The 69,519-nt window shown below is 47.1% G+C and overlaps 3 protein-coding genes and 1 long non-coding RNA gene across 6 annotated transcripts; 3 read left to right on the top strand and 1 right to left on the bottom strand.

Moving 5' to 3' along the window:
- Window positions 1–2,822: 2,822 nt before the first annotated feature.
- CEBPB (CCAAT enhancer binding protein beta) lies at window positions 2,823–5,192 on the bottom strand. The gene has a single exon (XM_064167823.1). The coding sequence runs from the start codon at window positions 4,932–4,934 to the stop codon at window positions 3,945–3,947; it is 990 nt and encodes a 329-aa protein (XP_064023893.1). The 5' UTR covers window positions 4,935–5,192; the 3' UTR covers window positions 2,823–3,944.
- An 8,643-nt stretch (window positions 5,193–13,835) lies between these two features.
- On the top strand, window positions 13,836–34,980 carry PEDS1 (plasmanylethanolamine desaturase 1). 2 transcript variants are annotated; one of them, XM_064167838.1, is made up of 6 exons: window positions 13,836–14,125; window positions 17,319–17,438; window positions 28,202–28,293; window positions 30,187–30,331; window positions 30,959–31,171; window positions 33,816–34,980. In XM_064167838.1, the coding sequence occupies exons 1-6, from the start codon at window positions 13,861–13,863 to the stop codon at window positions 33,935–33,937; spliced, it is 957 nt and encodes a 318-aa protein (XP_064023908.1). In that variant the 5' UTR covers window positions 13,836–13,860; the 3' UTR covers window positions 33,938–34,980. The 2 variants fall into 2 exon arrangements, with proteins under 2 accessions (XP_064023908.1, XP_064023909.1); XM_064167839.1 differs by lacking the exon at window positions 17,319–17,438.
- Window positions 34,981–38,452: 3,472 nt separating this feature from the next.
- Window positions 38,453–54,313, top strand: UBE2V1 (ubiquitin conjugating enzyme E2 V1). 2 transcript variants are annotated; one of them, XM_064167840.1, is made up of 4 exons: window positions 38,453–38,558; window positions 48,599–48,747; window positions 51,905–52,030; window positions 52,419–54,313. In XM_064167840.1, the coding sequence occupies exons 1-4, from the start codon at window positions 38,537–38,539 to the stop codon at window positions 52,563–52,565; spliced, it is 444 nt and encodes a 147-aa protein (XP_064023910.1). In that variant the 5' UTR covers window positions 38,453–38,536; the 3' UTR covers window positions 52,566–54,313. The 2 variants fall into 2 exon arrangements, with proteins under 2 accessions (XP_064023910.1, XP_064023911.1); XM_064167841.1 differs by having other exon boundaries at window positions 38,462–38,552.
- A 2,547-nt stretch (window positions 54,314–56,860) lies between these two features.
- On the top strand, window positions 56,861–61,418 carry LOC135188429 (uncharacterized). The gene is made up of 2 exons (XR_010307691.1): window positions 56,861–59,971; window positions 60,011–61,418. It is a non-coding gene; the product is annotated as an uncharacterized LOC135188429 (long non-coding RNA).
- The last annotated feature ends 8,101 nt before the right edge of the window (window positions 61,419–69,519 follow it).

Here is a 69,519-nt window from a genome sequence, read left to right as displayed (position 1 = left end):
TGCAGAATTTCAAGGAGGAAAACCCCATACTGTTATCAAATGTGATTGAACCTCCTGCCCAGTTACCCTGTGGTGCCTGGGTGCAGTTTAGGGGATGTTATTTGATAGAGGAGAAAGAATTAGTATTGAATCAAACATAATTTTTCCTGCATCTTCCAAGAGTCACTCATGGAAAGCAGTGGGAAAAGGGTGAAAGCAACACCACAGTGTCAGAGCTGCACGTGGTTATACATGTGCTGAACAGATAAGCAAAGCAGTAATTCCCGTCAATAGACAGAAGAACTGATAATGAAATTACAGATGCATTTTTAAATAGTTTTAAAATGATACCCACAATTCCTTTTGCAAAACTAAGCAAAACTTATTTCAAGCACCTAGCAAATGGTAAAACAGTGCTAGAGGCTTTGAAAAGGAGTTGTCAGCCCTAGGGATTTATCTCACAGCCATAGTTCTACATAGGAAGACACTGTTATTTTAGGGATGAGGAGAAAGACTTGTATGACTAAGTCAATGCTATAAATGACTTTAAAAGTAAAAATAAAAGCCTCCTCAAAGTGCTGTTTACAAACTTCTGTAACATTCAAAACACTTCTGGAGTGCCTTAACTTCTCTGGTGGTTCCTCTGTGTACAGACTGCAGTGTCTCGCCACAAGCTACACTAAGTCAGGCAGTCAGGCTGGGTAAAGAAGCTCAAGAGACTCTGACAAGACAACCAAAGCGTACCAAGTAGTGCTTTTGGTCAACACAGTCTTACTTGTAATGGGAAACTATATCAATATTTGGAGCTGAGCCACTGTTTGGACAGGGATTTTCCAATTCCTCCCCCCCTGTGATTAGAAAAGGTGTTTAGAATCTTTTGTCTGTTTCAGTGCTTGGAGTTTCCTCAGATTCATTTCCAAACTATTTTTTTCTAGGAAATGTTTTACTTACAGGGGCTTTTCCATGTGATTTATAAAGCAGGGTATTTCAAGATCTCCATGCGCTTACTAGCACTACAAAGCTCCTAAAATATAAATTACTTGGGTAATACAAGCTTAGGAATGTAGGATTCAGGAATTCTCTTTCTGACTCTCTCACGAATCCCTTCTGAGACGAGTGTAAAATTGGTGCATTTATGTCCTCTTTTCTTGTCTGTAGCTGCGTATTTTGGAAAAAAAACCCACATAGCTGCACATGTTTCCTCATGAGAAGAAACCTGTAATCCTCATTAGGAGATACACTGAATACAGCAGTAATTTAAACACTCTTTAAATTGCAGCCACACTGCCCTGGTTCTCCCAAGCTGCAGCAGGCAAAGTTTAAGGACAGGGATTAGCTCACTCATGCCTGATAGAGCTCTATCTCCAAAACTGGACTATTATTTAAACAAATATAAATACCTTTAGTACTTCTTATCTTGCAATCTGCCCTGCCTTCTAGCCCCCACAAACAGAACTTTGTTGGTAGATTTGTAAGAAGAGAGAGAGAGAGAAAGAAAGAGAGAGAGAGAAAGAAAGAGAGAGAGAGAAAGAAAGAGAGAGAGAGAAAGAGAGAAAGAGAGAGAGAAAGAGAGAGAGAAAGAGAGAGAGAGAGAAAGAGAGAGAGAGAGAAAGAGAGAGAGAGAAAGAAAGAAAGAGAGAGAGAGAGAGAGAAAGGTAGAGAAAGGTAGAGAAAGGTAGAGAAATCTAAAGACATGTTCGGTCCTCCAGCAATTCCACACTTAGCAGCACTCAGTTCTGACTGGGAACACTGCTTCCAAGTTTGGGTAGCGTTACATGGCCTACAGCACAACAAGAAAATAGGATCTAACGATGTGGATAAGTTTCGTAACTAGAAGAATAGTAGAATAAACAGCCACAGGAGGCTGGAGTAATCATCATCACGAGGGACAGTCAAGACAAGATCTAACGTCTATCTTGCCTGCAAGAACTTGAGTCATGCTGGTGCAGGAAAATCTATTCTTAGGGTCTCGTAAAAACAGCTTAACTGCACCATACAAATCAAAAAGCAAACCTGCATCAAGACTAACACCTCACTGCTTACTACTGCACAGCTTTGAGCAGCAGCTATGGAGCACTCTGGAAGCAAGGAATGTGTAACACAGTTCAGGAAGAGCTCTGGGACACTTACCCGCAGGAGGCTGTGATCTTAAGTGTCAAAAAAAAAGAAAAAAGCACAACAGTTCTTTCAGGAGAAAACACACTTTGCTTAAGGAGACACTAGAAATAAGCATCCGACTGAAGATTTTCCCTTCTGCAACCTGTTTGTATTGGAATGTATAACACCAAATGCAAGTCCACTATATTTATACTGAAAATCCCTCTTCCTTCAGCTGTCAAACGGAGCTCAGATGACCAAGGAGTTTCTGAGAATCTGAATCTGAAAAAGTAATGCTTACATTTGGCCTAACAGGAAAATGGAAAATGCTGAGTAAGACCTGATCATTTGCCCAATGCTGTCCACGTAACCAGCTTGAGCCTATTTACTTCTTACAGACCTCAACCCAGCAGCGTACAGCTGGGGGAATAACGCAGCCTGGGAGCCGTGGCAAGGCTGGCACAGTCCATCAGCAGGCAGAGCCCTAGTCATCTGTGACATAAAGTTATGGCCTGACACAAATCTCCTCTCCTCCTCTGCCGAGCCCCTACTACTTCTCTGTTGCTTGCCCTCAGCAAACACACACACACACACAGAAACAACCATCTCTCATCAGAGAAACTACAGATTTTAGAATAACATCTCAAGAGAGAAGGGAAGGGACTTGTTTGTGTGCCTCTCACCTGGCCAGTTTCATGAGGGCTTCCTGAGCAATGACCGAAATTACCGACATCCAACAGAAATGCTACTTTCTCATGTTTATTCCTGTAAACTGCAAACATAAAAAACGCTGAATCATAACTTAGAGAATAGAAACTCTGTAAAGAAAACACAAACAAAAGCTCATTTCAAGTTTCCTCCCTTACTTTTCCTTCCTCCCTCCCACTTTAGACTTGGCATTAGTCTGCCAGAGATTGGTCATGGTTTGGACAGCACATCTCGCTCTACACGTTCAGAACAGCAAGAAGTGCAAAAAATAAACCCCAACACGAACATCTCCTCCCCAAACAACACCCAAGCAGCAGCTAAAGCAAGTGATTAGAGGAAATAAAATGAAGCAACAAGAGCTGGCTGAAGCTTCCAGCTCTGTTCTTTGCTGGGTTTCTCTTGGGGTTTTTGCTTATGTTTTTGTTTTTTCCTTTCTCTGAGACACAGAGCAAGCCAAAAGACTAACAAAAATCCTGATCCCTGGTCACAGCACTGAATGAGATTCAGCAAGAATTTCAACCTTGCATTTGATCTTTCAATGTGCCTTCAAAACAAAACAAGCTACTTTATTTTGTTTGTTTGTTTTTAACCTAGTCATAAAGTTTATTAAAATTGTTCATTAATGCTTCAAATGTAGCAAGAATGCATAGATCCCAAAATATACATATGTATTTTCTTATAGAAATAGATTATTCTTTATAATAAAAAAAACCTGTAGGAACATCTTTAACAGATTACTCAATTCATGACTGACAGTTACACGAGATTGCATCATGTACACAGCATTCCCAGCCATGCTTAAAAGATTGCATCACTTTGCCCTTGCTCTCCTCTCGCTCTTTTAAATAACCCCAGCGCCCAGCAGCCTGCAGAGCCCGCCCGTGACGGGGGCCGGGGCCGCTGGGCCCCCACCGACAGCCCCCGGTGCAGTCCCCACGCGGCAGCGGGACCCTCCGCCAACATGTAAATAAAGGGGGAAAAAAAACAACAAACAAACCAACAACAACAACAAAAAAAAAAACTAAACAAAAACCAACAACAAAAAATTAGAAGCAAACCAACCAACCCACCCGCCCTAGGGCTCCCCCTCGCCCCGGCCCGGGAGCGCTGAGCAGGGCAATGAGCCTGCGGCTCCGCTCGCCCCGCGGCCCGGCCAGGGGTCAGCAGCGAGGCGAGGAGGTGAGGAGGGGCTCGGGCAGCTGTTTGAACAAGTTCCTGAGGGTGCTGAGCTCCCGGGAGAGCTGCTCCACCTTCTTCTGCAGCCGCTCGTTCTCGGCCGTCAGTTCCAAGACTTTGTGCTGCGTCTCCAGGTTGCGCATTTTGGCTTTGTCGCGGCTCTTGCGCACCGCGATGTTGTTCCTCTCCCGGCGGAGCTTGTACTCGTCGCTGTGTTTGTCCACGCACTTCTTGGGCTTGTTCTTCCCCGCCGCGGGGGCGGAGTAGCCCCCGCCGCCGGCTGCTGACTTGGAGGACTCGGAGGGGTTGGGGGTGCCGGGGGGGCTGGAGGAAGACGAAGTGGACAGGTTCCCGCTGCTGCCGCTCGGCACCGACTGGTAACCCAGGTAGGAGCGCACGGTGCTGCCGTAGGGCGAGGACATGCCCCCCGGTCCCGGCCCGGCGCCTCCTTCTTCCTTACGGGGCCCTTTGCAAGAGTCCAGGGTCTCGAAGACCGGCTCCACTTTGGTTTCCACGATCTGGGGCGGGAAGCAGCCCGGCAGCCCCCCCGGCTTGTGGCTCTGGCTGGCGCAAGGGTGGCTGTGCCGGGCGAGGCTGATGTAGGTGTAGTCGGGCTTCTTGCTGCCGCCGCTGCCTTTATAGTCCTCGGCGAAGAGATCGGAAAGGAAATCTTGGCCGCCGCCGCTGCTGCAGGGAGGCTCAAAGTTGCCCCCTGCTGCTGCTGCCGGAGGAGGCGGCTGCGCCGGCGGCTGAGATGCTGCTAAGGGGTCCAGGTAGGGACTGAAGTCGATGGCTCGCTCGTGGTCCCCTACGGTGAGCTCGGTCATGGAGCGGCCCGCGGCCGCCCGCGGGTGCAGCTTGTTGAGAGCAGCCAGACAGTCCGCCTCGTAATAGAAATTAGCCACTTCCATGGATTTAAAGGCGGGCGGCTGGATGGGGAGGCATGCTGCGTCCCAGGCCACCAGGCGTTGCATGAAAGCAAAGGGGGATGCGGGGAGGAGAAAACGACGCAGGGGGGGCCCCCCCGGCAGAGGATCGAGCTGCCGCCGTCGGGTGTGTGTGTCGGGGGTTGTCCAGACCCTGCCTCAGTCTCTGGCGCTGGACACGGCCCCGGCTCCGCTGCCCAGCGGGGCTGGATCAGGTCCGGCGGCGCGGCGGGGCTTCACCGCTCCGGGTGCTGCGGCGGGGGCTGGCGCGTCTCCTCCGGACCATCTGGTTCTGGGTCCCGTGTCCTAAAGTCTCTGACTTAGGAAAGTTCCTTTCCTCAGTTATTTATAGGGGCGGTGAATCCCATAGCAACAGGCGCGTCACCGCCTGGCCGCCTGCCACGCCGCACGCTCGGTAAGCGCCGGCCCCGGCCCCTGAGGAGGCACCCGCGGCGGGTGTGCCGGTGCGGTGCCCCGCCGGGCCGCCCGCAATGAAAACGAGGCTCTGCTGGGGAGGCACGGGCGGAGGGAGAGGAGCGGGCTGCGGGACCCCGCCGGTGCGGGCAATACCGGGGTGGCCGTGGGCGGGGAGACGCCAGCGGGCACCGTTCGGCCCCGGAGCGCGGACACGCGTGTGTCGGGACAGCTGTGCTGTCTCCTCTCCGTCCTTTGCACCAGAGAGCGGAGCTCGGTGATGGGCTCCGGCAGTGCTCTGCAGAGGTGGGCGCAGGCCCTACCTGAGCCCCTTTTTACCCGGGGGGGAATTGGGGCAGGAAGGATTTTTCCAAGTGCTTTTGGCAAGGCAGTGGAAAGCTGCAAGCAGAAGGCAGATGCCGTTATTTCTCTGCCCCGTGCTCAAGTGAATCCCACCGACGGGGTGAACTGCCACCACGGACCTGCCCAGAGCCCACCAGAGGAGCCGGGCACAGCGTGCTCCAGGCTTCCTACCGGCGGTCGGAGTGGAGCAAACCCAGAGCTCCCCTCCTCACCTCTGCGTGCAGGGATGGTGGCCTTAGAGTTTGTCATGATGTATTGACTTTTCATGCTGTGGTGCAACTGTCAGGGTACACAGCGATAGGGAACCCGAGCTCTGGAAGCAGAATGAACAGTGCGTGACACAACTCAGAAGGAAAGTGAGAGATGTGGATAGAAACGTGGAATCAGAATGTTTTTAGAATTGCGGTGTAAGTTTGGGAAGGAAGACTGAATCCTGATGTCCGTTTTAATTAAAGACACCCACCTTGGGAATCAAACTTATATTTTCACTCTCTTACTCCCACATTTACCTGTCTACAAGCTGGTGAATCATCCCCAGAATAAAGGACATTAATTTAAAACAAAACATATAATTAAAGGAAGTAGGAGTGTCCTTCGCCTCAGTAAAGAAGACCTAGCACTGCAGGGAAAATGACACTGCCTCTTAGAATAATGTGAAGCAATCCTGCGGTGTGGGAAATATTGTAACGTTAAGCCAGAGGAACAGGTATTGCATTATACGATTCAAACAGTCAACTGTTCATCATGCTCAAACCTCAAAACTTTGAAAAGAGGAAGAATTTAAGAATTGGTCAGTGGATCACTGGACTTTTTCTTGATTTTATTTTTTAATTTGCTTTTTCTTTTTGCTCTTTAAAAGGACTTTTTTTTTTTTTTTTTTAAATTTCCATAACAAAAGTACCCTAACAGGTTTTCAGGCTGCAAATATTTCTAGTTCCATCTTTATCTACCAAGTTAATCTTTGGTGAATGCACCAGAGATTAAATTGGAGCTGGGCCTGGTCAGAGAGCTGGGGCTGAGGGTTGTAGTTGGAGCCCATACCTTCATAAATACAAACATCGGTATTGGGTGCAAATGCTGGCAAGTTGCAGTGAGCCAGGGCTTGTTCTTCTGGCTGTTTGCTCCCTCATGCTGTGTCTTTATCCTGCATTCTGATCTGGCAGTTACATCCAGTGGCTGCCCTAACTAGCCCTTGCAAACGAACTCTTAAAATCAATCTCATGTGCATCCTACCTCCAAACTGTCTCAGATACCTACAAGCAGAAGGTCTCCTGCCCTGGTGATTTGCTGAAAACCATGGTCAGTCTTTCTTGGCATTGCCCTGACAGGTCTCCAGCTTGCCACAGCTGTTGGCTAAAACTGAGGCTGAAGCCTCTTGGTAAATTTCCTAGGCAGTTTTTCAAGGTATTACTGAAGATCTACACTTGCCGCCTTCAAATTTCTGCCCTATTCTCCACTGCCATGCAGCAGAAAGCTGTGCTCCTGCCCAGTCTGATCTTCCTTAGCAAAATAAAACATCTTTGCAACTGTCATGTGAAACAGATTGTATCAGAGATGGTGTGGCCCACACCTCCTTTCCAGGTCAGTGCTGAGTAATCCTGTAGTCACTGAGATCACACGTCAGCCAGGGTGGTAATTGAGGTTGGATGCCCAACTTGTCCCCTCCTTCCCTTCTCCCCCCTCACCTCCCTGCTTTACCTGGATCTCTTTAAACTTCCTCCAGCTCACCTCAAACCCCAACATCCACTCTCACAGAGCCAACATCCGTTCTCAGCTTCTCATGGGAAACTTGTTGGCGGGACTAACCACTGATCCAAAACCCTAGCATTCAGCAAGCAGGTTTTGAGCTAACTCTGGTCTGTTTTAAATTGCTTCTGCACTTGTCATAACAAATGCATGGCCAGATTTACTTTTTTTTCTTTCCTGAAATGGGAACAGGTGCAGAGCGAGACTCGCACCACGGAGGGTTGGGTGGAGGTCTGGGCACATCAAGCTCTGTCCCTGTGAGTCTAATGACTTAGCCTGGCCAGATGTGCAGAGGCTGCTAGTAATCATCCTGGAACATGTCCTCAGAGAGATGTTTTAGACAGAAAAAGAGATGCAGACATTCCTGGTGCATGGATCCAGGCACTGGTCTCACTCAGTGAAAAACCTGAGGGCAGCAGCCCTTCTGCAGCATGTCTCCCAGAGAGCAATTTTCAGCAGAAAAGCAACACTTCTGTGTAAAGCATCTTCTTTCTAGTGATTTCATTGCCTTGTTTTGTTTTTTTTTAAAGAATTAGTCAGCTGAGGAAAGAGGCAGCATAACTCACAGATTACTTAGAAAGAACATCAACATTTCTGAGCAGAAAAAAAAATCTGATGCAATAGAATCCTGAGTTCTCTACATTCACGTGAGAAGCCATATAGATACTGGGAGGGTAATAGAAGGATACCAGAACAGTGAAAAGGTGGAAGAATCTCATCCTCACTGCTCATTTCTGTCAGGAATTAAATTCTGCTCTCTAGTTTCTCTTTTGTATTGCAGGAGCCACAAATTTCCAGCTCCAAGCTCAGACAATAAAGCATTGTAGAGGCATTTTCTTCCTGGAAATTGTCTTATTTTCCAGAATTTCTTGCAAGCTCTCCAGTTCATGTGCTCCAGGTCTACAGCAGCTGTCCCTGGAAGGACACCAGCTTTGGGAAAATGCTGTTAATTTAATGGTGATGGCTCCAACACTGAGGTGTTTATAACAAAGTCTGTGGACTGAGAGTCAGGCTCTAGAAAATGCTGTTCAGTAATTTCTGGTGCGTTTTGCTGCAGACTTGTCTTGTGTATTATTTCCCTTAGCTCTTAGCAGAGCAGTAAGGTCAGAGCTGCATCACACTTTACCCTGTGTGAACACAGCTGCTCACCCATAGACTTGCAGTCTAGAATGACATGGAAGGGCAGAAGGAAAGGAGGTTAATGCCAGAAGCTGACAACTGCATCAGTGAGAGAAATGCTGTAAGCGGTATACTGGAGGTGAGCTAAAGAGGGGAATATGAGGGGTGCCAGATTAGAGCAGTATCCATGCAAGCACACAGGCTGAGAGGGAGTACAGAGGTGGTGCAGGAAGTTCTCTGAGGAGTAGGAGGGGACCTTGCCTGCAAGACTGACTTAAGTGGAGCAGTGTTGCAATAAAGGCTGCGAAAGAGAGAAATAAAATTGGAATTTATTTCTGAGCATGCTGTATGCTGTTTTTTTCTTCTTCTTAGCCCCAGGTCCCTCTTTATACAGCTGCACACCTTATGCCAACAACTCCTAAGCTGCACCTGGCAAAGGCCAGAATTCAGTCTATTGCTTTCCATTTGCTGTTCTCTGCCATAAAGCACAGCACTTGTGAAATGTCAGACAGGGACAATGTCTCAACTCGGGGAGAAGTTGGCTCTCCTTCTGTCTCCCCCAGCTCTTAGACCAGGCTTGAGACTTTGCTTCATTTTAACATAAAAGATGATTGCCACATGCTTTCCTCTCTTCTGAACCCACAGCTTTTCTGGACCCACAGCTGCTATGCTCCGCCTTGCAGTCTCCAGCGGCAGGGAGCTCCCCAGACGGTGTCAGGCCATGTCTCCTGGCCTCCTTTGCTGCTTCTGTTACAGACCACAGTCCTCCTTCTCTCTAGTGCTCCCTCACCCCTTGTTCCCTTGTGACATGGTGATGCTTGGGTCTTTGTTGGTCTTCTGATGATTTTCCGATCACCTCTGACCTAGCATGCTTGGCCTTTGCAGTGCTGGGTTGCTCAATCCCCACTTTTATCTACACGTTGCTCTTTGCCCTACCAAGTGTTGCAGGGATGATACCTGGGGATTGGCAGCACTGCCTCCAGCCGGTGGGACAGCATGAGCTAAATACTTTCCCCTACCAGAATGAAAATTTTCCAGAGCACATGGGAGGTCAGAGCACCCACTCTGTGGCTCTGTGAAGGAATGAAAAGGAGGGGGAGTCAGAGTGCACACAGACATCTGCAGAAGGGAGCAGTGATGAAACAGAAGTTGCAGTCTTCAGTCTTGCATTGCAGAGAAACCCCATGTTGTAGCCATTTGGCTGTCAAGATGTGGGCTGTGTTTCTGTGCAGGGGCAGTAAGAAGTAATTTTTGAGTAGCTTATTTCCTTGTATTCAGACCAAAATGGCAGGGGAGCTGTTGTCCACTATATTTCCAGAAATTCTCCATAGTTGTCTGACATTTCCTATGTGATTGTAGCCTCCTACTTGGATGAATTGGTTACAGATCATGTATTAGTGATTTTTTTCTAACATATCCAAGTTTTTGAAAGATCTGACAAGGGAACAGGAATCCTATCCTCCCATGACACTCTGCCAAGTGTCAGAAGTTCCCAGTAACAGAACTTAGTAGTTCGTTTAGGAAATGGAGTAGCTGGAACTCCATGGTGTGCATTGCCAGGTGCAACATAAACCAAGGGCACTCTTGGAGTGACAGGAAAGTGGGCTTAAGTGAAAATTTTTCTTCATTAAAAGCATTAAAGGTCTGTGCCTAGACAATTACTTCCCCCCCTCCTCATTTTTCATCTGCTCTCATCTGATGTTGAGCTCCATGGGGAAAGTGGGGCTGCCAAGAGTAGCAGTTAGGACTTGTTGGGTTTGAGTACTGGCATCTCGGAACAGCCGCTGGGCTGGTCTGTGTCATGTGGCAGCTGGCCTTGGATGGACCAGGTACCGGGGGGGATAGCCACAGTGTTCTGTACTCCACATACCTCACGTCATGGTCCCTGTCATCTCTCTATCTTTGCATTTCTGGCTGTGGACGGGAGCTGTAGGAGTGGCTGTTCGAGCTCTCCCACCTACTGACGCTTTCCCATGCAAGAGAGAGTCCAGCGAGGGAGCCACAGCCAGTTTCTATTCCCTAAATGCCTTGTGGCTCAGGAAGAGCCTGAACTGCCCAAGCGAGGGGAGCAGGGGAGAGAGAGGAGCTTGAAGGCTGCTGTGTGCTAGGAGCCAGGCATGGTGGTGGGCAGCTCCGAGTGCAGGTGTAAGGGAGAAGGTGATCTGACTGGTGTGAGTTCTTATGGTGGAACAGTAGCCAGGGCTGTGCCGCCCTGAAATCATTGTCATCATTTAAGGTGTGGAAGGAGGCCCGGCTGAGGCTGCAGCCGCTGACAGCAGTGAAGGACCAGGTGCTGAGTTTTATGAGGAACTGTAAACCTCAGGCTGCTTCGGTGATGTCTCTAATAACTCACTGGCAAACGAGCTGCGCCGCTGGACCCGTGGAAAGTGTTTCCGTGAATGTTGCTGCTCCTGTCTCGTCCTCCAGGTGGCTCCGAGCGGGACTGACGAGGTGGGACAGGGCTTCACACGGGTCACGCTCCTCAGGATCTCGGACATCTCTGCAGTTTGGCCACGCCGCTCCGCTCGTCTCTGGGCACAGCCTCCGCGAGCCTAGCCCCGGGCACAACCCCGGGTACAGCCTCCCCTGGCACAGCGCCGCTGTTCGGGTCCGGGGAGCGCCGCCGTCGTCTGGCTTGGGGCGCCACCTAGCGGCCGTGGCGGGGCACGGGCGGGAGCGGCGCCTCCGGTCCGGTCCGATCCGCTCCATTCGAGCTTCTCGTTTCCTGGAGAAGCCGTGAGCCAGCCACGCGCCTCTGGGGCCATATCTGCACGGACTGCTCAGAGCGGGACGGAGCAGCCTGTCCGCTGCCCGGGACATACACCCGTCCTCTCAGTCTCTTAGTGCCAGGGTCGGGCAGCTGGCTCATGCCCAGGGTGCCTGAGGGCAACCGGGAACCTTTCACCGGCGATCAGGTGCCGAACGCAAACAGCACGGCAGGGGCTTGGCTGTCTGCTGCCAGGGAGTCAGCTCTTTAAAAGGCCTCCCTAGGGTGATGCGACCTGATATGATCCTGACGTGGTCCTTATCTTCTCCATACAGCATCAAGATTTCCTGCAGAACTGCTCTCTTAATACAGACCTCAGAATCTCAGCAGCCTTGTCCTAGCTGTGCTCATACCTGCATCAGCTTGCCAGTAGGTTGCTTGATACATCACTTTTGTGGTGGTGGTGTCTCTAAAAGGCATTGCCCTCAGACAGTGTAAATCCTTTGTGGCTCCTCTTTCTTGAAACATGGTGGCACTATGACTGTACCAGCTCCTGAAGTGTCACCAGAGTTGTTGAACTAACTCACTGATTCTTCCTTCCCCCCACCAGATAATGATAAACCCCAGAAAATTCATCATATGTGTCCTGAGCATTGGTTTGTCTCTAGGAAAGGACCAGTGCTCTCCTCAGTGGTCTTCTGCCTTGTCACATGAAAGTGAGATTAGAAAGGGCTTCAAAGCACCCATTCCCATTAGCAAGACCTGTCTTTGGGCAGCCACATGGACATTCTTATAGGAAGATGCAGCTTTGTTGCAGCCAACACCAAGCCAAAACTAGCAAGTGTTTTCCAAGATAATTTGATAACCCGTCCAAAGCCACATGTTGCCAGCAACGTGCTGCCTTGTCTTCATACAGTCCCTTTGCCGTGGCAAAACAAGATTAGGAACAAATGGAAACACTCCTAAGAACTGTACCTTAAAACTACTTATATCTTTCCTGTAATACACACACACAACTGAGATGTATAGTCACACATCATAAAACCTCTAAAGGTGCCATACCCCACTGAAGTAACATTAATTCACTCACATTTGCATCCCCTCTGTACTGACACTATTGATGTCACTGTGACCCTAAGAGAATCTTAGCAAAACCCTTAGTGTCAGAGCAGCCTAACCTCACAAAAGTGTGATTGAAATATTGACAGAACATTCCCATCCCTCAGCCTAAACAGAGCCCAGTCCAACAAACTGAGGCACCCCAAGCTAATGTCTTTTAATTGGCCTATTACCTAATTAATGAAAAACTGGAGGAAAAAAAAACCAACTCAGGGAAATACCTTCTTCTGTGTCAGCACCAAACCATCATTTCTAGCTTCCAGAACTGTCAATATATAGATGTATATATATACACAAACTCTTGAGGAGTCCAGAACTCGTGGAATTCCTAAGCCATTCTTTAAGAACTGCTAGTTTGAGCATGTGATTCCAGTTCCTTGTTAATTAACTTGTGATCCCCACGTAACAGGGCAGGTGGGCCCTGAGAGGCACCCAGCAGGGATTCAGCCAGCTTCAGCAGTGGGGCAATGTTATGAGCAGTCCTTGACTATCAGCATGGTGAAGTTTTGGGCGGTTCCCAGGTGATTTGATACAACAACAGTGTTTCTCTTCCAGCTCTGGAGGAGACCCAGCCGGAAACCCCTTTGCCTTACCCTGCAGGAACAGGGTCAGCACTGACCCGTTGATGAGGCGACGGGTTGGTTTGGAGCTCTTGGGTGCTGCTGTTGGGCTCAGTCGGCACTGGCCTGTGCTTTGCTGTTACTTTGCCCTGATTATTGTGGCAGAGAGAAACATTTTATTCATACCTACGGATTAGACGTCTGTGTTAGTGTCCACCCTATGCAAATTGATCACTTTTAATGTTTAAGTGAAATCTGTGGATTTTTTTCAAACATTTCTCATTTGAGTGCTATTGTATTTGCTATTCAAACGTCTCTGTTGCAGACACTGTGTTTTGTATAGCACGGTGCAGTACCTTCTGCTACTGGAGCTTTTCTCCGCGTGTATTTGGGAGCAGCGAGTGCATCGCTGCGGCACTGCGACCCCGCCGGTGGAGGAGCACGGGCCGGATCACTTAACAAGGGGACTGACAGCGCGTTTATTGACGCGATTACGTGCCGAGGCAAGTGCAGGTGCTTCCCGAAGGCTTATGAACGCTGCACGCCTGCCAGTAGCTCCGGCAGCGCCCGGTAACAGCCGGTGGCACTGTCTTCGGACAGCAGCGCCGCCAGGAGGCGCGCAAGGCACAGGCCGGAGAAGCAGCGCGGCGGGGCACTGCCGGGACCTGCCCAACCCGCGCTCGTTCCACCGGCCCGGCCTCGCCGCCGCCAGCGCCTCCGCCCGCTCCCGCTGCCAGCTGCGGCCCCCGAGGCGGGGCGCCTCCAGATGTGACCGCCGGCCCCGTCGCCACGCCATTGGCTCCTCCTTACCGGGCGGTGCTGCTCATTGGCCCGGCGGCAGCACGGCGGAGCCGGCGATAGGCGGGAGGCGGTGCTAGGGCGTGGCTAACCGCGCCCGCCGCCCCCTCCCCCCCACCGCAGCGCCGCGGCGCGGCCCCATTTCCCGATGCTGCCGCGGGCTGCAGCGCTGCCGCCGGGCGCCTCGGCGGGGCCTGAGTGCCGCTCGCCGCCGCCCGCCGGCTTGGAGGAGGAGGAGCCGTCGCGGCTCTGGGGCCGGGCCATGGCGAGCGGCGGCACCGCCGAGAGCGTCCCGCGCCGGGCGGAGGCGGTGGGGCCGCAGGCGGAGGCCGCGGAAGAGCCGGAGGGCAGCAGCCGACGGTGGGGCGCGCAGCACGCCGGGGCCCGCGAACTAGCCGAGCTCTACTCCCCAGGTGAGGGCAGCGGCGGCGGGCAGCGCCCCGTGGGGACGGCCGGGCGGGAGGACGAGTGGCTCCCCTTGGGCGCTGGGGGTCTGGCACATTGCGGGACGACTCCTCTCAGGCCCGGTTCCCCTCGGAAGGGTGCTCGGAGGCCAGGGTGCCCAGGAGGAGTGGGGCATGGGTACCTGGCTGGGCCCTGCCGGGTCGGGCCCTGCCCTGCTAGGGCCGGGCGAGGCGGTCAAGGGCTGTCGGCGGTGGGAAGCCGCATGCCGGCGGCCCTACGGCCGTCAGCTGCCCGCCCTCATCGCGGCCTGGGCTGAGCTGGTGAGTGCGGCTGCTTAAAGGGGTCTAAGAGACGTGCTACGCTACTGGAGTTGAGGTTTTCCGCCTGGAAATTGTCCACAATGAGTACTCTTCCCTTTAGAAATAAGCAAACAAGAAGTGAACCTTTCCATCCCAAAGCAGATGTACAAATATATGGTTGCTAAGCAAGGTGACAACAGAAGCTGTCACTTCAGAGTATTTATTCAGTGAACGACTCAAAGATGCTCAGTCCTGGCACCCCAGAAAAAGGTAGAGGTATGTTCGAGTTCTGGTTTTGGCCTTGTCATTCTGAAGCTTGCCGTTAGAGCAGTGAAGTGACAGCAGCTATGGAAATAACTACAAAGTGCTTATGACAAAGTGTGTCATTTGATGTCAGCTGACGGTGAGAGTAGTGCCAGGTGTTCTTGCCTTTCCCAGCGAATCCCTTTGCAGGTGAAGGATTGAGAAGGGGAAGACACGTTTTCAGTATGCTGCAGCTCCCAGCAGAACAGCTTGGCTTGCACATTCAGGGCAGTTACTGGCAAAGCAGGTGGTGTTAGTTGCACAGAACAAGTAGTGATAAGAAAGCAATGACATTCCTTAGTTTGTCAGTTTTATAGACTGTTCAGGGCACGTCTGTCCATTTCAGCTTGCACTGATCACCTCTACCCTGCCTTAAGAGTGGGTGATGTTTGACATCTTGTAACTGATCTAGGTAGACAGTTCTCACCCAGGTAATGACTGCTCACTGTGCTTTCAGGTGCCATAGGAAACCACTGACAGCAATCACTGGCTTTACTATTATGCTCTGCTCTTGCTGATAAGGAAAAGATTTTCCTCCCCAAACAAGTTGCTACCCTTATCTTTAGCTATAGACCAAAGTACCTGGGAAGTCTGTGACGTGGTACGTGTATAGTGATATTTACCAGGAATGAGCTGTGATAATATATTAGACTTGCATTTTTTTTCTGGCATTACATAACTTGTATAAGTGATGTCAGAGTATGTGTTACAGTGGAAGCACATGATATTGAATTACTGAATCCTTAATAATAAGGATTGCATATCCTATGCACAGTTAGCATGACTTTGGAGTGCTTCTGTGACTTCTTGAAGTGCATACTGTGTGGCTGTGTCACCTTATTCCTCCTTGCAGGACATACTCTTAAATTTGAGCGCTCTTTGAACACAAATTACTGGTGCTGACTCTGCTTCTTCAACTGCTCATCCTTTGCAGTCCATCCAGAGCTGGCACTGTGTTTCTGGGCTCAGATATCTCCAGTCATGTTGGTATCCTTGCAATCAGCGTATGGTGGTGTTTGCTTAGACTGAACTCATGAGACTTGATAGTAAGAAGCCTTGTGTTTCCTGAAGTCAGCTAATTGTTCCATGAGGATCTCCCCACTTAGCTCCTCTAATCAGGGCATGGTTTTTCTTTATGCAGGAAATGAGTATTAATTAACTCTTACTTTCATTACTCCAGGGATCTCTTTATAGAATCTCCCACACTGTGACCTGCTGATGTCTTGAGATAAATTAAGACACAAGAACAAATGTAATTTTATGGTTCTCTTCTCTGCTGCTGCATAGAATTCTATTGTATCGATATAGGGCCTTCTAGAACAAAACTCTAGAAGTCTTTCTTCATGCTTCTTTAAAATTGCAGGCACATGGGAGATAATACTGATCCTTCTTTGGTGTTCCTACTTTTGTTTTTGTTGCTTGGTACAGTTGAGAAGGCTGCCTTGATTTCGCATTTAGGAGAAGAAATTTGATCAGGTCAGCGTAGAGGAGTAGTAGGAAAGAAACTCTTGTCCTGAACACATGCCAGACATGTGAGTATGCCTCTACTCCTGAGAGAGGACGTGCAGCTTGCATGTAGCTCTTCGTGATTGTTTCACTTGCACTTTGCCTCGGATTCAAGCAGTGCAAAGTGGGGTTAGCTTCTCTGGGAAGCCCTGAGCCCCTGAAATAGGCAAAGACTGTCTGTTCTTGAGTGCATGAAGAGCTAACTACAGCCAAGGCCTTCTGGGTCAAGGTGGCAGATCAGATCTCCTTCCTGGATTTAGGCATTAAAGGTCTGTTCCTCATGCTTTAATCCATGCAAGTCTTGGGTTGAGCACTCCCTTGCTGTCAGCATCAGTGCCTTGTGAAGATCTAGCAGTGATTGGCAGAAGCTTTCTGCTCCCAGTTTGAATATTCGAAGTTTTCTATACTTCTGTGTGTCTGTTCCCTTTTTATAGGCAGTAAGTGAAGCTTCTGTAGATGTATGAGAGCATTTGTGTCAGTTCCTCCTCTTTCCTTATTCTGTCTCTTATATGTCAGAATGGTTGAGAGGTTGTAGCCCTCTGCCTGGAAGCAGGCAGGCAAAGACAAGACTGCAGGAGTTAAGTAAGCAAGCTGAAGAAGTGTACCTGCAATGTTAGGAAGGCAATTTTAGGGCCACTGAAATAGGGGATGTTGCTTTTTCTTGTTAGCACAAGAACCGATCAGAAGGTGATTTAAGCGCAGGACATCTGAGGCTAGAAACGTGTTCCTGGATCCAGCCACAGCAGCAGCACTGAATATTGAATGAAATGCAAATTTGCAAAAGATGTGATGCAGGGGAACATTACGCCAGCAACCACAGGGAACAGGAAACTAGGACAATGTGAGATGTCTGATTTGTCCCTGTTATTTGGGTAAGGGCTGAGGGAAGAGCTTAGTAGTGGCTCATGGACGAATAATGTCATTTAAGAAAATATGCACACCTCCTGTGGATAAATAAGTTTCTGTTTCAGTTCCACCTCAAACAGATGGAACAAGTTATCCAGGCAGTAGAATAGTCTGTATCATTATGGACTTCAAAATATCCTCTCAGATAAAAACAAACCACTTTTTTCCTTTTTTTTTTTCCCCATAGGAAAGAGACTACAGGAATGGATCTCTGTCATCTTATGCTTCTCTCTGATCTGTTTCAATTTTTACAATCTTCTCTTCTACCTGCGACTGGAACACACACCCTCTGTTATTGTGGGGATATGTAAGTAGGAGCTGCTCCTCTTGTAATGCTGCAGACATATGTGTGAGCTTTCAGGCTGGACTAGCTGTTAGAAATGTGTGTGTGCAATTGTACTGCCTCTGAAGCTGAGACCATCTGCAAAAAATAGTTCCTGCTTTGTGTCTTTCATTGGCTTCTCAGTATCTCAAAGGTGAAGTTTTTAATGTAGCTGTTTGAATTTGGTGTTCTTAACATGGTCATTGCAAGCGTAAGACCTGTTGGTAGGGAAAATAGCTGCTAGGCCTGTCAGAGCTGGATGTGAAGGACATAGATTAACAAAAATATTTGCAAGAACTTTTCAGAGAACGAAAGCCTAAGAGAGATCTTACTAAAGATGTTTCAGGCATCACACTGGCTTGGTTTCTGAGGACTGATAACTGAACTCAAGAATTTAGCTAGATTATGCTTTTTATGTTAGGATATGAAGTTTGGCTTTTATCTTAAATCTCTTTCCAGCAGTACAAGAAAAGTAGCTCTCTTGTGGTAACAGATGTGACTCCTGGTCTCATATTACTTGATTGGAAGCGTAGGCAAGCAAGCTCTGCCTCATATCTTTGGCTTGGGTGTGTAAGAGTGTTTAGGTGCCGGCTCTGGCAGTACAGAGCTAGCTGGCCTAGGTGCAACATGAGTTGGTCATTTTGCCTTCTCACAGAGAGGGGAAGAACTAGTAAAGGGTTCTAGTTTGATGCTGTACAGCTTTACTTATAGAATCAGGAACTGCATGGAATTATCTAAAGGAAAAACTTATCTTAGAACAAGCTGTGTGAAAAGAAACGCCCCAATGTTCATTGCACCATTGAAAGTCTAAACCTATTAACAACTTGAATGTTGCTTAATGCTTGGAGTGATGAGTATCCGTGTTGACACGAGCTTTGTGTTACCGGAGCAGTGTTGAAATGCTATTGTACAGAAACTGTATTTGAGGGCAGGCAGGAAAGAGGGAGGGTGGGTGATGGAGTAGGGGGGAGCTGAAGCAGTGGTTGGCTGTTGGCATTATCTGAGTGGCACAGGCGACTTGTAGCTGTATGGCCACATATGTAGGGGAAGAGACGTGGGGAAAGAGAACAGGATTACATTTAGAAACTGAAGTCAGCTCCTCAGTGCACACCTCTCCTAGCAAAAGCTTGTAAGCTTCTAGCATGGGATGAAGGAGGGGAGAGAACAGTAAGCACTTCACCAGTCTTCTGCTGTACTTGTGATGCATTCTGAATGTTCTCACGTTGGGTGTGTATAAATGTTTACATACTTTGATATCAATAGCCTCGTTACCTGAGGGGAGAACTAATGGTGCCATTCATTAGAACACCACAGAAGCTAGCTACAAGTGTAAAGCTTCTGTGGTTTACAGTAAAAGTAACTTCTCCATTAACTCTGAGGTCTTTTTTACAAGAGAATGGCACTTCTCCATAATCACTGTTACATATTGTTAATGATTTAAAAAAAAAGCAAACAAAAAATGCTACACCCCCCCAGTCAAACTGCTTTATGATTGATGCTACAAATGTTTGCTGAAGCTGAGAAGTGCTCATTCTGGGTGCCTGTTGTCACAGGTTGAGTTAAAGGTTATTGGCTTTGTGTTGGAGCTAAGAGGGAGTCAGTGTCCTCCCACTGAGTCCTACTCTTTCATTTGGCCCAATTTAGTCATGCCCACTCTCAGCTGATGAGGTGGAGGTGTTGGAAGGAATAGAGATGAATGTGGCATGAGAACTGCCCCATGATGATTGTGGCAGATGTAGAGAAGAGAATGAGTAACAATAGTTAACCTGTGGTGCATTCTGTTTGCAGCTGGCATTCATCTTGGAGATAATATTGATAAAAACTTGAGTTCTCTGATATCCTGGTTACCAGTTTAACTGATAAAGCAGCTAATTCAGCGATAGTATTATTTAAGTAGTAGTGAATGATTACACTAGCAGAATCTGGATTCTGTGTAAATAAAGTAGTGTGGAAATAATATAGTGTGTACAAAAATGCATGCAATAAAATAAGTGCTGCATACTGTCTCACTTCAATACATTTTTTCTCCAGGCAAAATCTGAAAGATGTTTATAACTCACAATGATGATTACATTTTATTAAGTTTGTGAAGCTCATCTCCACATATGTCCTGATTGCTGAGTGCCACGTGCAATACAGTGGGTAAGATAGGGAATATTGAGTCACAGGCATCATCCGATGTATTCCCACTGAGACCTTTCCTGAAGTTTAGATTGGAATATCGACCTTTGAGTTGAGATCACAAAGTAACAGTTATGGTAGTAAAGACATTGCCTAGATCCAGTTCAGTTCAAATCTTTGGAAATCTGAAAGTGCTCAGTGATCTGATGGGCTGGTTGGGACACCCTGTGTACCCTTGAATAAGCTTTTTCTTTTAAGAAATAGGGAGCAGTTTATCTTCTGCATCATTTCAACCATCATAAACCCTGTATCTGTAATTAAAGACTGTGTTTTATCTGCTCTTCTTGTGCCTTTGGAGGCACACATAACATTAGTAATACTGTAAATATCTTTAATCTAGAAATTGCTAGGACAAAAAAAATCTTATCCTGCTCATGCTGGCAGTCCAAAAGCCCTTACTTCCTTGTATGGTGTGAGCAGGTAGTCTGCCAAGAGCTGAACTCAGGTGGCAGGCTGTCATTTGCTGTGTTGAATCACCCGTGGGCAGGTTACTCATGCTGTGGAGGGAAGAATTGTGAGGCCAGAACTTTATGGCATTGTTCTAAAGTAGTTTTTGAACTGGGCTGTTTTCTGCTGACTGAAGATGATCTTCCCAGAAAGGAAGAGGCTTGCAAGTTTCTTGCCTTGTCTCTTGTAAACCAGCCTGGAAGACAATTCTCTTCCATTCCTCAACATCAGTAAAATGAAAATAATATAAAGCAGGCAGATGATGGATTTATTCTGTTGATGTTCTTTCTGTGTTAAACCCAGTCATGTGCTGTTCTGGATATCCTCCACTGCTAAGAAGCTATGAAATTTTTCCTCTTTGTGTAAGCTGACAGTTATACAGATTTGAATGTGTGCTTGTTTGGTGGGGTTTTAAAAAACTATTGGCATTTGCATTTGTAACTCCAGGGAAACCTTGGTTAGGAAGACTGGGTGTGATGGAGGTTCAATGCCTGCTGCTTTAGCTGCAGCTGAATCAGGACACCCATCTAGCAGCCCTGCAGAACCAAAGCAACCTCTGCTCTTGTAGTGAAGCTCAGTAGTACCAGGGACAAGGCTGGTGTAAATATTACTTGTGTGAAAAGCCTCACCAAAACATTTAAGATGAAGCCTGAAATCTTTTGCACCTTTAGGTGAGTTTGTGGCATCCAGCACATTACTCAATATATATGAGTCATAGGTGGTAGATGAATAGCCTCTAGATAAAACCAGAATCCATGGTGTAATCTGTCAAACTTTTAATTTCCCCTCCCTCCTCTTATCTTTGTAAAGGGTTTTGAAGCCTTTTTTTCAAACTGACTTGTTTCTGACATTTAATTTTAATCTGCAGCTGTTTGTTCTTAACAGAGATTGTGTACTGCAGCCTTAAAAAAAAAAAAAAAAAAAGTGATGTTTGTGTTATAATCTGTTTATATTCATAAGAACTGCCCCACAGAGGGAAGATATCTTTAGAAACACCTTGGGAAGCAACCCAAGGTACAATTAGTCACTGTTGAATTGAGAGATGGGGAGCTAAATTCTTTAAACTCATTTGAAGTACATGCTCGTTATTGCAGATGCGAGTTTGTCAGCAGGACTGTGCTTAGTTTGCTTTTAAAATAGAAACTCCATCTGACCAAGGCCCCAAACCTTTTTGTTTCAAGCCTGAGTAGCTCTACAGAGCTGCCCTTGCTTAGCTGCATTGCGGAGCCAAGTGATGAGTATGTACTATGTAGGGAAGCTCTGGCACAGAGTAAAAGCACTCTAGAGACCACCGGTGCTTTAGGAAATGGACTGCTCTGCATGTGGGTCAGCCACTTCAAAGGCCTGCTGCTTTACACCAAGAGACAGAACTGTAACAATGTCACTTTACTCTGGATTTACTTTATACATTGCCACTTGTAGTGCCATGGATGATTTTAGTTTTTTTTCCTTAACCAGGAAAGCCTCAGCTAACAAAGGAAGATTGTCCTTTATTTCAGTATTGGTCCAAATAAGCCAGATGTTTGTCATCTAACACAGTCCACCTGAAGTAACTGTGAGTTACTTCCTAGCTGAAGGTAACTCTGTGTTTTCCATCCTAAAGTATATTATCTGTTAAAAATGGTAACTCTGCAAGTTGGGATTAAATAGATGTGCTTTTTTGCACTTTGAATGGCCACCAGTAAAACTGCACTAACACAATATGTGTTTTATCTCCTGTTGAGCTGTTCTGTATCAGTTGGATTAACCTGGGAGCTCCAGGCCTTTCCAGCACCGAAGGATCCTGAAGGCTGTTGGTCTTCAAAGTGGATCTATGGAGTGTGGTTGCTCCTTTGTACTCGGGCAGGTGATCTTGACACCTATTATCTGTTCTTCATGTAACCTGGGTTAGAGGATCAGCTATTTCAGGCATGCTAGCAGCTGTTCCTGAACAGAGTGGATGAAGACTATCCCCTCATGGGGGCAGATGAGGCCTCCCTGCCCCAGACTGCTTACCCTGCTGGTGAAGGGCAGCTGGTGATATTGGCCCATCTGCGCCTTCCCCCTTGTGTGCACAGCGGACGTGCTATTGCTCTTTGTCAGCAGCAGGGACTGGGACAAAGGAACCTCTGTGTGCCTGCTGAGCTGTCGGGGGCTCTCTTAAAGTTGCAGGGGACTTTGGCCAAAGGATTTAAGAACTAGGTCTCAGTGGCCCTGACTCAGAATAGTGCCTCTTGCACTTCAAGACACAGACACATAGTGGGGTTTTGCCTTGACAAAGCAACTTATAGTGAGGAGTGGCAGACTGATCAGCTTTGGAGAGGGCAGAGCTGGAACAAAACCAGTGTTATGGCTGCTTACACCCCACACAGGCAATGTTCAGGTGCTGAGTCTCCTCTGGATGCCAGTCTGTGTGCACAGCTGCCCAGTGCTCCTGAGAGCTGAGCTCACCCTACTCCAGTGCTGGGAGTGTTTTAAATGTATGAAACTGGAGACTTAGTTTGATTAGCCATACTAATGAAAGTATTGGAGGTTTTAATTATTTTTGTTTTAGTGAAAGAAAACTCATTCTTGGTTTCCATTTAGAACCTATTCTCTCTTTTTAAGTACTTGTGGGATGGCTTCGTTGTTTTTCTAGTAATGTGTTTTTGGGGGAAAAAAGAACACCTGGTGATACTCTGTGTAAGCCTAAGGCCTAGGTAGCATTGTGAGGATTTTGTCATGTACATGTGGTGAGTGCTGCACAAGCACTCCATCAGCTGGAGAAATAGTAGGAGTGGGGGGTTTTTTTGTGCTAACAGCCCAAGGTTAAAGATACAGAAATAAGATCTGGATGTTCATTAAGATTATCAAGTTGTGATTCTCATCCAAGTCCTGCTTTTGATAAATGAATATTTGCTTTAGGATCTGCTGCTGTTGAGCTCCAGTGGAGTCTGTACCCTGATTCCTTGAGGATCTGCCTTTGGTGGCAGATTCTGGCAGTGTTGCAAGCTCCCTGGTTGCGGCCTCGGGGCTGGTGTTCAGGTCTGTCACAGCTGGAGGCGAGACAGAGGTGTGCACTGTTCTCAGGCGGTGGATTATACAGCACTGCCGTAGTGGGAGAGACTGGAAGTGTCTGCTCTGAGCAGCATGCTGCTCACACAGAATAAGCTTGAGTGACTTAGGATAGACTTTCCCATCTCTGGAGTGCATATGTTGTAGACGTGGCATTATAATAGCAAATAGTTACTCTATATAATAATCATACTACATGTGATATCCAGGCCATTTGCTTTCGTAGTTCAGCTGCGTTCTCTGCTTGCTTGTGCTGCCAGGTCCGGTTCTGGCTGGGTGCTTCTCCTCCTCAAGCAGCCAAAATGATTACCCTTTCTTGTTAGTTTTTGAGTTGCTACACTTTATACTTTTTGAAACATGCAAGGCATATTTTCTTGGCCTGTAACTTGCCATAGTATCAAACCTCTGCCTCCCTGCCACTGAGTGTGGAATGATGTAGATGACTAAGATGTTTTGAAGCAAGTAAATAACAAACTGTTACTTTAGAATATTGATTTCTACAAAACAATGTTTTGGAATTAGCCACTGCCCTGACTCCTTCAGTGCTGCAACATTCAGCTAGTTCCTACAGTCCCTGGTTGAAAGTGACTGAGCTTCTCAGGGATGTTACACAATACCACCACGTTGTTTAATAATATCTTCTGCTGTTTTTTCCCTCTCCAGAGACTGAATTTTCACAGCAAATGTGAAACTTTATATACTCTGCTGTAAGGCTTCTGGCAATTCTGACAGCTGTATCTATGCAAAGCCAGCCTTACACACGGCTCTGTAGAATTTCAGTCAGTACAACATTGTGTTGTAAACCTGAAAAATAGCTTTATCTTTTTAACACCTTGTACCTCAAATGTCCTGCTCTCGTTTGGCTTCCTGCTGCTCAGCCCTGCGAGCAGCCAGGCTGCGGGAAGTGGTCGATGACTCAAAAGAGAAGCCCTTCATTAAGGTTGCAATGTCTCCGTTTGGTACTTGAGCAAGGAAAAGGAGGAGTTGGGGCTTTTCTATGATACAAACCTGTATGTATGGTCTGGTTTCTGAACAGAACAGGACTGGGAGCAAAGCTGTCTTGTGCTGATTATATGTTGGGGGCCAGTCACACTTCCTGGTAACCGGTGACTTGGCTGGCTGAGTGCCACTGGTCCTGCTCCAGCACGTCCCCTGCCTCGCTTCCTTGGTGGTGTCCGAGGGCGCAGCTGTGCCTGTAGGCATGCCTGTGTTAAGGGTCACAAGTACCGGGGGCTGAAGAAGAGCAGCCATTCTAGCAAGTGTCACTCATGTGTCGTCTTGTTTTAAAACTTCTGCTGCTGAAGTTCATTTAGGCACCTTTGCTCTCCCTGGATGCTAGGCCTTCTTCTCCTGATTCAGCAGTCTGCTTCCAGAAGAAAGAGATCTTGATGTTTTAAGCAAGTTCTACAGTTCACTTCTTCACTGCCATGCTGCCTTCCCCTCCTCCTGTGTACTTACTTCCTCTTCACATGAGGACCATGACTAGGCTGATCCTCTGTCCCACCACTCAGCGGGCTGCAGACAGACCGCTGTGTTTACAGCAGCTGTGCTTTGATCTTGCTGCTACTGAGTGTGTAAATCCAGTATTTGCACATCCTATATATCTATGCTGGGGATATCCTGCTTTTTCTGACTTTATGCTTAATTCATGTGCAGGGCTGTCAGTCCTATCCCACCTTCCCAACCTTGATGACAGAGCGAGTAGCTGTGCCTTGGTGTTCCCATTTTAAGGACCATGCCAGCCATATGAAAGTACTGAAATCAGTTCATTGCTATCCGAGGTCCCTTCTGACTGTAGACAGGGTGCAAACACTGTTACAATGCTAGTCACATACAACCTTTGGTACAGTTTTTCACTCTTTTATTACAACTTGTCATGCAGGACTGCTGAAGAGCCAGCAAGCCCTTCTGCAGAGAGGCTAAAATACAATTCATGGTAGTTAGTGCTTTTCGGATTGCTGTAGTATAATGCACGGCTTCAGGCACCCTTCATTCTTTCCTCTTAGCTTTCTACCAGCTGACATCAAAGTAACATGGGAAATATCCATTGAGCTGTCAGTATTTTGCCTCCCTGTTTGTTGCTCTTCCTGCTGTGATTTCAGGCTCTGGTAATGCAGGGTGCTGGAGGCATTGCGGGTTAATAGGACGATTAGCTCAGCAGGGATGGTATTTTACTTGTTGCAAAGCAAAATGTTTGGCTATCTTCCCCCCTGAATCAAGGCTGTTTGCTCTTTCAGCAGCTAGGTGCAGATCTAAAAGCTATTGCACTCCACCCTGTCTCACTGCAGCTTAAGTGTGTGCTCTGAAACAAAACCAAGTGCACAGAATATATTGCATATAAAATAAGCTGTCTTCAGGACAATCAGGTGATACATAAAGGATGAAGTGTCTCCTGCTGTGTTTCAGAGTTTGGGCAAACTAGAGATGGTTTCAGCAGTGGGGATAGGTTTACAATATGGAAAAATGTCTTTTGGGGTAGGAAGTGCCACACTTTTCCTGACTCTTTCTTCTCCTATTTTGAAAATGAAAAGACTGCAGAGGTGAGAGATGAGCTCAGCAAAAGGGAACCACAGGGAGGGGTGCATTTGAATTATACTGTGCTGCATGCACTGCAGGCAACTCCTGTGCCCTGCAGGTAAAGAGCTTTTGGTCAATAGTAAGAGAACGCCTGTTTCTCTTCTGTGTTCTAAGAATTACCTGCTCTTCAGCAATCTTGCTAATGTTACAAGAACTTTAATAAACTGGACTCTCAAGGCTAAGCATCCCAATTAGAGTAGGGAAATCAGGCAAAGTTCAGGTTTTGGCCAAGATAAATAAAACTTCTGTGATTTATGGGGAAATAGCACATTTGTTTCCTGGTGTATCTCAGATTACTTTTAAGTTTCTGTGAGAGAGGGAGGAGTAACAAGATGGCTTGGAGTCAAAGCAAGATGAACAACAATTCTAACTTTTGGGTTGGATTACAAGTGAATTAGAATTGTTCTGCCTAATATCTTAGCAAGCAGAGGGATACCTGCCCATCAGAAACAGCCTCTGCTGTAGACAGGAGAGTGTGCTCGAAGAAAGTCTTCAAACACATAGTAAAACAAATCTTGGCAGTGGAGGAGAAAGCCAAGAATTCTAGCTTCACAGACATCTGAGGAAGAGCTGACAAGGCAAGCAGAGCAAGAGCCAGATTTGCTGTTTCTGATGCAAAGGCCTTGTTACAAAGGACAACTTCTGTAAACAAGCTGATTTTTGTAAATGTCAGTGGGGAAAACTACAGCACTATGTTTCAGCCACACTGACCTGGCCGAATGGCTCCTGCTGCTGTGGTTTGCATGGGCTCAGGCTCCTCTGAGAACTGCCAGGCATGCCAAGAGTAAGTCACTGTGCCCTGTGCTCTGAGCACCACATAAGAGTAGGGAATGGCTAACTGAAGTGGCTACAACCATGTGTTCTGAACATGTAATCTTTATTTCTGTTGCTGTGATTCATTGAACAGTAGGCTGCAAGATGAGTATGTAGTGCTTTAATTGACATGGACTTTGTGTGTGTGATCTTGAGGGCCTTGCACAGAGCTCAGACACTATCAATTCCCAGGCACTTTGTGTTTGCATAGTGTGCAGTAGCTGCTTTGAAATTTGGGCCCTACTTCTGCTGAATTCTTCAAACCACACCTGCAGCTAAGTATGTGCTGCCTTCCTCTTCCAGACCCTGAATGCTGGCTTTGTGGAGAATCGCCAAGTATGCTTTTGTGTGTGTATGTATTCACTGGGTGATCCATCTCAGAAAAAATGAGCAGAAGGATCTTGCTGGTATTTGTATTAACCTGAAGGAACAGTGCTGTGGTGAAAAAGATCCTGATTCTTAGTCTGATTTATTCTTCAGAAAATCAAGGCTCCATCTAGACCTGCTTAATCTCTCTTGAAACCTGCTCAGAGTGAGATGTGCAGGCTTGAATTGGTACCTCTGGGTGCCTCTACCCTTTGAAGACCAGGATCTGACAGTACTAAAGCCCTTAAGCATAGAGACCCCAAGGCAGTATCTCTTTCTTTGTGTTGCTGTAGCCATATTTCTGTGCTGTGTGCCACATTCCCCCAGCCTCTCTGTTAAAAACAGAGGAGCTTCTTTGGCCACCTTCCCGTTTTTCTTCCTCAAAAGCATAAAATGCAAGAGTGTCCCAAACTGTGTTGGAGACTTCATTACTGAAGGGTTGGGAACTTGGGAGATGGATGACTTATTCAAGTGAAGAGCAATAGCGACCTGTTGAACAGCATCTGACAGGTCTGTTGTGAACTGGAAAACACATAGCTGTTCAGATAACATTGCTGTCTTTATTCTTAAATGTCAAGATTAGTGAGAAAGTTGGATACACAGATTATCCAGACTAGGATAGCAAAAATAAGGCTCTATGTACAAGAACTGAAAAATCGCCTTTACATGACCGCAGATTTAAAGTTACTGTGGTAGGCAGACAGGAAAATCTTTACCCTTGCTGGCACAACCTCCCTGTGGTGATGCATCTGACTTTGTACACTTGTCATACTAGCTCAATGTGTCCCTCACATCATTAGCATGGTTTCTGGGGCCTTGCCTTCAGCTGTGCAGATGCTTAGAGTTGTTTGATGTTGAGTCTTATTTTGTGAACAACATTTCTGTACCCAGGAGTGGCTCCGTAACTGGTGCTTGTCTGCAGTCAGCAGAGTTCAGTGGTGCTTGTTTGTGGGTGTAAGTAGCCAAGGGAGAAGAGAAGGATCTGCAGATGGAATTATCTGATGGACAGCTATAACAGCTGTTTTACAACCAACTAACCTGTTAAATGCTACTGAAGATGATGGTAAGCAGGTCTAAGTGGTTCAGTTCTAATTTACTAGTATTTTCCATACCAGGAATGGTAAAGGTTTGTCAGATGGGTTGAACGTGTTTAATGACAACTGTAACTATCAAATGGTGTCCTAGTTGCCTGGCCTTGTTCAGATTGTTTAGATCTCATGTGATTCTAAAGATCTGAGTTAGATAAACATGTAAGCTTGCAACTGGGTATAAAATGTGAGCCCACCAGTAAAAGTGCTTGTGTGTATCTAACTGTTTCTCTCTCATTCAAGTTGCAGGAGTTATCACGGCTGACTTTCTGTCAGGATTATTTCACTGGGGAGCAGATACCTGGGGATCTGTGGAGCTACCCATAGTTGGAAAGGTTTGAGTTTCTTATCTTTAAGCTTGAAAAAGTTATTATATACTTTTCTGGAACATTTCCAGTGTTCCCAGATGGGTTGAAGAGTGTATATAAGCTATATGTATCTTGCAGTCTTGCCAATGTAACCAGCTCCTCCACTAGACTCCTTTACTCAATGACACTCAATTGCTGGTGAAGTGCCATGTTTATGCTTGGCCTAGATGATGTGCAAGGTGTCACTCATCCATTTTGTCACCTTGATAGGGTTTGCACACAGATTGTTGATACCGGTGTACACAGACCTTCCCAAAGTCCTGTGGGAATAGCCTGTGACACCACAAGGGTAGAAACCTGGCTAGACTGCTATAGGCCTTCTAAAAGGCCAATAACACAGAGATGTGGAGTGTTGTTCCTGTAGTTACTCTCTAAAAGCTGTCTCGTAAAACATGAAGGTACTCCAGTTAGAATCTTTCTAATTCTCACTGCTACTGGCCCCTATTTCACAGGTAGTAGTGTTAGAATGGTGATGACTGAAGACTTAGATTTCTGCAAATGTTTAGTGGAAGATGCACTGGTTCTGTAGTAAGCAATTACTATTTGGTAAGATACCCTTCTTCACAGCTACCATTGTTTAGTCTTCACAGTGCAGTATTAGAGGGATTGCTATTAAATTATGTATATATATGAGATATTTCTTGTAATTATCCAGAAATACATGAACCAGAACAGCAAATTCATATGCACTTTAGGGTTTTGTTCACCTTCAGCAGACTTGGGAATCCTTAAATTTGTATCTGGACCATAGGGATTTTTTTTTAACAACAATAACAAAAAAAAGGGCACTGCAGGAGTTTCTGCACTGAGAGAAGCTCAGGCTGGTCAAGACCCCTTTGCATAGACTGCACACAATGCAGATAACTATCCTAGTTTTGCCATCCTAATCTTGCCTATCACATTCGCTCTGTCTCCTTTGGGATTGTGTATTCAGGTGTGATTTCTACCACTGGAGAAGACATTTCTCCAGTCTGACTTCCATGGGTTTGCCTAGCCATTTACCTTGCATTTAGTCTTAGTGCTGGCTTCTGTAGCCCCCACAAAATGTTAGGTTGAATTTATTTTTAAAGCATTTTCTTGATTAGTGATGATTGGCATTGACCTATATTTGTGAGTTCCACAGGCTTACTCTGCCTGTGAAAATGGAACACAAACCCTATGAGGAGAGGCTGAGGGAGCTGGGGTTGTTTAGCCTGGAGAAGAGGAGGCTCAGGGGTGACCTCATTGCTGGCTACAACTACCTGAAGGGACATTGTAGCCAGGTGGGGGTTGGTCTCTTCTGCCAGGCAACCACCAATAGAACAAGGGGACACAGTCTCAAGTTGTGCTGGGGAAAATATAGGCTGGATGTTAGGAGGAAGTTCTTCACAGAGAGAGTGATTGGCATTGGAATGGGCTGCCCAGGGAGACGGTGGAGGCACCATCTCTGGAGGTGTTCAAGAAAAGCCTGGATGAGGCACTTAGTGCCATGGTCTGGTTGATTGGATAGGGCTGGGGGATAGGTTGGACTGGATGATCTTGGAGGTCTCTTCCAACCTGGTTGATTCTATGAATGGGATGCTGAGGTTTTGACTCGAGAGACTAGAGGTCATAAGTGAAAATTAAGAAGAATAAAACCAAAGCAATAAAAAAAATGGATTTGAGTCTGGGAACTAAATTGTTTTGCAAATCTAAGTTACCTGAAGTGTTGTCATCACAACAGTTTGAATCCTGGTTATGTGCTCTGTATTATGGAACTCTATTGATTCAGTTGTCAGCTTTGAATGCATCTGAGGTTCTAAGGGGTTTTTCTTTCCAAGATCATTAGTGAGCCATGGTGTCATTGTTTATCCATTTGGGTCTTGTGTTTTTTTTTTCCAGGCCTTCATCAGACCCTTTAGAGAACATCATATTGACCCCACAGCAATCACCAGACATGATTTTATAGAGACCAATGGGGACAACTGCTTTATGACACTGGTCCCATTGGCAAACATGGCATACAAATTTGTGTCTTTTCCCCCAGGTAAGTTGCTACTTTTGACTTCAGATGTTGATATTTAAATGAAAGTTTTGTCTATGAAGCTAGGAGAAATCAATGAGTGCAAGATGACAGCTGTTAGAAGCATGATGTTGCTGGGAGGAGGGAAGGAAAGTTTGGGTTTTTTTTCTTGAGATGAGGGAGTGAGATCCTCTAGCTCAGCAGATAATCTGTGGCTGAAGAGTCTTACAAGGAGTCATTAGAAGTGACAGTAAATGTTATTTTTTTATGAGGGATCAAACTGTGTGCATATAGGGGAAACTCGTTGCTTTGAAGTGTGTAAAAGTGCTTCATCCCTCTGTACAAGCATTTTATTTGCAAACCAGAAGTGCAAGAATTAAAAGATGAGTTTGGCTTTATAGATGGTAAACTCAGAATTTAACTTGCTGCTCATGGTGAGTTGGCAGATGCTGACACTTACCATCCTGTCTTGTTACATTCTGGAGTTGCTTGTGGCACACTGGTTCTTGTAACACTTCTGCCAAAGCAGCTCCACTGAGGCCTTTGTTAGTTCCTGCAGCACCAGGCAGCTGTCTGGACAAGACATAATTTTTCTAGTAGAATTTTGCCTTTTCATAAATGGTATTTAAAGATCCCCATCTTGTTTTGCAGAGGCACTATATGAAACGTGTCCCTGGGAGTGTTACGTCTTTGCCCTTATCATCTTCATAACCATGACGAACCAGATTCACAAGTGGTCCCACACGTACTTTGGTCTTCCACGCTGGGTGGTGTTCCTGCAGGACTGGCACATTATCCTGCCACGGAAGCACCACAGGATCCACCACGTGTCTCCACATGAGACCTACTTCTGCATTACAACTGGTACTGCCATCCTCTTCATCCTGCAAGCTCTCTTCTCTTGGCTAGTGCCATTCACCTGGCAAGATGTCATTTAGTGACAGCCTTTTCAATACTTAGAAAATGATATGGGGAAGTTAGGCATGCTAAGAGCACAGTTAAATTGGCTTTGTTGCTTAAAAAATGGGAGGGGAAGACTCGTGATTAGCTAAAAGGTAACTTTCAGCCTGACTATCTCAATGATACCGAGATCCCATTGCATGATTGCTTGATAATCTCATGCTAGTAATGGATTTTAAGTCTTAAAGCTGCTGTTCCTTAAAAGGATGCTGCTATCTGCAAGTGTAGCTTAGCTTGAATGCTTGTTTTTAAAGCAAGGCTTCTGGATTTTAAGCATTCATTCTGATTTGGGGCAGAGGAATGGATAGACCTGCAGAAAACTGGCTTTAGGTTCCTCCTGTACCTATATTAAATTTTATTCCCACTGTACAGGTGGGCATACTCAGTCACCAGTGCTACACATTCCTGAATAAGTAAACAAGTTAATCAGATGGCTGGAAATAAACCACGCTGGTTCTTCATTCTGTCTTTGGCTTTGACAGACTGGTTTTGGAATCTCTGCCAAGAGTCAAATCTTGTTCTTACGGCCAGAATGTTATGTAGCATGGAGCAATGAAGGAGCCTGGCTTGACAGATATGGCAAAAGTCACCCTAAGGACCTTTTCCAGTCCTACTATGTCCTGGAAGCTTAAGGCTGGCCATTATTGGCAGTTTGGGCTAGTTGTGTTTTTATCTCATTATGGGAAACACCCACATGTGCTTCTGTTCACTCCCTGCTCTAAGGGTTCATATCCTACTAGCCTGATGTAACATGGCACAACAGAGTGAAAACTTGGCTTTTCCAGTAGAGCAAAGTGTTTCTGCAGCCCAAAGCCTCTTCCTTCAAGGCCAGAAGGAGGAGAACAGAAGTATGCAATCAATGAGCTATTTAAAATAGGCCTTTACCAGGTAAAATAGAAGTAGTTATTGTAAGGCACCTGTTCTAACTTGGGTTAGTAGATAGCCAAATCCATAGAGTATGCTTGGTTTCAGAGCTGACCTGTGTACATAAAGGTCTTCTCCTGAGTCATGGCCAGGGAAGGTGTCAGATAACAGAGCTTTCTGCCCTTCCCAGTGCTAAAGCTTTGGGACTGCCTGCCATTTTTAGAAACCAGGAAGGAGTCTTCTGCTCCTTGAAGTGATGACTGTATTAATGAGAACTGCAAGGGCATCAGCATACAGTGAATTGAGTGAATCTGCAGGATCTCAGGTGAGCTAGGAAAGGTCATGTTCAGCTACAGAAGGTGGCTGAAAGCCAGCATGCACTGGCTTGTTTTCCTAGGTCACTAAAGCTGTAGCTGTGTCTGGTTAGCAAGCTTAGCTCTCTAAAAAAAAAGTACTGTATTTTCAGTTGGAATATCTTAAATGTTCTCTCCCCTTAATCTTTCTGTCCTGTAACAGCTGTGTGTGCACTCTAAGACAACTGCAGCAAGGATAGCCATTTTCTGCTGGCTATCACTGCTGTGGGGGTGGCACTGGGACCTGGCAGAGCTGGCTCTGCAGTAACTTTCCTGTGCTCCAGTCTTGCTCAAGCTATCCTGCATTTTAGCTGTTTTCTGTAACAGCTGCTGCTGCTGCTAGCTTTCTGTCTCCATTGTGGTAACAGCTCCTTCGTTCCTGCCTGTCTTTTGGGTTTGTTTTCTTACACTCTTTTGCCTTTTTCCAGAAATGTGCACAGTGTAAAGTGTCACATGTGTGCTTACAGTATGGTTCTAATACAATACTTTGTATATCCATCTCTTCTTGGGTGCAGGAAAAGTTCTGCAGGCAAATAACATTCCCTGGTGCTGATTTTATTTTGCTTTTCCTAGCTTGACAACAATAAGAAAGAGGCCTAAAGCTGCAGTGTATACAGTGTGTTTAATAAATTCATGTAATACAAGTATATACATCATCCATTGGAATAAAACCCTGTGAAATTGCCACTTCATGCACTCTTCTGTTAGCTATGCAGAGTTGGGTTAGCATCAAAATACAGTATCAGAAAATCAAGTTAATGTGTTAATGAATATCCTAAAAGTGAGACATGAAGCCCTTGGGAATTTGGGGTGAGCCCTGTTAAGCTTGCGTGTGTCTCAGCCTCACAGTGTGCAATGCTGCATGTCTACAAAGCATTCAAAATGCCCTAAATCTGTAGGCTAAAAAAGATGCATTCAACTCATGTTGCCTGCAGAAAGTGACTGCAGATATTGCTGTTGTTACATACAGTGGTAAAAGCCTGTCCCATCTCAACCTGTTAGAGCCATCCTGGTTACTTGGAAAGCAGAAGTGCTGCATTGGCTGAGTTGCTGAGCTTTGGGAGCCTGCTGCAAGAGATGCTGCCTTTTCAGTCCAACACCAGCTGCTGTTCAGTGCAGGATGGTGCTGCAACAAGATTTCCTCATCACAGGCATCATTAACAATGCAAACCTGAAATTTTGCAGTGGCCATAAAGTAGTGCACCTCTCAACTCCCCTTACATTTTCCCTGTGTTTAGTTTAGTGAATGTTTTAAAGTACACACTGCAAGACACTGAACTTTGGATGCTATGACAAACTAACCCTTTTTTTTTTCCTTTGCACTCACTTAGGTTGGCTGAACTATCCATTAGAGAAGATAAGATTCTGGAGGTGTTTGGAGAATATTATCCAAGCAGTTACTGGGGAGAAGCCAAGAGCAGATGACATGAAATGGGCTCAGAAAATCAAATAACTTTTGCCAGCCTTCTGCAATCCTTAACTTGTTGCCAATGTTGTTTGTTGTTTTTTTTTTAAAAAAAAAGCCATCAGCCAAAATCAAGATCTGCAAAGAAATAACAGACTCTAAAGCACAAACTAAAAAGTGCTAACACAGACTGTAATGACAAGAACTAATTCTTAAAACAATACTTGAAATGAAGATGATTACTCTTGCTGAGCACCTTTTTGTTTAGCCATGTCTGCTTACATCTTAGGAAAAACTTCATCACTGTATCTCAAGGCTCTGGGGCAAGCCAGAAGGCAGGACAGTCACTCCATTGGTACATGGTGGCATAGTAAACGTGTGTTGTATCAACATTATTTAACAGTTCAAAACCAGCTTGTTGCCTAAGACCTACAGGGAGAATAGGTGACAAGGGTTTGTCACTTTGCGGTTGAGTCCAAATGCACTGCACAGAAAAAGTATGTCAGGAAAGGAAGCCTATAAAATCATCACTCTTCAATGCACTTAGTGATTGATAAACTTACAGCTGTCTTCACTATCATGTTAAATCTAATAGATGTCACGTGGAACAGACTTCAAGAATCCCACTCCACCAGTGGGCCACGAATCCTCAAGTGTCTTCAGTTTCCCTTAAAATTGTTCTACTCTCTACATGGAATTAAACCATTTCTGCATAAGCCTTCAACTTAAGCCTCTGAGGAGAGAAAGGGCACCCAGTACAACACATGCTCATGTTTGTTCATGTGGAGTGCTCACTGCTGAGTCTTCTATTAAGTGTTTCCAACCCTGGTAATAAATGTTTAAAATAGTTCTAGCATTGGGCACATTGCAAATAGCTGTATTCAAGAGCTCAAGGTATCAAACTTGTAATGTTAGAAGGGAAATGTCAATGACTGGTGTTTTGTTATTTTCTTTTTTTTTTTTTTAAGGTGCTTGCTTGTTTCTGTAAATAATATAAAGCCTTAATCTCTTCTGGTGTAATGGAATAATATTTTAATGTGATGTTTGAATGTATATAATATATTTATAACAAAGCAGTTGGATAATACTAATCACGTTTGTTAAGTCTTGTTGCTCTTCTTTATTCATGCATTGTCACCATTTAGTCCCAAGAATGTGATCACTGGTTGCAAAATGGTTCGTGCTGTTCCAGCCACAGGGAACACCTTGCAGCCCGTTAAGTCTTGTTTAGGGTGATCTGTTGTTGGTTGGTGGTGTAGGAGCTTGGTCCTGTATTATGCTAAAGTTGAACACCTTTCAAGAAGAGCAAGTAGTTCTGCTCTGTATGCTAAGGAATAACTGCTGGTTTGGGAAGGGAGAGGTTCTCCTAAGAACATCCAACAGGCACTTCATCAAACTAATGCAATTTGGATCTTGTTTAATGCCTAAGCAAAAGCTTACTAATGGTCAAATCTAAGAGTGTTTTCCTAGTTGTAAGTTGTGTTGGATTCAAACTGTCTTTTCCTGAGGAGCATGGTAAGGTATTTCTGAGTCATAGATTTAGATGACCTTGTTCTTAACTACTTCAGATATGATGGATTATAACTTTTGAAAGGATTAGGACCTGACAACTTTCTTTCAGTTGAAACTACTGAATGCAGACATGACAATTGGGTTCTGCAGGTACTTTGGCTACCTTGGAGAACTTTATACCATGACATCAACTGTCTCTTCTGCTTGTCACAGTTAATATCAGATCTTCTTGTAGCTTTGACAGTAAAGAATACTTCACTCCTGCCCTCATCCCTCTCCCACATTTCCTCACCGTTGGCTCCAGTTTGAATTAAGTAAACCATTGTCAAGCCCAGTGCAGAACTGGGTAGAAGCTCAGGGCTTCTGCATAAATAGCCTTAAACACCAGCTCCTTTGAGAGCTGTTCTGTTACTGCAGCTTACACTGCACCACTGCTCTTCATTTGGCATTCCATGTAACAAGGGGCTGTGTACTAGAGTTTGTGCTTAAAGAGCTGTTAAAGGCAATGGCTGTGCCCAAACCTCTCAGTCATTTGATCTATAGTCTTATTGAAACACATCTGAGCTACTACTGCTGGGGCTGGTCTGATAATCTTGCTTAATTATGAGAAACTGGCCAACAGTTAATCTCTTGGGTGCTGTTTTACATGCTGATGCTGTTGTGACTCCCGAGCCTGCTCTTGCTCAGGGCAATACAACACTTGCAACATGGCCTGCATCTCCTGGGGCACCCTGTGCATGTCACTGGTGGTGAGGCAGTTGTGAGAGGTATGGCCACTGAGCAAGTCCTGTTTCCGTAGTCCTTGATCTTTCCCTCCCTGCTGTGAATTGAGATGTACCTTAAAGCTTCCTACACCTTAGGAGGGTTAATGAATGTCTATGGATTGGTTTGTTCTTTGGTCTTCATTTTGTTTCTAGAGACTGTTTCACCCATTTGTAGTAGGTGCTGCTGTAAAATCAATATGGCAATTCTGGTGCAAAAGGGCACACAGATCCTTCTTAGCAGATGTAAATCTGGCTTAAGACAAATTTGTCTTAAGTTGATTAGGAACAGATTAGAGCTAAAGTAGAATAAATCACTCCTTTTGAACCCCACAGAGATGGCCTGCACTTCACTTGAAAAGCTTTAAAAAGCTATTAAATTCAAGTGTCTTCCCTCCATAGAATGATGTGGTCAGTCTCCTGCTCCCTGTATTTTCAGGGGAAGGTGTTTCATGCCTTTCACTCTGACAACTCTGTAGATGCTCTCCAGTGAGCCAGCTACTCATAGTCATGTGAGGATCTAGCAGAAGTAGCTGTGGGTTTTGTGTGTGTATCTGTGGTGATGCAGAGGTCCTTCAGGCAGAGCTGTTCAAAGAGGAATCATTGCACTGTAGTAAACAGGGAAACTGCTGCAACGTGCCTTAAAATCCTGCTTGGCCTTTTCTTGAGCCAGTTTTTCAGGACAGCCTGAGGGGCTTGAGTCTGGTGTTTGCAATTCCCCTTGCCGCATTTCAAACTTCTGTCTCCGCTGGTCTGCAGCCTTGGCCCGCCTGATGCCTCTCTGAAATACCGGGGACAAAACAAGGAGAAGCCCCGCTCAGGGTTAGCGTTTGCTGCAGCAGACACGGGAGGACAGGCTACTCCCGAGGGCAGCCTGCAGAGCACAAGCATGCTGGCCGCGTTGTGCCCTTCTGGCCAGTGTGTGTTCTGCGCTGTCCGTTCTCTCTTCTGCTTTGGAGAGTGGGTTTGGCCTGCGGTGCAAGACAGGGCCAGCGTCAGCAGCCTTGCCTCTGTGAGACAGGGCTAGACGAGGAAGTTTTGGCTCGGGTGCTGTGGTCTGTCTAGTCCTGCTGGAACTTGATTAGCAGCAGGTGTAGCAAGTGAAAGGGGAGTTCTGGCTGCTCCCGTGGGCGCTGTCCTGGTGAGCTTGGCAGCAGCAGGGCAGACTGATTCCCCATCTGCCGGGCAGGTTCTCTGAGCTCTTATGCCACCTAGCTGCTTCAGTGCGGCTTCAACTAGCGCCCCTTGGCTGTTTGTTGCTCGGAGCTCAGTACCCGACAGGTACTCTGGTCCAGGGCTTGATGTGTCTCCAAGACGTTTTGCTTTGTAGTTGTTTCTGCAGATTTTCATGTGGTGTTTTAGGGCATGGGTTTGGGAACAGGCGTTGCAAGACAAAGCAGAACTAACTTCCCTCCACGTTTTTATTTTCCTTTTGGTGACTATTAACTGGAGAGGGCCAAAGGAAGACATTATGTTGTTTAAAACACAGCACTGCAAATACTTTTGATGCTACTTACGTCTCTTCAGCTCCTCTGGGTTCCCCTCAGCTAGTTCAGGCCTGTGTGAGACAGCAGCAGTCCCCGGAGCACAGCGAGCGGTGTGTGGCAGTGCTTCATAGCCCCTATTCTCTAGCCCCTCAGCCCTGGCTGCTTGCTTCCCAGGGCCGGACTGAGAGCTGCTGGCGCGGAACCTGGGAGTGCTGAATGGCGACAAGGAAAAAGCGGCAGATCAGCTTCCCTGCTCGGGGCACCGCGGTGCTTGGGCTTGCTCTGGCTCGCCGCTGGCATAGGTTAGCGATGCACCTGTGAACGTAGCATTGGGCTGTCACCAAGGTGCTGCGACCGTTTGTGGAGCAGCAGAGCCAGCGCTGCTGGTCTGGCCGCAACGGACAGAGCTCACCAGCCATTCATATTAGTTGCCCTGGACTTTCACAGGCTGTTAAAATGCTTGATGCTCTTTCCAGGCTTTCTGGCAGCCCTCGTGCGCCCCTCCTCCCGGTGCTTCGCCGCTCACGGGAGCCCGCCCGCGCCTCGCAGCTGAGCAGGCGCCCTGCGTGAATCAAAGAGCAACCTCAGCGCAGCTGCTCCGCCGCGCCCTCCCTTTACGCGCCCGCCCGCGCCTCGCAGCTGAGCAGGCGCCCTGCGTGAATCAAAGAGCAACCTCCGTGCAGCTGCTCCGCCGCGCCCTCCCTTTACGCGCCCGCCCGCGCCTCGCAGCTGAGCAGGCGCCCTGCGTGAATCAAAGAGCAACCTCCGCGCAGCTGCTCCGCCGCGCCCTCCCTTTACGCGCCCGCCCGCGCCGCGCCCTCGGGGCCGCACTTCCCGCGTTGCGATGACGTGTAGGAGGGGGCGGGCTCCAGCGGCAGCGGCGCAAGATGGCGGCCACCACGGGTGCGGGTGAGCGGGCGCCGGGCTGGGGGCCGCGGGCCGGGGGGAGCCGGGCGGGGCCGCTCCTCGCCGCGCAGCTTCCACGGCCCCCGCGGGAGTTGGCGTGGCGGGCTGCTGGCAGCAGAGAGGCCTAGACGGGGCCAGAGGGGCTGCGGCAGGCGCTAGGCCAGGAGGCGCCCGGCGGAGGGGCGAGGGCGGCGGCGGCGGCTGTAGGAGAGGAGGGGGCGGCGGCGGTAGCGGAGCCGGTCCGAGGAGCGAGGTCCGGAAAGGGGCCCGGTGTCCGGCCGGGAATAGTGATGGAGCCGGTGCCCGGCGCCTCTCCGGCCGGCTCCTCCCCGGGGGCTGCGGAGGCCTCGCGGTGGGAGCGGCCCCGGCGCGGCGAGTCCGGTCCGGGGCTGGGAGGGCTAAGTGGAGCCAGTCCAGGCCGTGCGGGAAACCTGTCCCGGCTCTCTGCTGGCTGGCACCGTGAAGCGGCGCTGGGACGGGCGGCTAGAGTCGGGACCCCCTGCCCGAGGCAAGCCTGGCCTGTAGCCCGTGGCCCGGTCCCGCGGTACCGGCCCGGGGTGGGAGCGCCCCGGCCGCTGGCAGCCTCAGCACGCCCGGCGGGGCGGCTGCTCCCGGCCGCGCAGAACCTCTGCGAAGGCTTCTCTTTAGAGTACTCTTCTTCTGGTGGGCTGTGTGTGGCCAGGGCTGACCCTCGGCTCTCTGGTCAGTGAGCCGTGACCAGAGTTAGGTGGGTGAAACGAGCCGCTTTAAACATCTCTTTCGTTGATAATATCTTCCTGTTCCATCAGCAGGATGTAACTTCCTTGTCAGGGTATGTATGATTCGAGAAGTCCTTTAGGGCATCTTTACCCCCTTTAAAATTGCTCCTCCACTTCTTTGAGTGGTTAAATCCTGTCTTTGCATTAAACAAAAATGATGCAACTGGATTTTGAGTTGTTTTTTCTTTCTGCTGACATCCTCTAATGGACTTGACAGATCAAATAAATTAGTTTCACTTCTGTTTAGCCATTTTCGTTTTCCTGTTTTCATCAGCTCACACAGAGTTTCAACGTGCTGCTGTCATACTTGCTTTCAAGTTATTTCCTCTGAAGTGTGAATATGAGATTACCAAAAGGCTGCTCTTGAAGATACAACAAAAATATTTTGGAGTTCTTTGTTTACAGCTAAGCTTCTCTCAACCACTTTCAGCTTTTTAAAGTAACCATCACAATGCAGATAATTCATAGTAGTCAGAAATGCAGTGGATGCTCTCCTGAGAACAGTGTTTCACAGAGCTGTGTTTCGGCATGTGTGACTCTGAGGAGTTGGAACACTTGATTAAAATACACAGCAAATGTAGCAGGGGCTTCTTCCCCCTCTTATGTCACTTTACCCTGGCTGCCATGCTTTCTCAATAATCTTTTCAGGCTGCTGACTTTTCCTTTTGGAAAAGTTTGGCTGGAAGAAGAAGGCAAATGTTTTCCTTCGTAAGCCAGGGCAGCGCTGTGAATTAATTGTCTGGGTGGTCACAGAGGGGTATGTGTGGAAAGGAGATTTACCTACAGTGATAAAGTCCAAAGCTAGTCCTACTGCACAGCTTTTCTTTTGCAGTGAATGGGCTTTGTGATAAGCTGCTGTTCACCATCATCTGTTAGCCACGTTGCTCCTTTTGGGTTGCTTCCTGTTCTCTGGATTTCTGAAAGCTGTCTCCTTTCTTCAGTGCTGGAAGCGTGAAGCAGTGTGCAGCCAGGTGTGGGCATTGGACAGGCACTGCACTTCAGCTACCCGTGAGACCCTGTGTGTTTAAGTGCTCAGGGAAGAGGTGGGGGGAACAACAAAAAAGCATCTGTGTGACTTATACACGTGTTGCAGTAACATTGAATTTTTGCAGTAAACTAAATTCAGTATGAGAGAACATTCAGATACAGACCAGTACCTGACATTGATGGGAGGGAGCCTCAGAGCTTTGTCCTACCCTGACCTGCCAGATGTGGTCTTCTGCATTAGTAAACGATGGAGAGTCTGCTGATGAAAGAACAGTACAGTGTCCAGGTACTGGTAGTAGTGGTGGCACTGCAATGCAGTGTGTTCAGTTCCTTCTTGACACTGCACTGAAAGCACTGACTAGCACGTACAAGTGGAGGCTGGAAGTGACACCTTGTTGTTGTCTACCTCTGATTGATTCACTCTGGGGATTTGGGCAAGTTGCTTATTGGTACATAAACAAGATTTTGCTAATATTTGTTTCTTGAAACTTTAATGTTTTCATATTTGTTTATAAAAGACTTGAATGTGTTTGATATCCTGCATTTATAGTGGTTCAGCAAAGGAGTGTAAACAGAGGTTAAGGATTAAAAGTGCTCAGTTTTTCTTCAGAAGCAGCTACTGACCCAGAGGAAGAAACAGGCAGAAGTAAAGTAGTGAATGAGGTTAAAACCAACCCTCAACTAGAAGAGATGTTATGATGCAAGGGCCACCAGTATCACTTACATAGAGGAGAATCTTGTGTTACTGATGATGATGTGGATTTCACACACAGTATAAACAGAGAGAATTGACTTTAATCATTCTAACAAGGCTCTTCATAGAAAACTACAGATGCTCCACTGTAAGCATCTGTGATAGTTTGAGTGTTACCTGCCCCTCCCCCCCCCCACACTTTGGAAAATCACCCAGACTAGACTCAGAGGCTCTGGAAATTGAATGAAGCTTTATATTTACAGCTTAGCACAATATATGAGCAGATAGTTACAGTATATACAGTTATATACAGAAATATACAAGTTAAAAGGTAATACAGAAACACAACAGCCCTCCCAGAAACCTGAGTCCCCAGGAGGGGCTCTCAACCACCCCTTCCACCTTCCATCACCTCTCTCTACCTCACCCCAGACGTTGGCTTGTGCCCAAGGAAGATTGGAGGGTCGGACGGGGGAGGTTAGGAAGCAGGTGGATTTAGTCACGTAGACAACAGGTCAGGTTAGAGAGAGATGCAGTCCAGCGCCCAGACAGAGAGTGACTGTGTTACCTATGTTTGTGTTCTTCTTCTTATACATCTCAGCAAGCCTATGAGTGAAGTAGACATCACCATTGTTTGTTTCTCACAGCCTGTAATCTAGTTCTTCTCACCAAAACATTCTAGCTGGCTTCAAACTAGAGCTAGTTTCTAGGCCAGAAATCAAGGGTTCCTCACATAGTCTGTGGTTGTGCAGGGCAGTCAGGCTGCACGGAGTTTCACTGTTGCTCCTATTAGACTACAGGAGCTTGCTCCATGTCGCTGTGCTGCAGAATTTAGTATTACAGTGGGTCAAAACTTGAACGTGTTTGCCTGTGCAGTCCTGTTTCTCATAACTTTCATCCTGGGAAAATAACAGTCTCATCTGACCCACTTTTGTCTCCTAGGTCTGTTGGAGAGCTGTGGTAGACACTGTGTTTACCAATACCCTGGAATAACTGCATAGTAAACCAATCTGCCCAGATTTAAGTTATTCAAAGTCAGAGCAAGGTGAAGAACTACAGAAGGACGATTCATGAGGTGTATAATAGTGCTGATATTTGTGACTTAATGCTCCTAACAGAGAGAAAAACACAGATTTAAGTACAGTATATTATTGGGGGACCCATAATATCACCGTAAACTCAAAGTCATGCTTCTGAAAAGCAAATGAGAGGTTATAGTGAAGGAGAAACTGCATAATGAAGGGTAGAGAAGCTGTACCCTGCCTCTGCAAATGGACCTGGTGTCTCCTTTGGAGTGCACCGCATGCGTAGTCATTGTTATCACAAAGTAAATATTGCCAGCCACCATGTACCTTCTAAGTCTGTAAGTGAAATACTCAAGGGTAGGGGAAAAGTAATGGATGAGAAAGTGGGAAGATATTTTGTGCCTTCTTAAATAAGGTGGCTCATAAGAGCACCTCAAATACCAGGTGCTAAAAGAGCTGGTGGCAGAGCTTCCTTGTGTCTTGTAATGGAAGGATGCAGTAGATTAAATAGAAAGGTAAATAATTCAAAACTCTTACAAGATGAAAATCAGTTGAATCTTTTCATGTATAGTAGGGTGTCACTGCCCATGGCAGGGGGGTTGAAACTAGGTGATCCTTGTGGTCCCTTCCAACCCTGACTGGTTCTGTGATTCTCTGTTTCTATATAAATTACATAACATATTTCAAAAATGCCATTCTGGCTGAGAGCTTAAAATTATTCATTAGGCCATTAAATATGTAAGTAGGTAAAGATCATAGCAGATAGAATGCTGGCAAGCTTGGTATGGTGTGTGAAGTCTGAGGTTTTCAGGTTCTAAGAATGTGTTTTAACTGCTGCAAGTCAGGATGAAATTACTGTGTTTCCAGTTGGTGCATTTTTCTCCCGAGCCTGACCTGGTCTCAGCCCAAAGGCAAAGCCTGGGGCAGTGCACCTCGCCTCTGCTGCTTCCGCCTGTGCTTGGCTCAGGCGATAAAACCAGAGTCCTGTTCCCAACAGGAAACGGTCTTAGTCTATCCCTGTGGCCCCTTGCTCTTCAAAACTTATCTTAAAATCTGAGAACCCGCTTGTGTGTTCACCTTGTGGTGGGTGGTGTGAATGGAAGAGGACCCAACGACTGGCTGTGGGCAGAAGAGGCAGCTGGAGCAGAGTAAGCAGCTCTGGGGCAGGAACAGCATGCAGAGGAAGTGGTGGGCTTTCCCTGGTGAGGTAGAGTGTGAAGAGTTTGTTCAGGGTGTCTTATTTTCTAGAGGAACTTCTAGCTAGGCTGGTAATGTTTTGCTTTTCATCTGTGGACAAGCCACAGAATGCATCTGATTTTAAATCTGCTGCTGCTGGAAAGCTTTCTTTGCTTTCAGCCTTGAATGATGCTGCTGGTCTGCCCTAGACAAATTTTTAAGTGATCTCTTTTCAAGTAATCTGCTCTAAGTATTGAAAGACAGAACCAGTGCTCTAGTTTCTGCAGCTCAGAAATCACTTTAGACTGTTTCATTTGCTCAGGAAGCTATTTTGGATCTGCAGAGTATCTCGTCTGTGTTATCAGAGTGGGAATCACGACTATAAAGACGATGCAAGATGTCTCCAGTTCCTGTCTCCTGAAGGTGTTTGTGACAGTTGCTGAAAGCCTTTTTATTCAGTTTTAAACGTTCCTTCACTTCAGATACTTTATATAACACTGTGTCAAGGAATCATTTCCTTATTTTTTACAATTGCAGTGCTGCAGGGGTAAGGTGCCCAATTTTCAGTAGTTACAGCTTCTGCAGCAAGGTGAGAAGAAGAAAAGATGTAAGGAAGATGGAGTATCAGAGACACAAAATCAAGCAACAGGAAGGGCAATAACATACTAGGCAAAAGAGGTGTTTAAAGCTCAGATTTCAGTTCAGTTTAGTTGCTGTGAATCAAGAGGAAGAACAGAAAGGTAAAATTAACATGAGAGGCCAGTTTGCTAAGTTGCCTGTTATCAGTGAAGATGTCAAGAAACCCTCCACAAAAAGGTGGTTCCCCCCCTTTGAGCCTCTAATGAGTTTGTGTGTTTTCTGTCTGCTTCACTGGGGTGTCCTCTGTGGTGTACTTGTGCAAGGCACATTGTCCACCCTGTTTTGCTGCTTTACTGTCCTCTTTTCAGCTTGATAAGGTTTCTGTATGTGGAATTGCTTACACTATATAACTGGGGGAAATAAGCAGATTATTGGAACGTGTTGTTAAAAACATTCTGTGTCCTTTACATGAATGTACATTTAAGATAATAAAAATCTCAGACTGGTGAGATTCCTCTTACAGCTACCATAAGACATTCATTTGTGTCTCCATTTATCTCTAGTAGTGCTGTGATATAAAGTCAGTCTGGGAGTTCTTTAATGCCTGTAAAAGCCCAGGCTGGCATTGAACTCTCTTCCAGAATACTTTTATTTACCAATGCAAAACTTCCCTTAGTGAGTTTCTGACTAATCATGGTTAAAGTCCTTTTCAGGTTGCTGTCTCTCAGTGTTGCAGTGCATTGCTGAGAAGACATCTGTATTGCGAGGTGCACAGTGCAGTCATAATTTAGCTTTCATAAGTTTGCTGTAGTGATTAATAGTAAATATCTCCTTTTGCTCTGAAATGTTTTTTTCCATTCAGTTTCTGGCAGTATTTCAGTGTGGTCAGGCAAGCTGCAAGTGAAGCAATTACCTAGATATTATTGTACTTTGTATCAAATAAAGCTGCTATTTGAGAGTCTTCTTGAGCCAGAACAAAGGCTAAATTAAAATGCATAACTGAAAGTACTTTCAACAACCTGATTACTTTTTAATTGCCTCTTTATTTAGGTTTTCTTGTGTTAAATGAAGGACTCTCAGAAAAACAGGTTTGTTTGGTTACTGCCTTGAAAGTCACCATTGATACACTGAAAAGATTATGCAAGGTATTTACTCGGGGGGTGGATGGAGACAGACAGTTGACTCATGGTGTGTCAGCTGGCACAGGACATCTCCTAACTCTGAATCTGCCATGGTTTAGCCATGGAATTGACTTGGCAAATACTATATATTCCTAGAGCAGATCATATCACTTTCTAGGAATCTTGGAGGACAGCAAGCATGTCAATAATATGTTCCCATACAAGTGATAAAGTTTGTGTGGTTTCTGAGGTTCAGTCCCAGCAGGATGTGGTAGCTGACCATGAGTGCTCCAGGCCATTGCAAATGAAGAGTTGGAGTTGGCTCAGTGGCTTTGTGTATCTTTCTGGGTTGACCAGAAGGGTGAATCTTTTATTCTGCCCTGCTTATTTAGAAATAGTTTTAAAGCATTTATGGTCATATGGCCATAGTCTTTTAAATGCGTGTGTGTGTGTGTGGTTTTGTTCCTGTTGAATCTCCCAAGAACATGTCAGGAAGGGAGCTGAGTACCATCTTTACTGTGACTTTGAACTAGCCTGCTGTTGTGGCTGAGGTGCTGATTTTCCATTTCACACTTCTGAGCTTTAACATAGGGATGAAACATGTTTAGAAGGCAGCGATGCTGTTGGAGAGAGTGGTTTGTTGTTGTAACATGACCAATCATCTCCCCTGATCATTGTATTTTCTGCAACGTATGTAGAGTCAAATACGGGTGCTTCACTTTCTGCACCTCCTGTAGTGCTCACAAGTGAGCACTTGCTGCAGAATTAGTAATCGTTTAAGGTAACTTTTGCTATGTGATAGGAACTGGTGCACGATATGACTAGTGAGCTTCCTGTGCACCTCAGACTTGTCAGAGGACTATAAAATCCTGTATGAACCTTTTATGGCTCTGATTCATGCTGGATTCATGCTGAATTCATGCTGAATCAGAGCAGCTGTATCTGGGGAGAGCACGGAAGTAACGTTGCTTTCTCTTCCTGTGAGGCTGTAAAGCCAAGCCTAGCTCTGGTTAGCAAATGTTAGAATTAAGGCTACCTTTCAGCCTTGGCTGTGGCCTCCTCAGATACATGTGTAGTGATGTCAGTTTTCATTACTTGATCACTTCCTGTTCTTTCTGCAGGATTCCTGCCTTGGTGAGCAGGATGTGTGATGCCCAGAGGAAGGGCAGACAGGCAGGATTTTTGTTTCCCTTCTTGGTGTGTGGCCTGTGTCTGCTCACCATAAAGCTGATCCTTCCTAGGTGAGCTGTGGTCTGTGTAAACATGAGCAAATGGTCTTCATGCCACTGGGGAGTACAGAGTGCTGTTTTCAAGTACTGAAGTATGGAGACTGAGACGATGCCTGTTAAGCATCATGATGGTGTGGTCCAGAAGAGAGTGTTTTGTGGCAACACAACCCACTTGAGGCAGGACCTGCACTGGCTTCCCCTGTCAGTCCTGTGAGCGGGGAGTGGCTCCGCTTGGGTTTCTAGTAATAGCCAGGGACGGTTTCCTTTGTGGCATCACCTGCCACGAGGTGAGAGCTGCTGCCAGAGGGAGGGTGGAGTCCACCCTCCACAAGGACCTTTTGTTTGTCTTTTGTCTTTCTTTGCCGAGGTGCCAGCAGGCAGGGTTGCAGCCTAGACAGCAGCTTCAGGCATCGCGCAGCTGTGAGTCATTCCTGGTCCCCAGCTCTCCTGTGCATCCGCCGCAGCAAAAATACTCAGATAGGTGGTGTGTGTGTGTAAGGAAAGGTGGCACCTTGTACTCATCTATTTCTCTTGTGCCTCAGCTCTCTTATCCTCTGTGCTGGAGCTAGACTGCTCTCTTCTCTGCTTCCCCTAACTACAGCAGGGAGAGCACTGCGAATGTAATTAAAATGGAGTAGCTGATCATTCAGGTATGAACTGCATACTTCAACCTTCATGTGCCTGAGGTACCCAAGATACTTTTAAGACTTACTGGGAAGGGGAGCACTGGGGTTTTTTGTGCAGTGGAAATGGGGAGGTGACAGTGGTCCCTGAGATACCCTGTTACCACCAAGGCTTTAGTGCTTGGTTAATCATATGGTGATGGCTTCACCAGATGACTCATTTCCTTTCACAGCCTAAGATGTGTACTGTTCAGCAGTCATGGAAACAGAAGGTCTTGCTGGGAGGTGAAGGTGTAGATTTGGCATGGACTTGTTTGTGTTTGGAAATGGGGGTCGCAGTCAGTTTGTCACACATTATCTCTGCTGCTTCCCCCTCCTCAGGGGGAGGACTCCTCACACTCTTCTCCAACATGGAGTTGTTCCCATAGAAGACAGTCCTTCAAAAACTTCCTCAACATGAGATCTTCCCACAGGCTACAGTTCTTCATTAACCCTCCAACCTAGGTCCCTTCTGTGGGGTGCAGTCCTTCAGAAACAAACTGCTTCAGTGTGAGTGCCCCACAAGGTCATGGGTCCTGCCAGCAAACCTGCTCCAGTATGGGCTGCTCTCTCTCCATGGATTCACAGATCCTGCCAGGACCCTGCTCCTTTGTGAGTTTCCCACTGGACCACAGCAACCTTCAGGCATCCACCTGCTTCTGCATGGAGTCCTCCATGGGCTGTAGAGGAACAGCCTGCTTCATTATAGTCTTCAGATACCAGAGTGGAATATCTGCTCTGGTACCCAGAACATTGCCTCCCCCTCCTTCTTCCCTCACCTTGGCGTCTGCAGAGCTGCTTCTCCAAAATGTTCTCACTCCTCTCTTCTGACTGCACCTGGTATTAGAGAGTTGTTTTTTTCCATTCTTACATATGTTATCCCAGATGTAAACACCACTGCTGATTGTCTCAGACTTGGCCAGTGCAGGTCTGTCCTGGAGCCTGTTGTTATTGGCTGTTTGACATAAGGGAATCTTCAAGCAGCTTCTCACAAGTCCCCCTGTAGCCCCCACTATCAGAATCTTGCCATGCAAGCCCAGTACAAAGGAGAAGTGCATTTGTGTTTCGTGACGATGGAGGTACAGTTAGCTGGAAGAATGAGTGATGAAGTCCTCTATGGGCTGGGTTCAACATCTTCCTGTGCCTTGGACTTAGTGTGTGACCTTGGATATGTCACTTAAGCTCTCTACACCATTATTTTCCATTAATGTAATGGGAGTAAGAAAATTTCCCTGGTTCACTGTGATTTGGGGATAAATGCGCCAGCAGTTAGGAAGTGCTGAAATTCCTTGGTGGTGGAGGTCATAAGTACAAAAGATGTTATTACTGCTGACAAAGCCCACGTAAATTAACTTCTCATTAACCTACTGATGTTATGAAAGAGTTTTATATGCTTTGAGTGGTATTTTTAAAAGCTCTGAATGAGGTGAGTGATGGTAAGCTTCTCACGGTGTCATTTTCTAGAAACTTCCACATTTTTGTATGTAGCATTATGTGGACAAGTGCTAATTAGAGCCCCAGAACACTGCCTGGATCTCTGAATGGACAGAGATTGTCCTTCATTTTCCTGCCTGGTAGCATTCTAGCACATTTACTTGCAGACACCTTGATTTTGTTTGTCAAAGCCAAGCTAAACATGAGGATCTTTTTCATAGTGTTGAAATGTTTTCATTCAAGGGATAGTAATATTTTTGTGTTTTCACCCAAAATGTTTTCTGCAGGATGACCAAAATTATCAGTGAAATCACTCTAGCTTTATTTTTTTTTTTGGCTGGCTTTCTCAACTCAAAATATTTTCCTGACTGTTTCCAGGAGTAAAAGTTCCCCGTAATTTTCGTCTGTTGGAAGAACTTGAAGAAGGTCAGAAGGGAGTAGGCGATGGAACAGTTAGTTGGGGCCTTGAAGATGACGAGGATATGACACTTACAAGATGGACAGGAATGATTATTGGGCCTCCAAGAGTAAGTATCCACTTCAATATTAAAAGGAGTACTGTTATTTTTTAATCTTCTCTCTTTTCTTCACTTAATCTAACCACTGAAGTAGAAACAAACCACAAATAAGTGAAACCCCCCCACTTTTAGAAAGTGATTTATGTTGAAGGCTCAAGTTCCCTACTGTAATGGGGTTCATGTATCTGTGTAGTCCTTTTGCTTATAATTTGGAATATTTTCAGTGCCTTTCTCTGGCTAGCTCTGTTACATGTCTGCTTTATATTTACAGATTCATTAAGACATAACTTTTGAGATTCCAGGATTCTAGTATCCTGTACTCTTGAATACAGCAAGGTTTAAAATCCTTCGGCTAGTGAGATTACATGTGGAGCTGATGTAGGTAAAACATGGATGTTTTGTTCAGTACTGCTAGTCTTTCTGCTCTTTCTTGTTGAATTTATGGGTTGATTTTTGTCGCAGCAGTACTGACTTGCTCTCATAGAGTTGCAGCTAACTCAGAAAATTAAAATTTTAATGAATTTGATTTATTCTCTGAATGTTCTCTCCTGAAGTAGCTTGTTATTATAATGCTACTGGTCTTTGTGGTAGTATTGTTGTCTTCTCTTCCTTTTCTCATTCCCAAACCATGCTAAGCTGTGGGTCTCTGCTCTGATAGTGGACTTGAGGACTTAATTCTGCACCGTCCCTGTGCATGTATCCTAAAACCAGAACTTGTGTATCTCTGGTCTGTTTCCTTAGCATCCTGACCATGAAGTCTAAGTAGCCGATTCTCCTGCCCAAACCAGTAGATGATGTCTTCTATATCTGGCTTCAGTATCACTTCTCAGCAATTCCAGTGTTTTTCATCTGTTTGATGGAAACCTTTACAGACTTTTAATGGTGCCACTGCCCTGTGTGTTTCCGTCCTCTTACCTTTTCATTATCTGTTAACACCTCCCCATTAGTGATGTTTGTTTGTTTATGATATGCCCAAATAATTTTTTGAAGATTTAAGCAACCTTGAAATCCAATTTAGAAAATTAGCAGAAACTGCAGACAGGCACATGCTGACTTGTCAGCAGTGGTAGAAGCTTGTAGTTCCTGTCGTCCTGCTAAGCAGGGTTGTTGGACTAGCACAGGAGATGATTCAGCTGTGCCTCTTCTGTCTTTCTGACATGCTTATGAATATAGATTTTTATTTTCTTCTCCAAAAGTCTCTTGACTTCTTTTGAGCTTGCTGCTTGAAAGCAACAGCCTGTATTGAGAGATGTTCTGGGAGCTTTGCTAAGTGGCTGTCCTGCTTTTAGCACTGTTCATACTCAGGTATATTATTGCCATTTTTTTTTCTTCATAGGATGTGGGAGTACTGGCTCTGGAAATAAATTTCTAAGTCCTATTTCTTTCTGGGTGGAAAGCAGCCACACTTGTAGCAGGTGGCAGAATCTTATGTTGGACATCCCAGAGGGAAAAACAAACTGTGTGGCAGAGTTAGAATTGTGCTGCTGCTCTGAATGTCCCTGCTACCATACATGGAAACATGCTTCTCCTTCCCAGACTTTGTGTGGACGGTTTTGCAGCCAGTGATTCATCTTTTTTATACAGGCTATTTAAAAACAGTGGTGCTGTCAAAACTTCAGCTTTATCTGCACGTATTCTATGTTGGCTACAGACATGTGCACAGCCAGGGCTTTCTGTGCTGTCATCTTAGTGGTGCAGTTATTTACAAAGAGCCTAGAACCTGCACAGACCTCTGGGCTGTTCATGGTTCTGTGCACAAGATGTGCTCAGGGAGCAGGCCAGGAGACCTGGGCAGGCCAAGGAGAGCTGATGGGTGACTTGTTCTCCTCAAAACTTTATGACAGCATTCAGTTTGTTGCTGCCTTTGCTGGACAGGCAGCTGAGAAGTTATCTGACTGGAGCGCTGGAGAAGTGACCAAGAGGTACCACTGCCAGCCAGTGTTAGCTGGGTCCTGCTGTGGGTGGCTGCAGGCTGGTTCACAGCCACTTCATTTGCCCAGATGAGAACCAGCTGAATCAGGAAGTCAGTTCTTCTCTTTTTGGTAGTTTGCTGATTTGTATGAAGAGAAACACTTAAGTTTTTCAGAGGCATAGTAAGCTGGTGAAAGACTCACGTGGAGTTTTGTATTAAGGTTTTGTACATGGGCAGCTGTGTTTAAGATCCTGGTGGAGCTGCTGTGCTTGGCTACTGCAGATGGGCAGGAGCTGCTGACTGCTTCTGGGCTTCTGCACTCACATTTGCCTGGGTTTTTGTTCATGATCTTTGCCTGGGAAGTGTAATGTTCATTGCAGCATTGAAGATGCAGGAAATTGTGTCAGAAGCTCTAAATCTGGAGAGCTTTGTCTGCCTAAACTTTCCTGTGATGATCCTGTTCCTGTTGTATGCTTCTGCCAGCTACCTGCATTGCCCAGCTTCGTTGGAGCTCTGCACTAGGCTGCACCAGATCAGCACATCAAGCCCAGTTAACCTCACAATGCAGCACAACATTAACTGCTGTTATTCTTTGTAATTCACAACTGGAAAATCAACACAGCCTTGTTACATTTGTCTCTTTAACTGTAGGTTTCTTACAGACTCATGATCCAGGATTTCTGTGAGCTGTGCAGTAGTAGCACAGCATGTTACTTGGGTGGAGATGAAGTGATAAAGCTGTTTGGAATCAGGATGTACTTTGTCTCAAATCTTGGAGCATTCCCCTATCTGAGAACTAGCACATTGGTTTATGACCAAAGAATATTTTTCAAGTGCAGTTCTAGGACAGGCTGACTTCAGACAGTTGCATAAGCTAAAGTTATGGCTTCGATTTCAAGGTAGAGTGGCTGATGAGTAAACTGATAAAAACAAAGCTGCTTTCTGAAGATTGGCTGAAAAGTAGGTATCTGAGCTATACAGTGATTCAGTTGGTGAATGGGAAGCAATGCCAGTTTCATCCCTCATCTGAAAATTTGATGCTTAAAAGGCCAGTAGAATTTATTACCCTGAAGAGGTAACATTTGATACTCTGCATACTATAAAAGGGACCCAAACCAGAGGTGGCCGGCACAGTATTTAAGTGTCTGTCCTTATCTTTAGTAGCTTACACATTCCTAAATTAACCATTCTTTGAACCAAATGCTTGCTGACCTGCCTGATGTAATTGTTCCCTCCTTTTTTTTTTCCCCTCAGACAATTTATGAAAACAGAATATACAGCCTTAAAATAGAATGTGGGCCTAAGTATCCAGAAGCACCTCCATTTGTAAGATTTGTAACAAAAATTAATATGAATGGAGTAAATAGTTCTAATGGAGTGGTAAGTTTTTGGGTTTATTTGTTTTAATGTGATGTTCATGTGCAGCTTTGAATTTGTGCTTTATTTATACTTGCACCTTGCTTAACCACATACCCCTTGCTGGTGCCATTTGCTTTGTGGAGAAGGAAAAAAGGGTAGCAGGGAAGTGTCTGGGCCAAGTGTGTTCTAAAATCAAAGCATGGAATTTGCTTTTCTTGCTGTCTTGTCACTCACAAGTAGTTGTATCCTGTGGGGATTTGTTATGCTTTTATGAAACTACTTTGCTTTCTTTTCCTTTCTTTGGTTTCACACAGATTTCTCGTAGGACCTTTAGTTGGAGGGTGTGGGGGGAGTTAAGTGTATCAAAGGTATGGATTCTGACAGGAATGGTCTTTTTTGTTTATTTTAGGTGGACCCCAGAGCCATATCAGTCCTAGCAAAATGGCAGAATTCTTATAGTATCAAAGTTGTTCTGCAAGAGCTTCGGCGTCTAATGATGTCTAAAGAAAATATGAAACTTCCTCAGCCACCTGAAGGACAATGTTACAGCAATTAATTAAACAAACAAACAAACATGCCCCCCCTTATTCAATTTAAGCTGTCTTCATTTTCCACGGTAGTAAATTTTCTAGATGCATCTTGTAGACCTCAAAATACTGGAAAGGAAGTTCCCATTCAAAGGAAGTTTTTTCTTGAGATACTGTAAATGATACTAATTTTTTTTTTTTCATTTGAAATATAAGTTGTGCTATAACAAATAATCCTGTTGTGTAACCACTGTCCACATAACTGAACTTCTGGTATCAGGAAAAGTCTATTTAAATTTATTACTGTCAAGACCAGTGTGGCACATCTAATTTAACTGTGAAGGCATACATCCCACAATCACCTTGCTGTGTGTCTGGCCTGAGTTGGTTTTGGTTTGTTTTGGTTTATTTTAGTTTTGGTTTTTTTTTTTTTTCTTGTTTTCTGTCTTTTGCAATGGAGTCAAAGCTCAGGGCTATTTATTAGAGTATACACAAAGGTTTTTGCTTCCAGTACTACACTGGGCTTTACGGACTACTAATGGGGATGTGTGCTAACCTCAGTCATCCCTCCCTTTGTGCTAGCTCTAGTAAAGGCTGAATGTGACTGACTGTAGTAGTTTTTTGGTTTTTAGTATTTTTTTTTAATGCCCTGATAACCTGGGGCAAGCTTTCCTTCTTCCCTTTGGCCAAGGCATAGATTGTATTTCTCTTCCTGGTCCCCTTCACCGGTGACATGGGCTTTGGGTGAGGGATTCCAGGCCTCTTTTAATCTCTTCCCCTCTTTTTAGTGGGGGTGCTGCTTTCTTTTTGCCCCTCTTTGTGACTCTTCTCACCCCTGGCCAGCACAGGGGTAGTACTGGGGCAGTGACTTGACCTGTTCCCTCCTGCTTATCATTCTGGTTTTGCAACAAATTTAGTCTTCACCAGCCTGGGAAACAAGAGTATCTATTCTGCTCGCAAACTTGGATTTTCCCTGTCCCTCCAGCACTGCTGCCACACCGCCAAGCTGGCCACGGCTGATGTCCTTAGATAGGCTTTGAAGTGGTGAAAAGAGCAGTGATTTACCAGGATGGCTGAAATCCTCTGCTGCCAAAGTTTTATGGGGAGACTCTGCACACAGAGATTCTGAACACACACTCCAGCTCAAATAGTTGCATTTTGGTGCTTTGGATTGACCCAAGAATGTTAATTAATGAAATGTTGCTAATGAAATGTTGCACTTACATTTGGCCCTTGTAAAGATGTGATGACCACAGACAAATCAGTGTAGAGGATTTTATTAGGGTTCTTTAAGTCACGGGAGAGAAATCTCTTCAGTGAAGATTCTGGGGAAGCAATGCACACAGCAGATAAAGACCTCTTTTGGCTTTGCATCCTGGAAAATCACTGCCTTTTCAGGTTTACTGTTTCAGACCACTAACTGCTGAAATGTGGATGCAAGCTTACATACAACAAACTCAGCGTGTCCTAAGTTTTATGGGGAAAAAAAAAAATCAGTGTTTGTGTAAAAAAAAAAAGGGGAAAAAAAAGTAGGAAAAAAAAAGCAAAGAAAAAAGAAAAATAATTTAAAAAAAAGAGAAAAAGTGAAAACACATTTTAAAGCAGCAGCTATCAAGTCAATGAACAATTGATGTTTCCATTAACTCTTTGGAGGAAAATATTAGTTGTAAGGATTTAACATCCTCTGTAATTAAAGTTTAACAGTATTCCATAAGCAGCCTTTTTATTGTATCAGACCATTGCCTGATTTTAATATAATAAAAAGTGTGCATTAATATTGGAAGGCTTTAATTGTATTTATGGTTAGAATTTTGATCCCTTATGGAATTCCTGATTTGTTGGAAGTATCTTCCTACAGATCACGTTTAGCTAACAGTATGTAAACTGGTGGCAAAAGGCAATTGTCTTTATCCAGCTGCTGCTGCTGTGCCAAGTTGAATCTTTAGTTTGAGTTTAAACCTCAGAGTCCTACAGACTTGGCTGTTGGTAATGTTAGATGATGCTGAGGAGCTGCTGAAATGAGTTTCTATATACATGTGCTGTCCGAAGGAGCTCTGTCCCTGCAATGACCTGTGTGTGCTGTAGTCCTGAGGAAGTCCCCATACAGCTGCATGTTACGCTGTCTGTCCAAGAACTTCACAACCTGAAATGTCACCTGTTGGCCCTCAAGTGGGGAAGTGTACAAAGCTGAGCTGCTCTCCAAATCTGGATTAAAACAGGCCTGGGAAATGTTGGCCTGTTCAAGTGTAAAGCATCCCCGCCTCAGAGCATTGCCCAAAGGTGCTCAGGCACTCCAGTGTTGTGAAACAAGGTTCTTCAGGGTTAGGAATGGCCTTTTGTGAAACTCCAAAACTTGCTGCTGGCTTCTGGCTTGGAATAGTTAATCCTTTGGTAGCTTGGAGGTACCTCTGAAGACAATGCGACTGATTCTTTGTGGGTATTGTGTCTGTGTTATTTCGGATAGCTTGGTACCTAAGCGCTCTTCAGTGGGAACCGGAGCGATGCTTGATAGTTGCAGCCTGCTCCTTGATTCTCCCTGGTTTTCAGAGCTTTTGTAACAGTGCCCTTGCCCTCTTCAGGAGGATGTGGTTGGTGCGCGTTCGAGGCCTCCCCCAACCTTCATACTTCCCTTAACAGTTTTAAAACCTTGAGACTGTTTTGCTTTGTTGGAGTATTCCACCCTGAGCTGATGCTCTGGCAGGAGCCACGCCGGCAAGAGCTGTGTGCTGACAGCATCTGCTGTACCAGGCTGACTGCTGCTGTGAAAACAAGAAGCCATGAGATTCGCTGCCAGTGTTCTCACCCAGGAGCTGCACTCTGAATACAGCAACTCTCCAGTGTGTTGCTGTTCCACTGCCACAGGCAGGATCTGTGTGCAAAAATAATGGTCTAAGTCAGCTGCTATTGAATCTGCATCCTGTAGCTTTGTCAGGATGTGTGACCTGGGCAAGAGTGGAAGAGATCAGTCACTCCACAGCCTGCTTGCTGGGTGATGCTTCAGAAACAAGCTGATGGAGCAAAATCAGATCTTGCTTGTGTTTATCCTAACCCTGGTAGTGTGTTGTTGGTCTCCACTGACCCTCGGTTGCTGTCCTGAACCACTGTCTCCTAAGAGTTAAGGTATGAAATGGTAATCAGTAAGTGGATTGGCCATAAATCGAATGGTGCTGGTGGAACAGGTGGTGCTGGAGATGGCTAATGCAGAGCTGGGGAAGGAGACCTGTGAGCAGAGGAGAAGGCCGTGGGGCTGACCCTGACTGCCAGCTGCAGAGGGTCTGTTGGGCCATGCTCGCACCAAACTTCCAGTAAAACCCTCTCGGGCAGCGCGGTCCGCGAGTGTGGAGCAAGGGTTTGGCTCCACTTGCAGTGTGAGGACGGTAGAGGGAGCCAGCGAGCTGTGTAAGGCTCGGCTCTGGGCACGCTGCAGAAGCTGCTCCGCTCGGACGCTCCCTCCCCCGGTGGCAACTACTTCTGGTCTTTATCTTGAATCAGTTTCACTTTAAACAGCCTGATGATCGATACTTTCGCACTGTACAGGCATTAACTTGCTAGGGGGAGAACTAGCACTGAAATGAGATTTTTAGCAGTCAATAAAGACTAATTGTTGCTTCCTGCTTTGCTCTAATGAAGCTGTGTGTATGTAGGGAGCTTAAGCCTTTTCCTACAACTTCTTGCAATGCTCTGGTTTTGAAGTTTGTGTCTTCCCCTACTGTTAGAGTAATAACATTCAAGCCAAAGAGTGTCACCAGCTGCTCTGTGGCAGGCTGGTGCTGTCTGTGGTTTACCCTGGAGTCCTGCAAGGATGCAGAGTAGGAGCAGCCACCAGTGAGCATGGCCATGTCCAACAGCCCTGGGCAGAGAGCCTGAGCGAGAGTCAGGCTGCTCCCAGTGGCCTTGGTGCTGCTTTGGGCCGTGGTGCTCCTGTGGCACTACCAGGCACATGGAGAGGAACAGTGTTAGTCTTGATGAAGGAAACAAGCCCAACAGAGATGCAGTGAGGCATGCTCTGACTCCTTTGCCAAGAACCAGCCTAGCAGTGTCTTGCTGGGGTTGTAGGAGCTATTTGTGGCTTACTTTGCTGTTTGTGGGACCTGGCCATCAGGCATTTGAGGTTGGTGCTTTACCTACAGGGCAGTGTTTTCTACATCAAGACATAGCACAGTGAATTCAGTATTTTTTTTCAAGCTGGCACCAGCTTCTACTGAAACAAGGAAGTTCCAGTTCTGCACATACCTGCAAATATGTGTCTGGCTCAGGTTCTACTCACTTTGAGCTGATAGAAGGTGAAGAGAGTTTGATGCTGTTATTCCTAATTTTTTTTTTTTTTTCATATTGTCTTGTATTTAAGGAGCTTTTTCTGATGGCTTAGGGTTTTCCTAAGTCAGTGGAAACTGCCATGTTGCATTAATCCTTGGCTAGGGTGCTCTCCAGAAGCATGGTAACCTTGCTTTCCACTGAGATTCTGGTCCCTTCATAGCTTCTCCTTTTCTCTGCTCTTGCTGTAACGGATTGCAGGAGGACCTGCTTAAGTTTTAAGCTTGCAAAGAGCCCCACTGAAGTCAAATTTAAGTTAGGCACATGCTTAAGTGCATTGTTGGACCAGAGCCAGCACGCTCAGCCTCTGCTAGGAAAGAGACCTTTTTAGTCTTTCTTGAGCACCTTCTTTCTAGTCCTCCCTTCTTGGGGCTACGTCGTTGGTGCTTGTGCCTTTGCATTTTCCCTGCTGTCTCCCACATTTGTTGTAACAAAAAAGCAGAGAGCGGAAGATGATGTGGAAGATAAGGAGATAAGCTACACTCTCATCATTTTATATCTCTCCAGCATCTTGTCGCCTTTTTCATCTTTATCTCCTTCTCAATAAAGCCTACAAAGGGTTCTCAGAAATGTGGGTCCTGTCCTAATTTTCTGACTTTCAAGCCAGGTTGTTGGTGGCTTTGCCCTGACAAGTCTAGAAAGCCCTGTGGTACCTTGGTGGGTAATAGCAGTGGAGAAAATGTCAGTGGTCTGTCTGAAAAATCTCTTCCCCCTCTCTGTTGCTCAACATCTATTCTTTATGTTGTCTTAAGCTCTCCACTCACCCAAGAGTGTTTCAGGATAGCCAAGGCTGAAGTTTCTTTTGGAAAAACAAATCAAGCAGGAGTTTTTGAGAGAAAAGGGAAGCAAACTTTTGAGCCATCTTCCTCAGAAATTTTGAGTCTTTTTTCACTCTTCCTATTGAGCTGCTTTAAACCCTCTTGTTTGTAATTGTCCTGGTAGTGGTCTCCAGATCTCCAGAGAACAGGATTTTTGTTTGCCTGGTAGTGGAGGCTTTCTAGGGCAGATAATGTGCTTATTTGTTGGTAGTAAGTGCAGGCAGAAGGAGGAGAGCAGAGGGGAGGCTGGTGGGCTGGTGGCACCGATCCCACACACGCAGACTGGGGCAGTGTAATGTGGAGATGTAGGTTTTGTGAGCTGGCAAACAGCTGCTCTCTCTCCTCTCAAGGAGGGGGAGCAGATGCAGTCACACACCTTCAGGAGTATCCTGGAAACTGGAAGCAGTCTCTAATTCCAGCTTTTTGCAATCACTGAGGCTGGGATGCTGTGTGAGTGGGGCTGGGATGCACACCGGCTGTGCGTGTCATCCCGAAGCAGCACTTGAGAGACAGCCGTAGCAGAACAGAGATCTCAGTAAGGTATCTGCCAAACTTCCGTCCCTCCAAAGAGACCTCTTAAATCCCTGGGCTACCAGATTAGATGCTGGCCAAGGTTAGCAGCCAGATGTTTCTCAGCTGTTTGGACTGGTTTCCAGCTGAGCCCAAATGAGTGGCTATCCAACATGTAAGTATTAATATAAACATTTCAGAGGCCTTGCCTTGAGTGAGCCATTAAAAACTTCCCACGATGCTGGGAGCGCTGCTGGCTTCCTTGGAGAGCAGCAGTGTGTTGTGTATCGCGCTTGCATATCCTGAGCGGGTCAGGCGCGGGCTGCCACCTGCTCCTGCAGCGCTGGGGCCAGGCCTCCCCCTTGGTCGAGTGGCGCCAGAGCCGTGTGGTCCCTGGAATTTGATTATTTGTGTTAGCAGATAATTTAGGCCAGAAGGCTGAGAGTGTTCCCGTCCTTCCCTGGATGTCGTCATGCTTCCCAGCAAAACACAGTCCTGGGCCCTGGGTCTCTTCCCCTCCCCTCGCTCCACAAGTACCACTGAAGTGTTTTCCATGTCTTCTGGAGGGTCACTGTCCACTCGTTTTAGGCTTGGTTTTGGCTTGTGCAGGCCTGCCAGAAGGGGAGGATTTCATTAAATCCAGCATGTAGAGCCATGTTTTTAATTATTACTTGTATTAAAAAAACAGAATGAGGTTTTGATGTGTGGTTCTTCTGAACTGTGCCTAATGCCACCCAGGAGCTGTAGTCTTCGAACATGAGCGATGAGAAGTGACCCTCTCTGCTCTCCCACTGGTGTGAAACAAGACCCTTCTAATTCTCTCTGTCATTTTCATCAGGTTTTAATGCCTTGCTTCTCCAAGGCCTGGCCTGTGCTATCCCTGAACTGAGTGGGACTTTACACCAAAGCCAGGTCCTGCTGGAGCTGCAGGATGTTTATGTGCAGAGAGAGTTTGCACTGCAGGGATAGTGGCTGCAGTGGTGCAGCAGTTGACCTTGGTCCCCTCGCTTTTAAGTTGCTGTATCACAACCTCTGAAGACATCATGGCTCTGCCTGGGCTACTCCTTGGTGTGAGTCACAGCAGCACAGGGAGGGTGTGCATGGCAGGGGTGTGTGTTGTGCTCACCTGTCTTGGGGTGGCTTCAATTCCCTGAACAGGCCTTGCTCTTGATCATCTCTTCTGAGATCACTGCCAGAGCTGCTCAGAGTGAGATGCAGTGGAGGAGTTCACAGAATGTATTTGGTTGGAAGAGACCTTCAAGATCATCCAGCCCAGCCTTGGGCCCAGTTCACTTTATGGAGGCATTTTTTTTCCTTAGGAACAATTTGGAATCATAGGTGTTAAGGGCATGGGCAAAAAGAGGATGATTAACAAAAACAGTTCAGGTATTTAGGCTGGAAGAGTTGGTGTAACATGGAGCTTCATCCAGCACCTGGCAGCTTCAGTGGAGAGAGTCAATGTGCCCAAACACTTGCTGAAATATGAACCCCCAAAACAGCTTATTTATAGCTCTGGTTGAAAAACCCAAAAATATCACCATGGGAGATGTTTGCTGCATTGGGCACTGAGCAGGAGCTCCTCAAATTGAGGGCTATAATTTTGCTTACTGACAGCCAAAACACCTAAACCTGAGAAGCTCAGGGCAGCCTTGGCTTCTCGCTTGTCAAAACCCTCCCTGCTACTGCGGAGCCATGGGGGAGAAGGGCTCGTAATGAAGAGAGTTCCCCTCAGGAAGGCAGCATTCCTATCACGAGTGTGTTCCCCTTGGGAATGCAGTGTTTCCCTCAGGAAGGCAGCATTACCCCCGGAAGGCAGTGTTTCCCTCAGGAAGGCAGCATTCCCAACAGGCAGGCAGTGTTTCCCTCAGGAACATTCCCATCAGCTGCTCTCTTCAGTGCCTTGGGCTCTTGCCTGGGGAGGCACCATCCTGCCTCTCTGCCAGGATTCATGTTGCTTGCACAGTCTGTCTGTGATCCAGAAGCTGAATCCATCCTTCTGACAGCCTCATGACATTCCTACCTGGATATATAATTGCCTATAATAATAATAATAAGTTTGGGAAATCAGGCTTTTGAGCCAGCTTCTCAGAAGGTGGTGTCCGATCGGTTCCTGCACTGTGGTTTAGATTAATTATCTCTCTTTGCAAGCAATGGAATTTTGTAAGGCACAAATGTGCTGTGTAACCCATAATTTTTCAGGGTTTGGGCTGGAATGACTCTGATAAGCCCCACGTATGGCTTCTATTGTACGATCCACAGTCATGCTGCTCCTAGGTGAAATCCAAGCCCAGAGACTGCTATTTCTACCCTGGCCTTTTCATGTTGTTTTTTCCCCCCTCTCTGCTCTCACATTGCTCATGACCTGCCCATGAGCCAGCTCCTTTCTGTGCCTTGTGTTTCAGAGGGTTTACAGGCTGCCCAGAAAAGTCCTGGGCTCTGGGCATGATCCTGGGCTCTAGGTGAAGCTGCTTTAGCAGGGAGTCTGGAGGAGATGATCTCCAGATGTCCCTTCCAACCTCTACCATTCTGTGATTCTGATTCTGTGAGACATGTACAACCCCAAGCTGGGCAGTGTCATGGGGTCAGGGACATGAGGATTGTGCTGGCACTCAGCAGAGGTCTGGGTGGACAGGAGGATTTTTGCCACAAGAGGTTGTCTTGTCCTTCAGCTGGGGATACCCCATATAATTTCTTGTGCAGCAGTTCACCCCAAGCACAGACTGGACCCAGTGGTGCTCAGACTAAGGGTGAACTGCGTGAGTTCATTCAGCACTCGTGACCTGGCACCGCTCTGGGCTGTGCTGCACTGGCAGCTGTGTGGGCTCTGCCCAGCTGTGGTGGGTGCCTGCTGCTCAGCACTGCTGGCTGTGAGACACCGCACATGCACCCCTTGGAGGGAGCAGACGTGTGCTGGCACTAATCCCACTCAGAGTCCAGCAGTGGTCCAGGATCTGAGGCTGAGAGTTGGATCCATTTGTCTTTCCATTCCATGCCGCTCAGCACCCCTGGCTGGGAAAAGGATGAAGTTTGGTTGAAGAGAAAAACGAGAAGTTATTTTCCCTGTCTCTAGCACAGACAACATTCCTGCGAGGGGGAATTGTCAGCCCTGGATGCTGGAATGGGTGTTTTCAATCCTGCCATTTCCCTGTATTTCTTGCTCATTTTTTACCTGTTTGGATTTATTTTTAATGGCCCTGACACCCTTGTTTGTAACAATAAACAGCCAACGTGTGGACACAATGCAACTGTTTCAGGTTCAAGTGTTTTTAATAACCTTGCAGCAAGAAATAGACCCGAGCTGAAATCTGGAGAACCTGATGAAGACTCTCTGCTGCTGCCATGAAATACGATTTCGGAGCCTCTGCTGTGCAAACAGCCCCGGACAGCGATCACTTCACCGCCTTGACTCCCAGCCAGGCTCTTTAGACAAGACTCCCCTTTGTATCGCTCCAAACCCTGACTTCCAAGCAGTGTTTTTGTCTTCTAGACATGACCTGATTTAAGCAAAGGACAGACAAGGAGGTAGACGAAGAGTTGTTTTCATTGTTGTTATTTGCCTGTGCCTGCACAGCCCTCCTCAGTGCATGCCCCGTCCAGAGCAGGGGCTGAGTAATTCCCACCTGGGACGCTGCAGGAGGGCAAGGCAAAGGGAAAAAGTGACGATAAGCATTGTGAGGCCTCCCTCCCTTTAATTAACTAAAAGCTTATTAGCTCTTTTCAGTGGTTTAACAACTCGGAGGGCGTCGTCCTTTGCCAAGAGCAATCACCAGGCGGGTGCTGGCAGCCAAAGCAGGCTCCTTCTGCCTGCCCTTCGAGGTACGAATCCGGGGCTGGGCTGCTGGAAAAACGCTGCCATGGGTTAGAGGCAGGCGTCAGCCTTTCAGGAAAACAAGGATTTGGGTTTGGAGAGCCGCAGGATGGTAACGCTGCCCTGGGGCATCCCTGGCCAGTGGCGCCCTCTGGCGGGGCCGCGAGGGAGTGGCAGAGGGCAGTGGGGCTCACTGGGCAGAGGGGCCGAGCACGTGTGGCACCTGTGTCCCGGGGTTAAAGGCCATTCCAGAAGCCCAGGGGACGTTTGGATGGACACCTCCTCCGTGTTCCCAATCCCAGCAGCTTGTCCTATGTCCCTCCCTCATGTCTGTAGGGTGTGTGCTGTGGATTCCCTGCCTGCACAGCGGCAAGTCTGAACTTCCCTGCTCGCTTGTGGTGCTCTCCATACCCACTGAGCAGAGCCCTGCCCAGATGTCCTCCTCCCAATTACCTCTCCACTGCAAAGAGGTGTGAAGAAATTAAGCCTCCTTGTCTGTGCCCTTGCAGAGCCCCCCCAAGCTTCCTTTGCAGGAAAGCCCCCCCCCCCCCACCTCCCCACCCCCCAGCAAAGCTTCTCTTCAGGAAAGGCTCCTTTCCTTCAACCTAGCAGCTCTCCCACAGGAGATTACTTTGATTTTGTCCTTTTACCTCCCTAACATCTCGCCTGGGGATGTACATAGAGGGCAGCCATAGTCACACCACATTGTCCTCTGCTTTGCCATCAAGCCATGCTTTCCTGGATAGTTTGGGGACAGGGTCACATCTTACACCTGACAGGACTCAGGGGAGAAAGTGTGGTGATGGTGAGTAGTGGCCCCAGCACTGTGGCTGACAGAGGTGCTGGATGCCAGCAGAGAGGGAAAGACAGGACACCCCAATGTGGCCAATGTGCCACAGTGGCAGGGAGGAAAGGGGAGTGTGTGGAGCCAGAGTCCTGCTGTGCTGGGGGATCACCTATACATTAGCATCCTTGTTAGCAGAGATGGAGCCTGTGTAACTAGCCCTGTGCTGGAGTGGTTCCTGCATCCTCTGGCACCAGGGTGGCCCAGGTCTGGGTAGCGCCTGGCAGCAGCCCCTGGGTGCACGCACCAAGCTTTGCATGTCCTCAGCTAGAGCTGCGAGCTGGGAAATCCTCTCCTTGCTCCCTGTGCTGCCCTGTCCCAAGGCCGAGCAGGGCCACACTCAGCCCTTTGTCTTTACGGGGTCTTCTGCCCTATTCATCTTCCCCGAATGACATCTTCCCTCCCCACCCCATGCAACACCCCCTGAAAAATAATAAAGGGCGGCAGGCTCTGTAAACAGAGCCTATCTCCAAAGCTGTTTGAAATGTAGACAGGCTCAAGTGAATTAGTTCAGCGAGGCCTTAATTGCCGTTCTGTCTGTCAGCGTGCGGCGCTGAGGGTTAGCAGGGGAGCGCCGCGGCAGGGAGATAGATGGGGTCCTGCGCCGGGGTGGCAGCTTGGGTCACTGCTCCAGAAACCACGTCCCGGCATGACCCCCGCTGAGATAAGCAGCCTGCACCATCCCCATCGCTGTCTCATCCTGCTGCACTGACCCTCCCTGGCCTCCCCTGAAGTCATGCCTGGAATGAAAATCCTGGGAGAAGGGCCTGGGTTTGCAAAAAACGATCTGTCATCCCTTCCCCACGCCAGCCGAGGGGCTTTGGCCTTGCTGGGGCTCAGGGCTGCTGGTCCCCATGGGCTGCAGAGGCTGCTGATGGCCCCAAAGCACCAGGCACTGCAGAGGAGCTTTCTCTACTGGGCAGGGAGATAGCCTAGGCAGGAGAAATTCCTTCAGTGATACACAGGAAGAGCAAAATATGAATCCCCCTTTCCCTTTCTGAGCAGAAGCAGAACTGTATCACTCATGTGCGGCAGAACAATCCCCGCAACCCCAGGCTGCATCCCTTTCACACACTGCTCCAGCCAGCACCAGCACAGCTGGTGGGCAAAGATGCTGGAAAAAAGTCAAGGATAAGCAGCCTCCTGCTTAGGGCTTTCAGAGGGGGAAGACAGGAGACTTCCCAGGGAGAGCGGATGGGGGCCCAGCCGGGGAACCAGGGAGGGGGAAGCACCTCAGGGTACGGAGCAAATGGGGTGTTGGTGCAGGAAGCTGCCGCCTTGCTGAGGGGGAACTGGGCTTTGGCGAAGGCAGCCGTCAGCAGGGCGTCTGGCTGGGCTCTTCCCCACCTCCCCAGTAATTAAACAGCAGCCTCTTATGCATGTGGAAAAGGAAGGAGAACAAGAAAAAAAGATCAGCAGGCCCGAGCCCTGAGATTACTGTTTACCCCCTCGAGGAGCACAGAAGTATATTGTCCATTTAATAGAAGCCTATAAATCACTGAAAAACATTTATAAAATAATTGAAGGTAATGGGAACCATTTGTTTAAATAACATCACGTTCATGCCCCAGAGGTGCAATAAAAGTTAGATTAATTGATAGGATTTTATATCTCACTGTGAAAAACCAAGTCACATTCTAGACACCGAGAGTTTGGGAAAGTTGCAAATTCATCAGGCACCCAGCTACTATCAAAATAGTCCCTTCCATGTGAGGAGGCACATTTATATGACCCTGAAGGGTTTTGGGATGAGAACTATTTACTTAAACTGTGAAGTGAACTAGCCAGTGTGAGATCCTGACCCAGATTGTTGGGTTTTTTTCCCTTCCTCTTCTATCTGCTGTTTCATTTTTTTCCCCCATTATGATAAAAAGCAAATAAATATCTCCAAACCAAAGGCTCATTTCTAATCCAGAGCTAAAGTGTCCTGCGTCCATCCATGCCCGTGAGAACCGTATCTCGGAGGTACCGGGTGAGGAGGCTGTGGCAGGGATGCAGCTCAGCTGTCTTGTCCTGTCCTGTCCTGAGCTGCTCACCCCAAACCTCACCGGGTCCCTGCCAGCTCCCATGCCAGTCTCCTGGCCATGGCAGGGTTTGCTCTGCTTGGGCTCCTCTCTGCTGCCAGACAAGGCCAGCAGCAATTGCTTTCAGGTTGTAAACTGCCTCCACCCCCTTCCTTTTCCCTCTATAACTGTGTTTTGTGGTTTATTCAGTTGAAGGGCAGAAAAATGCCACAAAACATGGGTTTTGGCAAAAGGGCAGCTGGTGGGGCAATGGGAGCAGCAGATGGGCAGGGACTCCACAGCCCTGCTGCCACCTGGGTGCTGCCCACACCCCATTCCACTTTTGCCCTGTGTTTCCCCAAACTCCTTCTTTCCCCTCCTCTCACCAACTCTTTCATATGTGGGAGACGGAGGCCAACACTAAGTCTGGGTTCTGCCAGGCAAGATAGTGCCACAAGGGACCATCAGCCCCTGTGGGCCACCCGATCATCCTGCAGCCCCATGGCTATCCCGGTGCCACCAAAAGGGACTTTGGCTTTCTCAAAACATCCCCCAGGGCTCATCTCGGCAACACCTCCATCAACCCCACTGCAGAGGTGGACCCACAAGCATGGGTGTCCCCAAGTGCAGCCCTTCGGAGTGGGTGGCACAGTGAGGACCCACCTTGCCGTGGGCCCCGTTCTGAAGCATTTCCAGAAGGCCCATCCCTGGGGAAGGGCTGGCTCCCAGCTGCCCACGCCAGGCAGCCACGCCGAGCCCGGGCGCGCGGTGCAGCCGGGCTTCGCATCGGCTTTTGATAAAGGCGCCCTGTCAAACAAGGGCTGAATAAATCATGATGTGTTACCAAGACGCATTACAGCTTTTAAAACAACCACCATGGCATTCTACCCCACGGACTGATGAGTCTGGGGATGCCAGATCCCTGGCGCTCCGCAGCCTTGCTGGAGCCAGCTCACATCTGGAGTGCAGTAAACGTACCCAGAAGCAAGAAAGCAGCTCTGTAAGGGTCAGGAGTACAGAGAGCGGCTGCTGACTCCAGGCGCCACCCCAAAACCCACATGCATTTCCTTGTGTAAACACATGTGGCCAAAAGGCAGCCATGGTCACCTTTCTCCAACGTGAGCCCTATAAAACCGCCAGCAAAGTGAGGAACAATGTCACTATTATTGTTTTAGAGGAATTCCTCCGAAGCAGAAAAGCATAGCCAGGCTGCCGACAAGGGTGTCTTTAAAAGCAGGGCTGACAATTGACTCCAGAGCTGAGGGGAGGAAAAAAAATCCCCCTGGGGTTGATCATTTGCAGTTGTTGGGGGCTTCCAGAGCTGCCCATTAACCTGCTGGGTACTGCAGCCACAGAGGCACAGATGCGCACGCAGATCCCTCACACACTCCTCACCCCAGTGGGGCAGCTATGGGGGCCCAAGCAGCCCACCCTGAGGGTAGGTTGCTTTGGGGACAAGCCCCAGGGGAGATCAGGGTGCTGGGTTTGGATGCTAGTGGAAAGTATCCCTGAAGATCCTTCTGCCTTAGCAGTGCCCAGCGAAGGCATACTCAGAGACCTAAGCATACTCAGAGACCACTCCCAAGCCTGTCATGGGTCTCTTGCCCATGGAAGAGGATTTCTGCCCCTTGCCCCATATCAGATGTGTTTGCAAATCTGCTGATGCAATCAGAGCTCCCTGGACTGGCATCTTTCAGGTGAGATCTTACCACGCCCAGAAAAGAAAACCACTGGTACCTTCTCAGTAGGGCAAACCAGAGCAAACATTTGGGGTTCTGGCACTGCTTTCTCTTGGGGCGTCTGTGGTCATTTGGATCACGACCTTATAGCTGCTTCTCTCTGGAGATTTATTGCCCAGCAGCAAAGCCAGATATGAGCTGCCAGAAGCAGCAGGAGTGATAACCTGGGGCTAGATCCTGCCTGTAAATCAGGAATTGCAGTCTGGAGCTCAGACCGTGGCCACTGGGAATGGATACCCTCAGCACTGCCTAGAGAGGGCTGGCAGCTGGCAGAGTGTGCTGGGCACCTGCCAGGGGTCTTTAACCTCCACCCAGAGTCCCAGCTGAACATTGCCCCAGCACCAGAGATACTGGGGGAGTCTCTGCAGCAGGGCAGGGCAGGGCAGGACAGGAGGGGTTTGGGGACAGGGTGGAGAAAGGGCTGTGAATATGTACCAAGGCTGGAGGCCTGCAGATAGGGTGAGTCTCCACGCTTAACACCTGATTGGGATGACCTTGCTGCTGGATAAGTGGCTCTCCTTCAATGAACAGAGATGGGCACCTGAATTTCAGTGATAAGCCCATCAAACAGTTAAGTGTGTTAGAGGCTGTACAAATGCCCTGGAGAAAAAGTTTCTTCAGTGAGTCAAGGTCCCAAAACCTTTCTTTGGGGAGCTTATCTTATCAGGCATGGATGGGATGCAGCTCGCTGGTGAGGAAACGGGGCCAGCTCAGCCTGAGTAATGGGGCTCTGAGCAAAAGCATTGCAAAACTAAAGGTGCTTTGTAAAAGTTCTGACATCGCAGACAGAGGGGTGAGGAGAGAGGAAGAGGAGGCTTAGTCACGTTGGCTACCACCCAACACTGTGGTGCTTCTCCAGGGCAAGGTCTTTAATGTCCTTTCTAGGACAAAGCTTTACATCTGCCTTCCCCCCATTCTCTGTGAGAGCAACCTGGAGGCTGTTCCCAGACAAATCCGCTCCTTAATTCCCTCCTTTGGAGGCTGGGGCCAGCAAAAGGGACGCTGCCAGCATCCCGAGGAACTGAGAAGTCCCATTTCCCCACAGCGTCACTGAATGAGGGGTGCTGGTGAGTCTGGAGTGGTCCTTCAGCCGTTGGCCCCAGCTATGCGGGGCTTCCCAGGGACACCTCCAGCAAAGGCATGGCCCATGCCCTCTGGGAGGAGGCATCGGCCGTGGGAGGATGAGCTGTCAGGAGCCACCGAGACAGCAGTGAGTGTGATCCTGAGTGAAAACAAACCAGCTGGCCAGCAAGCTCCTGCCTGCAGCTGAGCCTGAGCATCAGCACAGCCCAAAAAGCCCCTGCGGTCCTTTGGGTCCCCTTACCAGCAAGAGCCAGGCGCATGGGAACCCAAAAGCCAGAGCAAATAACATGCAAACGCTGGCCAAGTTTTTTAAGCAGCTAGAATTCCCAGGAAAGAGGAGTATCAGTGTTCAGGGAATAAATACCCAAAACTGTCCCCAGCAGGAGAAATATTAGCACGGAACATTGATGCCTTCCCTGGTCCTCTTTTCACTCCGTGTTGATGGAGATTCTGAATTTCCACCTACTTGGGAAATTCTTCCCAGGGTAAGCACCAGCATTAAATGAAAACCTCCTTGGAGCCTTTGCTGGAAAGCCAGCATGTCCCAGCTGATTCTGAGCATGCCCATGTGCAGAGAGGCGCCGTTAGGAATGCCTCAAGTATGGTCCCTATAAGTGCACACTGAGCAGGATTCCTGGGGGCTGGAGAGATGGGAAGCCTCCAAGCTGCGGGAAGCCTTTGGTTTCTGCTTGATGCTTGCGTAAAAACCCGGACACCCACATGCTGGGTGAATTTCTCTTCTGGGAGGAGGGAAACAAGGAGGAAAGTGGTGATTTACTTCATGCAGATGGTATGAAATTGAGGGAATGGCTCTGCCCCTGCTAGAGCAGCATGACCACGCTCTGATCTCAGGGTAGGTGACCAGCACAGACTGACTAGTCATGACTTGTCCTCAGCACTAAGTGGAGCTGGTGGTGGGCAGGTGCCCTCAGTGCTTGCTCTGGAATCTTCTCAGGCAGCACCTATAGGAAACAAGATTATTTTTGTCATTGTCCTCATTTCTTGCATTTTGGAAAAGTAACTGCTCTTAGGATGTGAATTTAGAGGAGGCTGTGAAGAAGCTGTCTGTTTGCTGCTGGGCTTCTGCTGAAGTGGAAGAAAGGGAAATTTTTTGTGTGGACGTCTCATAGTTAATAACAAAATAAGAAGATGTGACTCTAGCCATGGAGGAAGGAAGTGTCACAAATGACTGATGACTCTTTGGGCTCCTTTTTGAAATATGGTCAAAGTCATAGGGTGGGAAACATTCGGGGCCACCTGCCACCTGCTTGCTGTTTGCTGGGGACCCAGGGCTGGCACAGGAAGGTCAGAATCTTGTTCCCAGATATTCTTTGGGATTCCTGCTTTTCGATGGCTCAGTTCAGGCAACATTTGGCAATCTCCTGTGATGCTCACAGAGCTCAAGCCAGCCATGTGCTACGGGACCTGTACATCAGGGGCTTTCCCAGGGCTGGGAGAGCTTCTTCTGCGAGCATATGGCACGAAGACCCACATCGTGATCTGCCTGTGTGAATGCAGTGTTGGGGAAGGTCCAAGAGCAGGTCACAGGTGAGCCTTGCCACCAGAACCACCTTGTTTCTTCTTCATCATCCTGGAGAGACTCAGGCAGCACCAGATCCTCACTGTGGTGGAAGACAAGTGTGAAGGAACTGAAGTCCAGCTCTGGGGGAACAACTCTCCAGCCCCATGGGGCCTGTCCTGTCCCCAGTGCACAGCCCTGCTGCATCACTTCCCTCTGAACACCGCCAGCATCGCAGCCTGCCTCTCTTTGTAGTGCTATTTTTAAACACCAAAGAGAACTCCCACCTCCGTCTGCTGGAAATGTGGTGTGTGTCCCCCCTGCTGCCCGCAGCAGCCAAGAGCC

Source organism: Pogoniulus pusillus, chromosome 29 (assembly GCF_015220805.1).
Source record: "Pogoniulus pusillus isolate bPogPus1 chromosome 29, bPogPus1.pri, whole genome shotgun sequence".
NCBI lineage: Eukaryota > Metazoa > Chordata > Aves > Piciformes > Lybiidae > Pogoniulus > Pogoniulus pusillus.
This window is presented reverse-complemented; position numbering and strand designations above follow the sequence as displayed.

Excerpts from the sequence above, each read along its gene's own strand:
- UBE2V1 (XM_064167840.1), top strand. The coding sequence starts at position 38,537 with ATGGCGGCCACCACGGGTGCGG. Across the intron at positions 38,559-48,598 it reads GGCGGCCACCACGGGTGCGG|GAGTAAAAGTTCCCCGTAAT; the intron begins GTGAGCGGGCGC and ends GACTGTTTCCAG. Across the intron at positions 52,031-52,418 it reads TAAATAGTTCTAATGGAGTG|GTGGACCCCAGAGCCATATC; the intron begins GTAAGTTTTTGG and ends TGTTTATTTTAG.
- PEDS1 (XM_064167838.1), top strand. The coding sequence starts at position 13,861 with ATGCTGCCGCGGGCTGCAGCGCTGCCGCCGGGCGCCTCGGCGGGGCCT. Across the intron at positions 30,332-30,958 it reads ATTTGTGTCTTTTCCCCCAG|AGGCACTATATGAAACGTGT; the intron begins GTAAGTTGCTAC and ends CTTGTTTTGCAG. Across the intron at positions 31,172-33,815 it reads CTACTTCTGCATTACAACTG|GTTGGCTGAACTATCCATTA; the intron begins GTACTGCCATCC and ends GCACTCACTTAG.
- CEBPB (XM_064167823.1), bottom strand. The coding sequence starts at position 4,934 with ATGCAACGCCTGGTGGCCTGGGACGCAGCATGCCTCCCCATCCAGCCG.